Consider the following 72,089-nt stretch of genomic DNA (forward strand, 5'->3'; position numbering starts at 1 on the left):
AATTCCAAAACCAGACAAAGGCCCCACCAAAAAGGAGAATTACAGACCAATATCCCTGATGAACATGGATGCAAAAATTCTCAACAAGATACTAGCCAATAAGATCCAACAGTACATTAAGAAAATTATTCACCATGGCCAAGTAGGATTTATCCCCAGGACACAAGGCTCATTCAACACTCGTTAAACAATCAATGTGATTCATCATATCAACAAGAGAAAAACCAAGAAGCATATGATCCTCTTATTAGATGCAGAGAAAGCATTTGACAAAATACAGCATCCATTCCTGATCAAAACTCTTCAGAGTGTAGGGATAGAGGGAACATTCCTCAACATCTTAAAAGCCATCTACGAAAAGCCCACAGCAAATATCATTCTCAATGGGGAAGCACTGGGAGCCTTTCCCCTAAGATCTGGAACAAGACAGGGATGTCCACTCTCACCACTGCTATTCACCATAGTACTGGAAGTCCTAGCCTCAGCAATCAGACAACAAAAAGACATTAAAGGCATTCAAATTGGCAAAGAAGAAAACTCTCCCTCTTCGCCAATGACATGATACTCTACATAGAAAACCCAAAAGCCTCCACCCCAATATTGCTAGAACTCATACAGCAATTTGGCAGCGTGGCAGGATACAAAATCAATGCCCAGAAGTCAGTGGCATTTCGATACACTAACAATGAGACTGAAGAAAGAGAAATTAAGGAGTCAATCCCATTTACAATTGCACCCAAAAGCATAAGATACCTAGGAATAAACCTAACCAAAGAGGTAAAGATCTATACCCTAAAAACTATAGAACACTTCTGAAAGAAATTGAGGAAGACACAAAGAGATGGAAAAATATACCATGCTCATGGATTGGAAGAATTAATATTGTGAAAATGTCAATGTTACCCAGGGCAATATACACCTTTAATGCAATCCCTATCAAAATACCATGGACTTTCTTCAGAGAGTGAGAACAAATTATTTTAAGATTTGTGTGGAATCAGAAAAGACCCCGAATAGCCAGGGGAATATTGAAAAAGAAAACCATATCTGGGGGCATCACGATGCCAGATTTCAGGTTGCACTACAAAGCTGTGGTCATCAAGACAGTGTGGTACTGGCACAAAAACAGACACATAGAGAAATGGAACAGAATAGAGAATCCAGAAGTGGACCCTGAACTTTATGGTCAACTAATATTCGATAAAGGAGGAAAGATTATCCACTGGAAGAAAGTCTCTTCAATAAATGGCGCTGGGAAAATTGGACATCCACATGCAGAAGAATGAAACTAGACCACTCCCTTTCACCAGACACAAAGATAAACTCAAAATGGGTGAGAGATCTAAATGTGAGACAAGATTCCATCAAAATCCTAGAGGGGAACACAGGCAACACCCTTTTTGAACTCGGCCACAGTAACTTCTTGCAAGATACATCCATGAAGGCAAAAGAAACAAAAGCAAAAATGAACTATTCGGACTTCATCAAGATAAGAAGCTTTTGCACAGCAAAGGATACAGTCAACAAAACTCAAAGACAACCTACAGAATGGGAGAAGATATTTGCAAATGACGGATCAGATAAAGGGCTAGTTTCCAAGATCTATAAAGAACTTATTAAACTCAACACCAAAGAAACAAACAATCCAATCATGAAATGGGCAAAAGACATGAACAGAAATCTCACAGAGGAAGACATAGACATGGCCAACATGCGCATGAGAAAATGCTCCGCATCACTGGCCATCAGGGAAATACAAATCAAAACCACAATGAGATCCCACCTCACCCCAGTGAGAATGGGGAAAATTAACAAGGCAGGAAACCACAAATGTTGGAGAGGATGCGGAGAAAGGGGAACCCTCTTACACTGTTGGTGGGAATGTGACCTGGTGCAGCCACTCTGGAAAACTGTGTGGAGGTCCCTCAAAGAGTTAAAAATAGACCTGCCCTACGACCCAGCAATTGCACTGCTGGGGATTTACCCCAAAGATACAGATGCAATGAAACGCTGGGACACCTGCACCCCGATGTTTCTAGCATCAATGGCCACAATAGCCAAACTGTGGAAGAAGCCTCGGTGTCCATCGAAAGATGATGGATAAAGAAGATGTGGTCTATGTATACAATGGAATATTCCTCAGCCATTAGAAATGACAAATACCCACCATTTGCTTCAACGTGGATGGAACTGGAGGGTATTATGCTGAGTGAAATAAGTCAATCGGAGAAGGACAAACATTATATGTTCTCATTCATTTGGGGAATATAAATAATAGTGAAAGGGAATAGAAGGGAAGGGAGAAGAAATGTGTGGGAAATATCAGAAAGGGAGACAGAACGTAAAGACTGCTAACTCTGGGAAATGAACTAGGGGTGGTGGAAGGGGAGGAGGGCGGGGGGTGGGGGTTAATGGGTGATGGGCACGGAGGGGGACACTTGACGGGATGAGCACTGGGTGTTATTCTGTATGTGGCAAATTGAACACCAGCAAAAAATAAATTTATTATTAAAAAAAGAAAAATTAGGCTCTAGACAAACATATAACACAAAATGTTTTCCTTACTTTCAGATGACTGTGCTTGGATTAGAATGAAAATTTACTGGAAGAAATAAAATCGTATGCATGTATGTGTTCAATGAGTACATGTCTCCCAACATTTCATTAACAGCTTCAGGTCATTTTTTAGCATCACTAAAGGATAGCCTCCTTGAGAAGGAGAAGACTAGAAACAAATTTTGTGATATTGCCCTGTTATAGGCATAAGTTAACTCTATACTTCAAAAAAAAAGTTATCTGTGCCCACAATACTTCATATGATTAACATAAAGACATTGTGATAAATGACAACTGCTTTATCAGGTCTCTTAAACCAACTGTCTGTATCTATTCAGGAAAATAAACTTTTCAATAGCTTAGTATTGTAAACCACTATTTATAAAAACAAATTTCACATGTCAATTAATTCACTATTATTTTAGATATTGCTAGTAAAGTAATAATAATATTTTACTTTTGGTTTATAGTATGATCAGGTCTCTGCAAATACTCAGCTATATTCTTCCAATTACCCTCTCATATTTTAAGTTTTCCACATGGTCAGTAAAAGAGAGAGAAAGAGAGATAATGAATTAAATGAATAATTGTTGGATAAGTTTCTTCCATTTCAGATCTTTCTAAAAAACCTGGGGTTGAATCACACGGCTTAGGTTTAAACCTCCCCCACTCCTATGTGAATTGGTGTTTTACCCACTTCTTCCCAGCAAAATAGAGACAAAAGTAAAAGAAGGGGAAATCCTAGACCTAAGAGAAGTATTGATGCCAATTACCCATGGACTTTTGGAAGAGAATGAAAAGAGAAATAGAGAAATTATGTAAATTGTGTTTTCACCTTTTATGGCATGATGATGTGACCCTTTGGGTCTCTGGACAAATCAATACTAGAGATTCTAAGAAAGCACATTAGGGGATACCTGGGTGGCTTAGTGGTTGAACATCTGTCTTTGGCTCAGGTCATGATCCCAGGGTCCTGGGATCGAGTCCTGCATTGGGTTCCCCACAGGGAGCCTGCTTCTTCCTCCGTCTGTGTCTCTGCCTCTCTCTCTCTGTCTTTCATGAATAAATAAATAAAATATTTAAAAATAAAAACAAAGCAGGGGATCCCTGGGTGGCTTAGCAGTTCAGCACCTGCCTTTGGCCCAGGGTGTCATCCTGGAGTCCTGGGATCAAGTCCTGCATCAGGCTCCCTGCGTGGATTCTGCTCAGTCGGCCTGTGTCTCTGCTTCTCTCTCTCTCTCTCTCTCTCTCTCTGTGTGTCTCATTAATAAATAAATAAAACCATTAAAAAATAAAAATAAAAACAAAGCAGATTAATATGTTTGTGAAAAAGGGAGGAAAAACATCATTCTCCTGCAATAGTCAAATGGCAAATAAACACAGCTAACTTCTGATTCATCCATGATATAAATTTAGCACCATTTTAGCTCTGAAAAAGTGCGCTTTTCACAATTCCATGATGATGGTTAACTCCAGAACACTCTATGCCAGTAAACTGATATTCCTTGAGGAATTTAATAACCTATATAAGAATTATTTCTTTTGTTCAGTAGTCTGAACAACATATATTTTATCTAGTAATGCTGTTCTTGTCTATACTTTGGCCTTGGATTCATGCAAAATCCTCATGTGTTGTTATAACCCTGTCTAAAGTTTGAATATATAAAAGATTGCAGTCTTTCCTTACCAAAATAGAAAACCCTTTACATAAATCATCTTCATAAGATGAATGTTTTATTGTTAGTAGATACTGTTCCTTAAAATGGCATGATTATTTTTCTTTCGAATATGGAAACACTAGTATAAAATAAAAATATAAATAGCCTGAAACCATATGTTTAGGTCACAATAAACTCTGTGAGTCTCAAAACTTTTCAATTACTCTAAAAAAACTCATGGTCTTTCACACTGCTTGTTCATTGGAGCTGTTTTTAGATTAGCCAAACACACTAGAAAAATATAATAGAAGCTTACAGTAATTGATAACAATAGAAAATTAATAAAATAGTGTAATTTGTCTCTAATTCATAAACAGAATTATAGAATCATTGAAAAGGTGCACAAAATGTTAATAATTTTGGAAATGCTTACATCTTCATACTAAGTGAAAAGTTTCAATATCAAATTATATATATGAAATATTCTGTCCTCAAAAGAAGGAAATTTACTAAAAGTCAGGTAATTGTGGCCACTGAGTGGGATTCTTTGGAAGGGTTTAATTTCTTTCATATATTTTTCTGCATTTTGTAATGTTCTTTTTACTCATTTAATCAGTGCTTTCAGAACTGCTTATTTTAAGCATATTTTAAAGCAATTTAGCTGTAGGTTTTCATAAAAATTTACAAGTTAAATGATTAAGCACTTATCATTTAAAGAGGTTGTACTGTGTAACATTCTAATAATTTTATCAAATTAAACTCCCTATTAACAGAGAAGGGTGAAAGTGCAAAAACTTTGAAAGGACAATTTAAATATCTGCAAAATTCTGTACTGTGTTCTGACATTTATTCCAGTCTTCCATTTTGATTAAGCACGCTTTTTCTCAGCTTTTCAACTAAGTTAACAAGAGTTGAAGAAGCACAGTATATAGCCTTTTTTAAAATTTACACTTAATATATAGATTTGTCAGGTGTAGAATTGTATGTACTTTAACTCTCTCTTATTAACCATCCTGCAATCCAGACACCTAGGAATTAGTTTTGCTTAATAACCTACTGACATCTACGGTAAAATTCACAGTCACTGCATTTGCATGTCAAAATCTATTAAAACAAGTGAACAAAGAATTTACTCTACAAAGCTTAATTAAACAAGTAAATTTTCACCTAGCTTATTTCATAGGCATGACTGTATCTAAAAGGTGATAAAAGAGTTTCCATTTAAAAAACTGTCATTCAACTCATCCCCAGTACATATTGCATTAGATCATTTTCCTGTGGTTTGCAGCTATACCATGAAATTTATACTTATGAAAGAGAGTCCATATTTATCTAGCACAGTCCACATATATTTGGTTCTAAATTCATGGTAAACTGAAACCCATCAATAACTATAAAAGACATCATTTTACCAGGTACTAAGCAAAACATACATGAACACACACGGCTTTGTTTCTTTTTAAAGAGTAAATGATTTTTTAAAATCTGTACAGACTCATGATTCAGTTTTCTGTTTAAAAAAGTACATATGAAAAAAAAAAAAAGTACATATGTTCTGGTTCTTTGGACTATAAAGACCAAAAAGGAATGACAACTGAGTCACAGTGAATGTCACTAGTGTCCAGATTACTGCCTCTAAATATCATCTTCCATTAGAAGGAACTGGGATATTTCTTTTTTGTTTTGTTTTCATTTTTTAATTGAAGTTTGACTTGCCAGCATATAGTATAACATCCAGTGCTCATCCCATCAAGTTGTGACTGGTGTAAGAGAATGGTCTTGTTTCATTCTTCTGCACGTGGCTGTCCAATTTTCCCAGCACCCACTGCTGTCCTTTATGGAAGAGACTGTCCTTTTTCCAGTGGATAGTCTTTCCTGCTTTGTCAAATAGTAGTTGACCATAGAGTTGAGGGCCCATTGCTGGGTTCTCTATTCTGTTCCATTGATCAAAGTGTCTATTTTTGTACCAGTACCACACTGTCTTGATGATCACAGCTTTGTAGTACAACCTGAAATCTGGCATTGTGATGCCCCCAGCTATGGTTTTCTTTTTTAAAATTCCCCTGGCTATTCGGGGTTTTTCTGATTCCATACAAATCTTAAGATGATTTGTTCCAACTCTCTGAAGAAAGTCCATGATATGTTGATAGGGATTGCATTGAATGTGTAAATTGCCCTGGGTAACATTGACATTTTCACAATATTAATTCTTCCAATCAATGAGCATGGGATATTTTTCCATCTCTTTGTGTCTTCCTCAATTTCTTTCAGAAGTGTTCTATAGTTTTTAGGGTATAGATCCTTTACCTCTTTGGTTAGGTTTATTCCTAGGTATCTTATGCTTTTGGGTGCAATTGTAAATGGGATTGACTCCTTAATTTCTCTTTCTTCAGTCTCATTGTTAGTGTATAGAAATGCCACTGATTTCTGGGCATTGATTTTGTATCCTGCCACATTGCCGAATTATTGTATGAGTTCTAGCAATCTTGGAGTGGAGGCTTTTGGGTTTTCTATGTACAGTATCATGTCATCTGCAAAGAGGGAGAGTTTGACTTCTTCTTGGCCAATTTGAATGCCTTTTATTTCTTTTTCTTGCCTGATTGCTGAGGCTAGGACTTCTGGTACTATGTAGGATAGCTGTGGTGAGACTGGACATCCCTGTTGTGTTCCTGATCTTAGGGGAAAAGCTCCTGGTGTTTCTCCATTGAGAATGATATTTGCTGTGGGCTTTTCATAGATGGCTTTTAAGATGCTGAGGAATGTTCCCTCTATCTCTACACTCCGAATAGTTTGATCAGGAATGGATGCTGTATTTTGTCAAATGCTTTCTCTGCATCTGTTGAGAGGATCATATGGTTCTTGTTTTTTTCTCTTGTTGATATGATCTATCACGTTGATTGTTTTACAAGTGTTGAACCGCCCTTACATCCTGGGGATAAATCCCTCTTGGTCATGGTGAATAATCTTCTTAACGTACTGTTGTTCCTATCTGCTAGTATATTGTTGAGAATTTTTGCGTCTGTGTTCATCAGGGATATTGGTCTATAGTTCTCCTCTTTGGCGGGATCTTTGTCTTGTTTTGGAATCATGGTGTTGCTGGCCTAATAAAATGAGTTTGGAAGTATCCTGTCCCTTTCTATCCTTTGGAAAAGCTTTAGTAGAATAGGTATTATTTTTTCTTTAAATGTTTGATAGAATTCCCCTGGGAAGCCATCTGGCCCTGGATTTTGTGTCTTGGGATGTTTTTGATGACTGCTGCAATTTCCTTCGTGGTTATTGGCCTGTTCAGGTTTTCTATTTCTTACGGTTCCAGTTTTGGTAAATTGTGGTTTTCCAGAAATGCATCCATTTCTTCTAAATTGCCTAATTTGTTGGCATATAGCTGCTCATAATAAGTTTTTAAAATTGTTTGTATTTCTTTGGTATTGGTTGCGATCTCTCCTCTTTCATTCATGATTTTATTAATTTGAGTCTTTTTTTTCTTTTTAATAAGGCTGGCTAATGGTTTATCTATCTTATTAATTCTATGAAAGAACCAACTCCTGGTTTTGTTGATCTGTTCCACAGTTCTTTCGGTCTCTATTTCATTGAGTTTTGCTCTAATTTTCATTATCTCTCTTCCATGTGGTGTGTGTTTTACTTGCTGTTTTTCTCCAATTCCATTAGGTGCGAGGTTAGTTTGTGTATTTGAGCTTTTCCATATTTTTAGGGAGGCTTGTATTATGATATATTCCCCTCTTAGGACCACTTTTGCTGTATCCCAAAGATTTTGAATGTTTGCATCTTTATTTTCATTGGTCTCCATGAATCTTTTAATTCTTCTCTAATTTCCTGGTTCACCCATTCATCTTTCAGTATGATGCTCTTTAACCACCGCGTGTTTGAGTTTCTTTCAAATTTCTTCTTGTGATTGAGTTCTAGTTTCAAAGAATTGTGATATGAAAATTTGCAGTGGACAATCCCAATCTTTTGGTATTGGTTGAGACCTGATTTGTGACCCAGTATATAGTCTATTCTGGAGAAAGTTGCACGTGCACTTGAGAAGAATGCGTATTCAGTTATTTGGATGGAAAGTTCTGTATAGATCTGTGAAATCTATTTGGTGCAGTGTATCATTTAAGGCCCTTATTTCTTTGGTGCTGTTTTCCTTAGAGGAACTGTCATTTGCAGAAAGTGCCATGTGAAGTCTCCTACTATTAATGTATTATTATCTAGTATCTCTTTACTTTGTTTGTTAATTGATATACTTGGCAGTTCCCACATTAGGGGCATAATTATTCATGACTGTTGGGTCTTCTTGTTGGATAGACCCTTTAAGTATGATATAGTGTCTCTCATCATCTCTTACTACAGTCTTTGGGATAAACTTTAATTTACCTTATATGAGGATTGCTACCCCAGCTTTCTTTTGAGGACCATATTCATGGTAAGTGGTTCTGCACTCTTTCATTTTCAGGTGGTAGGTGTCCTTAGGTCTAAAATGAGTCTCTCGTAGAGAGCAAATAGATAGGTCTTCCTTTTTTATCCAGTCCGATATCCTGCATCTTTTGATGGGATCATTTAGCCCATTCACATTCAGAGTAACTATTGAAAGATATGAATTTAGTGTCACCGTATTATGTATTCAATCCCTCTTCTTCTGGATTATTTCTTTTGGCTTCCTCTTTCTTTTACAGGGTCCCCCTTAATATTTCTTGCAGAGCTGGTTTGGTGGTTACATATTCTTTCCATTTCTGCCTATCTTGGAAGCTCTTTATCCTTCCTTCTACTCTGAATGACAGCCTTGCTGGATAGAGTATTCTTGGCTGCCTGTTCCTTTTATTTAGTTCCTGAATATATCCTGCCAACCCTTTCTGGCCTGCCAGGTCTCTGTGGAGAAATCTGCCACTAATCTCTTGTCTCTTGCTGCTTTAGGATTTTCTTTTCATCTTTGGAATTTACAAGTTTCAGTATTAAATGTTGAGGTGTTGAATGTTTTTTGTTGACTTTTAGGGGGGTTCCTCTCTATCTCTTGGATCTGAATGCCTGTTTCCCTCCCCAAATTTGGAAAGTTCTCAGCTATGTTTTGTTCAAATATATTTTGTAGCCCTCACTGGAACCTCAATTATACGTGGATTCTTTCTTCTCAGCTCTCATTTATTTCCCTAAACCTTTCCTCATGATATCCTGTTTCTTTTTTCCTCAGCTTCCTTCCTTACCATCAACTTGTCTTCTATGTCACTCACTCTTTCTTCCACCTCATTAACCCTAGCAGTTAGGACATCTAGTTTGGATTGTATCTCATTTATTTTTAATTTCAGCCTGATTAGATCTAAATTCTGCAGTCATGAAGTCTCTAGAGTCCTGCATGCTTTTTTTCCAGAGCCAGCAGTAGCTTTATAATTGTGCTTCTGAATTGGCTTTCTGACATCGAATTGAAATCTATATTCTGTAACTCTGTGGCAGAGAGTACTGTTTCTGATTCTTTTTTGGTGAGTTCTTCTTTATAGTCATTTTGCTTAGGGCAGAGTAGCTGTATGAGCGGGCTGAGTCAAGAATATCAACCACGACCTAAGTAAATTTCACCCTACATGATTCTGATGAGGTCTGAGGCCAGAAAATGAAAGAGATGATCAGAACAAAATTAAAAAAAAAAGGATCATTAAAGTGAAAAGCAAACTTTAAAACAAAGTAGTAAAAATTAAAAGCCAAAAATCCCAAAGTAGTAAAAAATAAAAGCGAAGAAGAAAAAAGAAAAAGAAAAAAAAAAGTAGAGAGGAAAAAGGGAAAAAAAGAAAAAAGGGGAAGGAGGCTAGGAGATAGTAGTGGTGAAGAAGTTGTAGTGGAGGGGGAATGTAGTCTACCTGAGAGGTCCTAGAGGATGATCCCCTTGGTTCTGAGTATACTAAGTTCTGTATGTTAGAAGATGCTCAGTCCCAAATTTATATAAACCAGAAATACTTGTAGAGGGCCCCAATATTGACCATCAAAACATAAATGAGATAAAAGAGGTGGGCAGAATGGGAATGAGGAATCTCATGGAATGAACCAGCACGGTACACCACTTGGTTCTGGGGGTATGCTGGTCATGTTTTAGAAGGTATTAACTTCCGTCATTGTAGAACAAAATGGGCAGAGAAAACAAAAAACACAAAACAAAACAAAGTATCTTGTATATCTCCCAAAATTAAGTTGAGTATGTTGAAGGGAATCTAGAAGTAGGAAATATATCTAGGACATGTAATTGTAGAAATATGAAAGTCAAAAAGGAAGAAATTTAAAAGTGAAGAGGTGGCCAAATATTGTAGTTAAGGTGGGAAAAGAAAAAAATGCAAATTTATAGTCTGATATATAAAAACCTGGTGTACTGGAAAAAGGGGGGAGGGAAAGAGGGGCACCCTCTAGTTCTATATATATTGTAAATCCCTCAATTTCCCCTGGAGCTTCCCAGCACTGCCCGGTCCAGAACTTGCTCTTCCCCTGTCCTTCCAGCTGGTCTTCTGGGGCAGGGGCTGCTGTACTGGTTCTCAGGTGTGTGCACCTGGGGGAACTGCCCCCTCCCCCCCACCAGGTGCACGGCTCAGTGGGAGCTGTAGACCCCGTGAGGCCCCTTTTCCCTGGCGGCCCCGCACCCCCAGGCACAGGGTGACCCCAGGAGGGACACCCCCACTGGCGGCGGCCAGGTCCCCAGCCCTGGAGTCAGCTCCCCAGGAACCACCACAGTCTCCCGGTCCGCAGGGGTCTGGGTGCTCCCGGGGCGGGGGGCGCTGCCCTGCACAGCTGGGGGCCCCGGGGCAGGAGCGTCCTCGCTGTCCTGGGCCCTCCCCGCCTCCGCCTGTCCCGGGGGGGAGCAGGATCCCGGCCGTGTCCCCAAACCCTTCTCTCTGTAGCATTCCTGCTATTCTCTCTTTAAATCTCAGTGGATTTATAGGTGTTCAGGATGGTTTGAAAGTTATCTAGATGAGTTGGTGGGGGCAGGTGACTTGGGGACCCTGCTCCTCTGCAGTCTTGCCCCACCTTCACACATGACCTTTGAATGGACAGAATTCAACTTGGAAAGGTAGTTAAGGAAATTTAATTCATTGATGTCTTATAACAACTATTATGAGTATTCAGCATAATTAAGCTCCTGTTGCTTGCAGTAACCATGAGATAGCCCACTGAAATTTGAAGTTTAGCCCAGTTTTTGGCTAACACGTACTTTCATGGGCTACTCTGTAATTTATCATTTATTTAATTGATAATAGCTGTGTGCATACCACATCTGTTGGTAGGAGCTGGGGAAGCATTATAAAGCAAAGGAAGGTCCTGCCTTCCTAGTACTTACCATTGGATGGTAGAGATAAGTAAAGATATAGGTAATTTTTTATTTTCTAAGATTTATTTACTTGTTCATGAGAGAGAGAGAGAGAGAGAGAGAGAGAGAGGCAGAGTTAGAAGCAGGCTCCTCCCAGGGAGCCTGATGTGGGACTTGATCCCCAGATCTAGGATCAGGCCCTGAGCCAAAGGCAAATCCTCAACTGCTGAGCCACCCATGCCCCAAAGATACAGGTAATTAAAGCAAGTCTCAAACACTGAACTAAATTTAAAGAAAAAGGAACTATATAGGCTTCTTTGTGAACACCTAAGAGATGTTGGCACATACTTGTTGAAGATGGAAAAGCCTTCCTAAGGAAGTGATGTGTACTTTTTATTCATAGAGAATATGTAGAATTGCCTAATAGGAATGGGACAATGAAGCAACTTCAAAAATTTCTGTCATAGGAAAGAACATATATTGAGATACAGAAGTATTAAAAATACACGGAATTAAAAATAGAAATGACCAAAATATAGGATATAAGGAAAATAGTAAGAATTGATCCATCATTTTCTAATATCTACTATATTGTATAAAGTTATGCAATATTTGACAATTTAATGTTATAACATCTGCAATGTTGCATCCCAAAACATATCGTTCAACATTTCTTCTGTGTTTGCATTAAATACTTGCCGGATGCTGTGTTACCTCAGTTGCTAATAAAGTGACTGAAGTGCAGGGAAGGTAAGGGCTCATTTTTCACTCTCATAAAAAATTGCACCCTATAGCTGTTAAAAGTGAAATTTGAAACCAGATTATCTGACTAAACTTAGTGTTGTTTCACTAAAATAAAACCAAAAATAAAACACATACACACAAACATACAGATTAAAAACTATGCATATCCAATTTGAATTGGAAACTCAGTATCTTGCCATTAGGTTTAAATTACACAGTTATAACACTAGAATATGCAAAGACATAAGGCCCTTCATTCCTATAACTGAACCAAACTTAACTTTTGAGCTTTCAGTTTCTTGTGGAATCCTAAAACGCATTCTTGCCAATTCAAGGTGTTTAGTCATTTCTAGTTTAAATCACTGTTCCTTGGCTAATGTTGGAGTCCAAGTTTCACAAACTTATCATATGCTTTTCCTTTTCCATGATGGACACCTAACCCCAACAGACAGCCTACTTACATACCTAATATCTGGAGTAATAGTTCTAGAATTTTAGCACTGCATTGGCCTAGGGGCCACACTGTGGAGTGGAGTCACTCCTATTTGTTATTTGTCCAACTCTGACTCTGCTTGTATTCATGGTTGATGACTAGATTTCTACTATGAGCTCCAGTACTCCTTACCAAGGCTGGATTTTTTTTTTTTGGTACATTAAAAGATAAATTGAAGCATATTAACAATTCAGGCAAAACCAATTCCAATCAGTCGTTGCCAAACTGGAAGTGGTTAGAAGCACTCCTCTCAAAGGAGGGAGGAGAAAGATTATTGCAGAGAAGGTGTGGAAGAAAAGAAAGGAAATTATTTGGCTATAGCCTCAGGCCTAGTTGACTGTTTGTGACTGGTTGTCCTTAGCTTTCAATTTCATAATCTTGACACATTTATAGACAGATTTTGGTTTGCTTATGTAGGCTTTCACAGCCTTTAGAGCCACCTCAGCCTAATGGCCTCTTTAATTAACTTAAAAAAGTATGTGGCATCTAGCTATTTTTCCTAAAATTTTCAAAATTTCCCCCACATTTCTTAGAAAGTAGGGTCTCTGTAAAACTGCCTGCAACCCTCTGTGTAGTCATCTCACTCAACCACTGTCCCTGATACCACAAAGGACATGAAACTCTGCTAAAGAGGTGGCTCTTGCCCTCTCCTTCAACTTTGGAAATATGTTACATTTGCCCTGTACTTTGGGATCACCTCAGGTTATCTTTGGTTTCTGCTGTTTCTGATTTACTTTGGGGATAGAATCTGGGGGGATATAGGGACTGGAAGTCCCTAACGGTGAATAAATTTCTTTTTTACTTTTTCTTTGTTTAAATCCTAGCCTGAAATCCAGAAATGGTTTACATTTCCTCCCTATGTGGAAGTTTAAAAAAAAACAAGGTCTTAAACAATCATGGGCACATCTTCAACCCATGTGTTAACTGTGCTCTAAATTTCCTTCGTGGGATACCAGGTGGCTCAGAGGTTTAGTGCCTACCTTTGTCCCAGGCGTGATCCTGGAGTCCCGGGATCAAGTCCCACATCAGGCTCCCTGCATGGAGCCTGCTTCTCCCTTTGCCTGTGTCTCTGCCTCTCTCTCTGTGTGTGTCTCTCATGAATGAATGAATGAATGAATGAATACATTTCCTAGGATACATTCTCTTGCTGTTGGAAGCCAAGATTTTTAGATCTCAAAACACCATTTTTCTTTTCTTAAGCACTTAACTCTTAAAATTAAAATGCTAGACTTTGTAGACTATGCATGTGTAAGGCATTTAAAAAATCCATTTATATATTCAAGCAACTTTGTTCTAAGTTGCATCTGACAAGCTTTTCAAAGCAAAAAAAAAAATCACTGAATTATTCAATAAGGACAACAGCAAAAACTTTGGGAATGAAAAAATATTGATTATTAGCTGAAAAAATATCTTTACTCACATACTTTATCGATATTCTTATGATATATTTGCAATGATTTTATCATTATACAGTGTATGAGCTAAATTGTAACACTCAATGGAAATTTAAGTAATCAATTAACTTGTAATTACTAGTCGAGAACATTTGCTAAAATACGTAAATACACAGGCATTTTGTATAACAAATAGTACAATATAGCTAAAAAAAAAAAAACAATAAAAAAACGGAATTGTCCATAAACCAAAGATTAAGCTGATACATAACATTAGACAAAGCACACTTTTGAAAAATTGCATAATAAAAATAAAGAAGAGAAAATTAGGCCTACATATGACCTACAGAAAAAATTGGTGCTAAATATGGATAGGCAATTTAGGTTAGAGTGAATACATAATGAAATCTAAATTAATTGTCAAAAGAACTGGGAGAAGAAATTGGCTCTGGTTCATTTGCTGATAAATTTCTTATTTTTTTTCTCTCTCTTTTTTTTTTTTTGATCACGATGTCAATTAAAGACTTCGGGATTCTAGGAAAAGCTGAGATGTTCAATTAATAGGCTTCCATTTAAATATTCTTTAATTAATTTAATTTAAAGAATAAATCAATTTCATTTAATAAGTCTATTTTTTCTTTGCCTTTTAATTTTAAAGGTGTTTTCAGATTCAGTATGGTGTGAGTTGGTATCTTACTGGGTTACAGCTAACAGAAATTGGAAGATGTCTGACACAGACCATTACTAGCATGGATTTAGAGGTCTTTTGTTGCCAGAGGCAGTCTCTGCAATTCTCTTAGCCTATCTTTATAAGCTATAACCTCATGGCTATAGGATATTCACTGTTGTTTTAGAAGTCACATTTATATTAAAGGCGGGATAAGGGCAGCTCCAGTGGTGCAGTGGTTTAGCACCGCCTGTAGCCCAGGTTGTGATCCTGGAGACTGAGTCCCCCATCGGGCTGCCTGCATGGAGCCTGCTTCTCCCTCTGCCTGTGTCTCTGCCCCTCTCTCTTTGAATAAATAAATAATTAAAAAAATAAAAATAAATAAAGGCAGGATAAAACAGGGGAATATCATGCTGTAGGTGATGATAGCTCCCCTAATAATCGGCAAGAGCAAAAATATTGAGACCCCCCCCCTTTTTTTCCTAGCAGATTTCTGCTTAAATTTAACACAGTTTAGGACAGTTTTAGATCACATGGCCACTTCTAGTTTCAAATGTGGAGAGAAAAATTGAAAAAGTCAAACTATGATTGACTTAATTCAATTATAATCTACAAATTAGGGACTAGAAACAGTATCAGGGTTCTTCTGTTAAGCCAATGAATAAGGGAAAATAGATATTAAGCTCAAAACAGATTCTACCACAAATTATCATCAAATTCTGACTATAAATTAGAACAAAATTCCTCTCCTGATTATCTAAATCATTGTGTTGTATCCCATATCATGAATGGATACAATATAAAATCACATAATTTCTTTAAGATATTAAATTCAAATGCCAAATTCAAGTGTCATTTACTCAGTCTAGAGGGCCAGTCTTTGTTATCCTTATATGAAAACTTAGAAACTTGGAAGTCTTAAATTGGGCAGTGAGCCACATTTGCCACCAATATTCCACGGCATTTGCAAATGATATCTCATGTAAAAGAGGCTTTCTCTAATTATGGAAACAGTGCCTATTGACCATAGGAAGCATCATAGTCTCTAATGCCTTGTTTGTTACAACAATGGATCCTACAATAGTACCTACAATCTGTTTGTGTGTTGTAGTAAAAGAATATAAAATATTCTGCTATCATCAATCACTGTTGTACCAAAACACAAAAATGACACAAAACAAAAAAACCCGAGTTTCCAGGGCAAATGCTCTAGTCTTTAGCTTTTTAGTTTTTAAACATATATACATTTTCTCAATGCTACCTGAGTTCCTGGACTTAGGGATTTCCATACACAAGTTATGCTCAGAACAAAGTGTTAACCTAAATTCTAGTATTCATTCAAACTTCTTTATCTCTATTGATATACTTACATTTCTTTTAAGTGAAATCTTCCATTTGGCATGAGTCAGGACCAACTCAGTTTTTTGGGTTTTGTTTTCTTTTTGGTTTGTTTTATTTATTTATTATTTTTTTTAAAGAGAGAGAGAGGTGGAGGGGTGAGTGAAGGGGGGGGAGAGGGAGAGAGACAATATTTTTTTAATTTAATTCAATTAGCCAATATATAGTACATACTTAGTTTCTGATGCAGTGTTCAATAAGTTGTATATAACAGCGACTGTTCATCAGATCCTGTGCCCTACTTAATTCCCATTACCCAGTTATCCCATCCCTCCACCCACATCACCTCCAGCAATCCTCAGTTTGTTTCATATAGTCAAGAGTCTCTCATGGCTCTTCTCCCTCTCTGATAACTTCCCATTCGGTTTCTCCAATCTTACCCTATGATCCTCTGCTCTGTTTCTTATAATCCACATATGAGTGAAACTATATGATAAGTGTCTTTCTCTGATTGAATTATTTATCTCAGCATAATACCCTCCAGTTCCATCCACATTGATGTAAATGGTAAGTATTCATCAGCTCTGATGGCTGAGTAATATTCCATGGTATGTGTATATATATATATATATATATATATATATATACACATACCACCTTTTCTTTATCCATTCATCTGTTGATGGACATCTAAGCTCTTTACAGTTTGGCTATTGTGGACATTGCTAGACTTTCCTGCTCTGAATATTGGGATGCAGGTACCCCTTTGAATCAATACATTTGTATCTTTGTGGTAAATACCTAGTAGTGCAATTGCTGGGTATTGGGTAGCTCTATTTTTAACTTCTTGAGGAACCTCCACACCATTTTCCAGAGTGGCAGCACCAGCTTGCATTCCCACCAGCAGTGTAAGAGGGTTCTCCTGTCTTTGCATCCTCACTAGCAATTGTTGTTTCCTGCCTTGTTAACGTTAGGCATTCTGACTGGTATACGGTGGTATTTCATTGTGCTTTTGATTTGTATTTCCCTGATGCCTTGTTATGTGGACTATTTTTTCATGAGTTGGTTGGCCATTTGTATGTCTTCTTTGGAGAAATGTCCGTTCATGTCTTCTGCTCATTTCTTGACTGGATTCTTTGTTCTTTGGGTGTTTAGCTTGATAAGTTCTTTATAGATGTTGGATAGTAGCATTTATCTGATAAGGCATTTGCAAATATCTTCTCCCATCCTATAGGTTGCCTTTTAATTTTCTGGACTGTTCCCTTTGCTGTGCAAAAGCTTTTCATCTTGATGAAGTTCCAATAGTTTATTTTTGCCCTTGTTTCCCTTTTCCCTTGCCTTTTGGAGACATGTCTAGAAAGAAGTTGCTGCGTCTGAGGTCACAGGGGTTGCTGCCTGTGCCCTCCTCTAGGGTTTTGATATATTACTGTCTCATAATTAGGTCTTTCAACCACTTTGAGTCTATTTTTCTGCATGGAGTAAGAAAATGGTCCAGTTTCAGTCTTCTACATGTAGCTGTCCAATTTTCCCAGCACCATTTATTAAAAAGTCTGCCTTTTTTCTTTGCATATTTTTTCCTGCTTTGTTGAAGATTAATTGACCATAGAGTTAAGGGTAGCATAGTCATTTTAACAATACTTATTCTTCTAATCCATGAGCATACAATGTTTTTCCATCTCTTCGTGTCTTCCTCAATTTCTTTCATAAGTGTTTTGTAGATTTTAGACTACAGATCCTTTACCTCTTTGGTTAGGTTTTTTCCTAGGTATCTTATGGTTTTATATGCAATTGTAAATAGGATTGACTCCTTAATTTAGCTTTTCCTTCTTTTTAGTGTGTAGAAATGCAACTGATTTCTGTGCATTGATTTGATATCCTGCCACATTGCTGAATTGCTATATGAGATCTAGCAATTTGGGGGTGGAGTCTTGAGTTTTCCACATAAAGTATCATGTCATCTGTGAAGAGTGAGAGTTTGACTTATTTTTGGCCAATTTGGATGCTTTTATTTCTCGCTATTGTCTGATTGCTGAGGCTAGGACTTCTAGTACTATGTTGAACAGTTGTGATGAAAGTGGGCATCCCTTTTATGTTCCAGACCTGAGGGGAAAAGCTCTCAGTTTTTTCCCATTGGTAATGATACTCACTGTGGGCTTTTCATAGATGGCATTTATGATATTGAGGTACATTCCCTCTATCCCTACAATGTTGAGATTTTTAATCAAGAAAGGATGCTGTATTTTGTTAAATGCTTTTTCTGTATCAGTTGAGAGGATCATATGGTCCGTGTCCTTTTATTAATGTAATTTATTACTAATTGATTTGTGATGTTGAACCACCCTTGCAGTCCAAGAATAAATTTCATATGGTTGTGGTGAGTCATCCTTTTAATATACTGATGCATCCTATCAGCTAGTATCTTGATAAGAATTTTGTCACCCATGCTCTTCATCAGGCATATTGGTCTATACTTCTTTTTGGTGGTTTGGTATGGTTTTGGGATCAAGGTAATACTGGCCTCGTAGAAAGAGTTTGGAAGTTTTCCTTCCATTTCTGTTTTTTTGAAATAACTTCAGAAGACTGGGTGTTATTTCTTCTTTAAATGTTTGGTAAAATTTCTCTGGGAAGACATGGTCCTGAACTCTTGTTTGTTGGGAGGTTTTTGATGAATGCTTCAATATCTATGCTGGATATGGGTCTGTTCAATTTTTCTATTTCTTCTTGTGTCAGTTTTAGTAGTTCATATGCCACTAAGAGTGCACCCATTTCTTCCAGACTGCCTAATTTGTTGGCATATAGTTGCTCATAATATATTCTTAAAATTGTTTGTATTTCTTTGGTATTGGTTGTGATCACTTTCAATCATAATTTTATTAATTTAGGTCTTTTCTCTTTTGTTTTTGATAAGTCTGGCTAGGGGGTTGGTTATCAGTCTTATTAATTCTTTCAAAGAACCAGTTTCTAGTTTCATTTATCTATTCTGCTGTTCTCGTTTCCATTTCATTGAGTTTTGCTCTAATCTTTGTTATTTCTCTTCTGTTTGCTTTAGGCTTTATTTGTTCTTCTTTCTCCAACTCCTTTAGGTGAAAGGTTAGGTTCTGTATTTGAGTATTTCTAAAGGTTTTGAAGAGTTGTGTCTTCATTTTTATTTGTTTCCATGAATCTTTTTTAATGCTTCTTTACTTTCCTGCTTGATTCATTCATTCTTTAGTAAAGTGTTCTCTAACCTCCAAGTATTTGATTCCTAACAAATTTTCTCTTGTGATTGAGTTCAAGTATCAAGCATTGTGGTTTGAAAATATTCAGGGAATAATCTCCATCTTTAGTATCAGTTGAGACTTGATTTGTGACCCAGTATAGATTTATTCTGGAGAAGGTTCCATATGCACTTGAGATGAATGTGTATTCTGTTGCTTTAGGATAGAATGTCCTATGTATATCTGTGAAATCCATCTGGTCCAATGTATCATTCAAAGCCCTTATTTCCTTCTTGATCTTTTGCTTAGATAATCTGTCCATTTCTGTAAGTGGGGTGTTGAAGTCCCCACTATTATTGTATTAATGTGTTTCTTTAATTTGGTTATTAATAAGTTGATATAATTGGCTGCTCCCAAGTTAGGAGCATAAATATTTATAATTGGTAGGTCTTCTTGTTGCATAGATGCTTTGAGTACAATATAATGTCCCTCTTCATCTCTTTCTACAGTGTTTGGTTTAAAACGTAATTTGTCCCATATGAAGATTGTTATCCCAGTTCTCTTTTGAGGTCCATGATCACAATAAATCATTCTCCAAACCCTTTTTCATTCTGGAGGTGTCTTTAGGTCTAAAATGAGTATCTTGTAGATAACATGTGGATAGGTCTTGCTCTTTTATCTAATCTGATACCCTGTGTCTTTTTTTTTTTTAAGATTTTATTTATTTAATCATGAGAGACACAGAGAGAGAGAGGCAGAGGCACAGGCAGAGGAAGAAGCAGGCTCAATGCAGGGAGTCTGATGTGGGACTCGATCCTGGGTCTCCAGGATCACACCCTGGGCTGAAGGCAGCGCTAAACCGCTGAGCCACTCAGGCTGCTCCCCTGTGTTTTTTTTTTTTTTTTTTTTTTTTTTTTAAATTCAGGACTGAGCCTGATGTGAGGCTCTATCTCACAACTCTGTGATCATGACCTGAGCTGAAATCAAGAGTCAGAGGCTTAACCAACTAAGCCACACAGGTGTCCCAGAGCCACCTCAGTTTATTAAGTGTAATTTCAAATCTCAAAAGTTGGGGTCTGGGATTTTGATCACATTCTTTTAGAGAGATGTTTATGTTCCTTATGCACATAGATCCACATTCTTCCTAGAACACTATATAACATTAGCATGTATTGTTGAGATGTGATGAATATGTGGGAGTGAATTGACTCTTCAGGTCAAGAGCTGGACCAGAGTTCATATACAGCCCAGGGGGGTGGTATATCCATACTGGTTGTTAAAATATTTCTGCATTTCTCAGTGCTTTCATTATTGTACTTCGAACTTCTGGACACTTCTGCACCTTTTCCCTCTCAAGCATATAATATGTTACTATCTCTTGTCACAACAAAAGTTCTCCACAATGGAGCTCCACTGCTATAGCTAATGTCAGTTCTTGATTGGTCCTTACTTTTACTATTGTGCTTCTAAAAGATTTTTAATGTTATGCCTGGGTTCATGCCAAGCTCAAAACTATAAAGTTATGCAGTTATATTAGAAAAATGGGGAAAAACTAGTCTTGCAAGATATAACTGAGAGTATTTTTGTTTTGTTTTGTTTTCTATATGATAAAGGAGAGTCTATTTCCAGTTGTCCTTCCAGGTACAAAAATACACCCAGAAATTTTACAATAAATACTGCTATTCTCTAGATTCCCAAATAAGTACCATGTTGTGTTGTTATATATCCCATTGCTGAGATTATACCTATTTATTTTCTCCAAATTATGACCTATTTATCTAATCCAAGAGCCAAGGATGGCATGCTACTAAATGGCATCTTTTATTTTATTTTTTTAAGATTTCATTTATTTATTTATTCATGAGCAACACAGAGAGAGGCAGAAGCATAGGCAGTGGGAGGAGAAGCAGGCTCCATGTAGGGAGCCCAATGTGGGACTCAATCCTGGGACACTGGGATCACGCTGAGCTAAATACAGATACTTAACCACTGAGTCACTCAGGCGTCCCAAATAGCATTTATTAAATAATAATTGTTTGTGTATTGGAAAATATGACTAAGTAAATACAAGTATATTTCTTAAATATCACTAAATTTCAAAACTTAAAAAAGTAAAAATCAACGTTTATTTATTTCATATAGGCTAACTGGATTATGAACTCTGTATGTTTTAATATTTTTTAAAGATTATTTATTTATTTATTTATTTATTTATTTATTTATTTATTTTAGACACACAGAGAGAGATAGAGAGGCAGAGACACGGGAGGAGGAAGAAGCAGGCTCCCATGCCTGGATCCCGACATGAGACTCAATCCGGGGACTCCAGGATCACACCCTGGGCCAAAGGCAGGTGCTAAATCGCTGAGCCACCAAGGGATCCCCTGTATATTTTAATCTTATGAATTCTCTAAAACAAAATCTTCAAATCTACATAGGATTTATTGATTTTTTCTCCTATCCAACCTATAGTATTATTTTAACTATATTTTTCTCTGAGTACTAAACTCAACATAATTATTTTTGCTTAAAATTTAAAAGGTGTTTATAAATTAATCCTCAAGTTCTCCCATTGTTTATTTTCTTCCTAGTGGACCTTGACCTGGTTTATTCCATTGTTAAAATTATACTAGCTGCCCTGTCTATACCACTACATACTATTTGGCCTCAGCAATTACTATCTACACTCAAACCCTAACCTATTTTAAGAGGGGATCTTTCAGAGAAATATACTTCTTTGTGTTAATGTTTAATCACTGTAACAACCATTTCAGGGGTTTGTGTTTAGTAGGATTTTTTAAATAAATGTTAATAAATTATATTTTAATGCTTTCACTTTTTGCTATTTATCATATATTTAGCAAGATAGTAGAAGGTAATTAAATTTGATGCAGTTACCATCAAGTTATAGAAATTCTACAAATCACCACTTACATTTAATTACATTCCAACAGAAACCAAAATTTAAGAATTCATTTGAGACTCTGATTTAATATTAGTGAGTATATATAAATTTGGCATTGGCTCTTATTTCTGTCTTCATTGAAAGAAGTGTTAAATGAGTTGATTTAGCAATTTTTAAAATTCACATATTAATTTTCCTCACTGGATATGAAATTCTTCCTTTCATGTTAAATTAAAATTGAATTGAATCTATTAAATGTGGCAACTTTTGTGATTAATATAAAACATTTAATTTATGACTGATCAAAGCTTTAAACACAGATGCAGGTAGAGTAAACTGAATTCATTATTTTTCCTTAAGGATAAAGAAGCATTATGGGTTACAAGGCAAGGAATACTCTCAAGCTAAAGTTATACCAGGAAACAAAATTACCTAATTAATATTGGGGTAAATTAGACTCAAGAAGAGAAAAAACAAAAAAATTATATTCTGTTGAGCATGAATTACAACAGTCTTAGGATAGTGTAAACATATGGTAATATGTGCTGTCTTGTGGCCATTGGCTTTCTGGAACTGCGAACAGGATACCTGCATTCAATAAAATTGGTAGATGGCTAAATTAGGGACACCTATGAAGGACCCCTCATGGGATTGCCTGGGGCCTCTGTTCAACTTCTCCCTCTTTCCAATCCGGTGTACTACTATCTTACTGGAGTTGTTCCTGAGAATATCACCTAATATATCTTGTGCAGCCAAATCTTAGAGTCTATTTCCAAGGGATCCCAGGCTTGGGAGCTGGCAGAAAATTCGTTTCTAGGAAGAATAAAAAATGGAGATGAATTACCTGGAGGCAAGCTAAAATGAAGACTCTTATTGCTCATGGAAGGTAGGGTATCATAGCCACTGACATGGTGCTAGACTACAATTGCTAAATGTACAACAGTGATAATCTAAGATAGAATTACTGTGGAAGAGATTACACTGGAGAGTATATTTCTTAGATTTTGGGAGTTGGGAGATATAATCATGATAAGGCTGTTTCATGCAGAGTAATGAATGGCATTTCTGATTGGTAAAGTCCTAGGAGAAGAAATGGAAAAATCTGATACATAGACATCTGGTAAACAGGCATACATATGAAATTATGGGAAAAGTGTGACCTTTTATAATGCTGTGTCCCCAGAAGGAGAATACATATGTGTAGAACCAAACTGATGGCCCTAGTGATTGCCCTTATTAGCCTTAGTTCCAGTGACTTATTTGGATCTTTGTGTTTTCTGACCTGAAACTCTAATTTCTACAGTACAAGATGTTGCAGTTTTCAGAGGTTGAATACTTGTAGAATTTTGACTAAACATAATCTGTTGCTGCCCCATGATTACTTTGGGCTCTCTGTGCCAAGAACCCTGCAGTAAATTAAAAGTGATGCTACACTGGCAAGGATAATTGATATTGACCATCAGGAGTATATACAGTTGCTCTGATATAATGGGGGCTAGGAAGAAAGTATTTACTACCATATTAACCCTCTGGGGCATCTATTTGATCTTCTTTGTCCAATTTTGTTGGTAAGTGGGCAAGTGTAGAACCAATGATCTAAGAAGGACATGGAGATCAATAAACTCAGACCTCTTAGGTATGCAAATCTGGGGTACCTCACCAGGTAAGTCACCTAGACCAGCGGAGATTTTAGCCAACAGGAAAGGAAATCTAAAACATGTGGTATAGGAAACAAATAATGAATAGACAGAGCCATGAGATCAGCTGTGGGGTTGAGAAAATTTTTGTTCCATTAACCTTCTTATAAATTGTCCAGAAAATAAATCAGGCAGAAACTTGGACAATATATTCCCAGGAAAAGTGAAGTTATTATATTAAGCAAATAGATTATAACTATTCAAGAGGTGGACTGTGTTGGAAGCTACAGATTTGACTCAACCACACCTTCAAGACCAAAGCAGTCAGTACTGCTGGAACTGAGAGCTACAGACAGCTCACAGATGGGACTCAAAGAATTTCCCACTATCAAAGGTAACAGCTTCCCCACTGTTACAGCCTCTCCAAGGGACAGACCACTTCCAAATATTGGTCCATGTGGCGTACAAAGGCTCAAACTTCTTGACTCCATATGGGATACTTCTGAAGTGCCATCAGCTAAGGCTTCTGTTATAATTGAATTGCAGTTCATATTCTCCCTCTGCCTAATCTTGCTTCCTCACTCATAAATTGGATGGATAAATAGTAGAATGGTAAATATGAAAGTATACCATTTGATCACAGACTAGTCTTTGTTGAAGATCTGCATACTCTTTAAATCTATCCTTTTCTGAAGATCATTCAGAAAAATTTCCATGTACTCCCAGGGGTATACATGCCACATTTGGAGACTGATACACTTACCTACCATTAAATATTCTTTACATGTGTAATTGCCATTATAAATCATGTTTTGAAAGATAAAATACCAGAATTAGAATTCATCCTGAGAAAAATAATTTCTTTAAGCTCCTTTTAAATATTTTATCAGCTATAACAATTTATTTACTTCCCTATGTCTTTCATTAAATGTCAAACATTTGCATTTTATTCAAGGTTTATGTCAAACTATCATAACACCTGCCCTCTAATAATCAGTAGCTATGCATTTTAAAATGAATATGTGAAGAATCTGTACATGAAAGATATGCATACTACTGAACTAGATGTCATTTGAAATAAATTATCAGTGAAAGACTAAAAAGGTGGTAGGATTCAAGAAGCCTATTTTTATAAACCAAATCCTTTGTTCTTGCTATAGAAGAAAAAATGAGGTTATTTCCAACTCAGGCAACAGTGTGATATTAGGTATGACTGGAATCTCACTAGGCAGATGTGCAGTCACTGTAAATGCTGATAGTGTTCTTGTTTAGTACAAAATGTTTATAATTTCTCATGTAATAAATGACAGCCTGTGACAGATTTCTTCCAAATAAAGGTCAAATTTTGCACTAGCCTGTCATAATTGATCTTTGCACAAAAATAGAAACAGAAAAGTCCCAAGAATTTCTGTGGAAATATCTTTAGAGATTCTCTTTCTCTGCTGCAGAATGTTTTCTACCATATAGGTTAAGAATTTATTTTTTATTTCACATTATGACAGCACATTTTCAAAACAAGTAATATTTATATGTAAATTTTGCAGGGATATAGCATATATTACTTAATGAAGATGTCTAATGTTTCTGGAGAACTAGCATTTAATGAAATTAAGTCATCTGTCTCTGAAAATAAGTCATAGCTATCCTCAGAACTGTAATAAATACTTATAGATCCCGTGGTGCAGTTATTCTCAACTGGGGCCAGGGTCTGGGGCCTGGGGCCTCTATCTCTGGTAGAGGTCAGGGACTCTGCTTAACATCCTACAATGAACAGCAGAGTCCCCCCATAATAAGGAATATCCAGCTCAAGATATCAATAGTATGGTAACTGAGAAGCTCTGATCTAGTGATCTAGCGAGAGGCCTAAAATATTGATTCCCAAGGTATTAGATAATATTCAGATACACTTTTGGAAGAATCATTTGTTTTCAAATGATTCAGAGATGGATTTATAAAAAAATTCTAGAAAAGAGTTTCCTTATATAGCCACTTTAATGACAAAGAATTTGGGTAGTATATAAATTTTCCATAATTGTTTTAGACACAAAAATCTAAATGTAGGATAAATTTATTATTTTAATTATTCAGCTGTTATTTAATTTGGAAAGAAATAAATATAAAAACAAATAATATAAATATAGGTGAATGATCTGACTAGTAGCTAAGAGACTACTTTTTGTTTTGTAAATTCCTCAAATGTATACAGATTTATAAAAACTCATCTGCCCCTATCTATTCAACCTATAAAAAAAAGTATAGGATTCCTGTGACTTAATGGTATTATCAATTCTTTTTCTTTTAAATCTCTATATACTACTATTTTATTTCCTTAATATCTCTTGCTTTGCCAGTTAGGTTTTTAGTGTTTACTTCCTATTACTAAAGGCACACATGTGGATAATTTTAAATACTTCATATTATTTATTATTTATTATTTAGTGTTTACTTCCTTTTACTAAAGGCACATATGTGGATAATTTTAAATACTTCATATCATTATTTGTTTTCTGTGGACCTACCTATTCTATATTCTTTTCTTGTCTTACTTAATTCAGATTTTTAAAGTGGTTTATAATTTATAAAGCTTTTTTAGCCTATACTAACTTGCTATGTATATTATTTTACTACTATTCTATAGATTAAAACATTTAATTTTTAACTGTTACAGTTTAATGGAAATTGCTACTTTTACTAATACCGCTTGAAACTTGGAACATTTAACTCCATTTACTTCTTCCCACATTTTGAGTTACTGTTCTAAGTTTAAAGCCACAAACACTTCTTACTTTGTATCTCCACTTATTTTATTACTATTCACTTATTTTTATTATTTTCTTATTATTTTTTCTTTGTGCTCTCCTTACTGCACTTCTATGTTTCCATGTAGGGTCATTTTCCTTCAGTCTTCTTCACAAATCACTTTCAAATTCTCTTAGTCCTGATTGTCTGGTAGCAAATATTATCAGATTTTTATCAGAACTATTTATTTTACCTTCATTTTGAGGAATAGTACTTTGAGTTTTGGATTCCTTAAGTTTTCACACTTAGACATTGTCATTCCATTGTATTCAGGTTTCCATAATTTCTATTGAAAAAAAATTTGCTGTCTTAATATTACTCCTTTGAATCTAATGCACACTTTCTTCTGGATGCTTATAAAATATTAAATTTGTATGATTTTTCCAGCAGTCTTACCATTGTGTGTCTCTAGCTGCAGTTTTCTTACTATTTATTTTGCTTGGGATTTGCAGAGACTCTTGAACATGTGACTTGAGGTCTTTAATCAGCTTTGAATTCTTTGAATTTTTCAGCCATTTTTCATTCCTATTATTTCCATCTATAATTGTAAGTCTGTTAGTCATTTTATGGTATCCAGTCTATATTTAATGTTGCTTTACATAAATCCATTTCTTTCCTTGTGTTTCTGTGTGAATATATTATGTGAATACAATTTATCCCATCTTCCAGTTTACTAATCCTGAATCCAATTGTGGCTAATACCTTATTAAGCCCATTTAATAACTTTTTAAAGGATTTTATTTATTTATTTATGAGAGACATAGACTGAGAGAGAGAGAGAGAGAGGCATAGACACAGGCAGAGGGAAAAGCAGGCTCCTTGCAGGGAGCCCAGTGTGGGACTCGATCCCGGGACTCCAAGATCACAACCTGAGCCACCCAGGTGTTCCCCCATTTAATAACTATTAATATCAATATTTTATTTTTAAAATGTAGAAAGTTATTTTTTAGTGGATATTAACAATCTGATTAAATTTTCCATCTTTTTATTTCTCCATCTCATTCTGTATCTGTTTATACAAATATCTGTACCATATTTTTGTCTGGTTTTTTATTGTACATTTTAAAAATATTGTTCCTTAGTTATATGGCTTTATATTTTGTTATGTCTAATATTTGCTTTATTGAATGTCAGAGGAAGTGTGCACTAAAAATATAGATATTTTTGGTAATGATATCTTCTTCCAGAGAGGAAAGCAATGTAATAATGGCTAATCATCCTTTTACAAAATATCTGTACTCATAGATGCTGGATTGTGGATCTGATAGAATTTGGTCCACTTTTAGCTCTGGTTTACAGATTTTTATTTTTCCTCCATTAGCGAAAGTAATATGGTGACTGTTGATTATATTAAGTAAATTAGAAATTACACTCAATAGAATTTAGGTTGCACCTCTGGTAAGCCATTGTTGGTGCAAATACAAGATGGTACAATTTCTAGGAAATTAAATTTGGCAAAATATAAAAGAATGACACAGGCTACAAGTTTTGACTCAACAATACCACTTGTAGGAATTTACCCTGAAGATACACTTCCAACAACATACTTTGTATGTTTGTATTTTATTCTTTGTATGTAGATGAGTATTTTTATAATTGAAAAATATTAGAAACTACCTAAGTTTCAAACATGGAGGCTGATCAAAATATTCAGCTTATGGAATATACATAAAAGTGTCTATTCTACAGCTGTTAAAGAATGAGAAAGGTGTCTATGAACTGACATGGTTTTATATTGAGAGATGTTTTTCAGTGAAAAAATATAAAGCAAAAATGTCATATATGGAAAGAAGTGACATAAGAGAACATATATATTTGTTTATCTTTATAAAAAGAAGCACAAGAAGTTTCTTACATACAATAGGCAGTGGATAAAGGAGTAGAAGGAATATATGAAAGAAATTATCTTCTAATTCTACACTTTTGTATAATTTTTGACTTTTGGAAACCAATAGTCAATATTTAGTGCTCCAAAAAATATATTAAATCAATAATGCTAGGAAGAGGAAAATAAAACTTAAAGAAAATATGAAACTAAAGCAAACAGGCCAATATGAATTTCCAATGAATAACCTAAGCACGTTGAGAGGGAAAAAAAATCCAGGACCACCAAATTTGACTATCTGTTCACAGTCCTAAGGGGATGGATGAGAGGGGAAATTCTGTACTCTTTTTAGTGGGTTTATATTTGGTAGTGTTATGATTGAAGCAATTCTGAACAAATTTATATATATTGTGGACTGTGAGAATGGGTAAATATAATATTTTTAGGAGCCATAGTTCTCACAGGGGAATATGTGATACACAAATATGGAATGGGGAAGACAAGAAAAAAGTCCCAGAGGAGATGTGTTGAAATTGAGTGTAGCACTTTGATTCCATTATTTCTAAAATACGTGTATGGGTATAATGTATATCTATGTGTATGTGGGGATGCATTTATATGTGTATATGTGTAAATACATAAATTTCTAGCACTGTCCACAAAATGGACTCAGAAACAAAGACAACTGCTTACCAATGAGCAGAATTACTGTCCTGATCTAAGTTTCTAATAACATAATTCATCATTCTCCACTAAAAGGAGCCTGAACTTTTTGTTGAAATAGTTGATACTAGGCCTGGGGCAGTGTAATACAAAATGTTACCGGACACTTTGCTGTTATGGAAAGTGAGGAAGTGCTCTAGAGGAGGATAGGGATAGTCGTAAGTACATAGGACCTAGCCTAAAAGAGCTCCAAGTGGCCAAAACTAGGATAATTTGAATATTAAAATAATGAAGGATAATAATAGAATAAGGCCAAAGTAAAAATGGAAAATCCTGAGTCCATACTGATATTAAACAACTACAACAAAAATAACAAATGAAGAGCAGAGAGAACTCTTACAGACAATTTCACAGGCTGATTGGTAGAGATAGTCTGGAGGTGAAAAGTCATCAGTTGTCATAATAAAAATTGACTCAGCCAAAAAAATAATCAATGGCTTATAAATATAAAGAAGAATTTGATGAGGAAGAGAATATCTGTATGGCTCAAAATTTATTCCTACATATACCGTATTTGCCAGAGAAAAATAGCAACTTGACTGAGTGATTAAAATTAACAGCATCAGTAAGAGGCAGATGGATATTGTGAGTTTACAGACACAATGCTCTGAGGACAATGATATCACATATGTAATATCCTTGCCAGGAATCCATAACTTGAATCTAATCATGAGGAAACAGACAAAACTAAAATGAAGAAAGTTCCATGAAAAAAAAAAAAAAAAAACAAAACGGTGGTATGGAAGTGCACTCTTTAAAAAAAAAAAAAATCAGTGATACAAAAGATAATGTAAATGTGTAAAATTAGAGAGGAATACAAATCATGAGAACTCCTAAGTCTGGGAAACAAACAAAGAGTTGCGGAAGTGGGTAACTGGGTGATGGGCACTAAGGAGGGCACGTGATAAGATGAGCAATGGGTGTTATACTATATATTGGCAAATTGAATTCAAATAAAATATTTTTAAAAGAGTGTAAAAAAAATCCAAATCAAAGGAGACTAAACAGATAGGACGACTAAATATAATGCTTGATTTTAGATCGAAGCAATATATTGAAATGGAAAAAATATCCTATAAACAATGTATTCTGTTAACTGGAGTATGGTGGAGTATGGGTGACATATTGCATAAAAGCATCATATTAGTATTAAAATTAATGAATTGTATTAGCATTTATGGCTATGCTAGAGATTTTTTTCATTAATACTAGGGTCTTTTATTATTGAGATATAACTGACATTATACATATTACAGTGTGATTACCATTGTAATTCTGGCTAATACCTCCATCATGTCCTGTGTCTTTCTTCATAGTGCGCAGATTTAAGATCTAATCTCTTAGTAATTCTTGGGTATAGTACATGCTGTGAACTGGATCTCCAGAACATAGTCATCTTCTAACTGCAAGTTATTGTCCTTTATCAACATTTCCCCAATTTCCCCATCTCCAAGTAACTACCATTCTACTCTATCTTTCTAAAAGTTTGACTTTTTTTAGACTCTACATATAAATGATATCATGCACTATATGCCTTTCTCTGCCTAACTTAACTCACATAGCATTATTCCCTCAAGGTCCATCCATGTTGTCACAGATGGAATGATTTCTTTCCTTGTCATGGCTGAATAATATTTCGTTGTATAATACCACATCCTCTTTATCCATTCATACACTGACAGAAACTTGGGTTGTTTCAGTATCTTGGCTATTGAAAATAATGCTGCAATAAACAGGAGACTGTTTTATTATTATTTTGATATTCTGTTTTCATTTCCTTTGGATATATATACCCAAGTGGAATTGCTGGATCACACATAGTTATATTTTAAATTTTTTTATGAATCTCCACATATTTTTAAAGTGGATGTATCAATTTATGTGCTCATCAACAGTGCACAAGGGATCGCTTTTCTCCACATTTTTACTTCACATTTGTTATGTCTTGTGCTTTTGATGATAGCCATTCTTACACATTGACATGAAATCCCATTGTGGTTTTGTTTTGCATTTCCCTGATGCTTGATGATTTTGTACATCTTCTCATGTACCTGTTGACCTTATTGTTAGTAAATATACTTTGAAATAGGAGTAAAGGCCTATGATATTTGCAACTTAATCTTAAATAGTTCATAAAAATATTAAAGGTAGATATTAAAGAAAGAGGATACAAATTAATAATAATGAATTGGATAAAATGTTTTTGTGGTTAATTTTATGTGTCAACTTGGCTTAGATGATGGTGCCTAGTTGTTTGGTGAGAAACTAGTCTAGATGTTGCTGTGTAGGTCTTCTGCAGATGTGGTTAATATTTACAATGAGCAGATTTTAAGTAAATATCACTCTCCATAATGTGGGTAGGACTCATCCAATCATTTAAAGACCTTAAGAGCAAAGACTGCACTTTCCAAAAGATGAAGAAATTTTGACTCAAGACTACAGTCATAGGAACCTTGCCTAAGTTTCTACCTGCTGACCTGTCCTAATGATTTTGGCCTAAAGATTGAAAGATCAACTTTTACATGAGTTTCCAATTTTCTGGCCTGTCCTACTGATTTCAAAATTACTAGTTCCTACAATTATGTGATTCAATTCTTTAAAATAAGTCTCTTTCTCCCCCTATACTCCATCTCTCTCTCTCTCTCTCTTTCTCTCTCTTTCTGTATTTATATACATACACAGTGGTTCTGTTTCTCTGGAAAACCCTAATATAACAGTATACATATGTATAATATAACACTATTCTTGAAATATTCTGTATGTTGAAGATTATCTCCATATAAAAAGTTTTATAAATTATAATATCTATTATAATTTGAACAGTCATTACAATATTAATTTGTTCTATCTATATGTATGCATATATATGTATATACGTATATTTGTTTTGTGTATTTTAAATAAATTTTAAAATTACTGCCAGTTTGTATTATATCACTAGCCAAATCTTCTAGTACATCAGGGAGGAATAAATTTTCAGTAGGATAATTTTTCTATCTATCTATATTTATCTTTATATCTAGTAAAGAATACTAGTAAAGAATATTATATATCTAGTAAAGAATGCTCTATCAACATATAAACCAGGCTGAACTATAACAGAAATTCAGACTTCTTAGAAAAAGTTTCCATTTAGAATTCAGAGATAAATTATACATTTTAAAAATTATATGCCTAAAAGAATTTAAAAATAAATTCATATAATGATAGCCTACACACTCAGACATCCACACACCATAATTTATAATATTACCTCCTGAAAGTGATGTGTTTTTTTTTTTCTCTAGCAACCCACTCGGTCCCAAATTTACCATATCCCTGAAGCATTTACTGATGCTCAGCTTCCTGAAAATGAAAATGTAAGTATTTGTACCTCTTTATAATTTATTCGACTAGTAAATGCTTATATTCCCTTTTGTTTTCAGCTTGTTTTATGCTTTCAAACACCACACACTTAGTCAAAGACTTTACCAACTCATACACTTTCAGTTCACATAAACCTTACTTTTATGTAGAGTTGTATTCCCTCATTTTCAACTCAATTAAAACAAACAAAAACAAACAGAAAGGCTTAGTCTTCATAAATCAGGCAAAATATCATAGTACTGAAAAGATAATAGAAAATTACAACCTTTGTTTAAATCCCAGTAAAGCTATAGCCACAAATAATGCTAAGAGAAGGCTGAATCATACAAATGCTGTAATTGATGTTCAAGTGGGAATACACAGAAAAGAAATGATTTCAATCTGGGTGACCAGGGAGTTTAAATTAAGCATGTGAAATAAAATGAATTCATCTGGATATAAAAACAAATTCCTTAGTTCATATAATTCATCTGATTGCTTTGCACTATCTCCTAACAACTATTCATAGTCATTTCCAATTTTGGGGCAATGCTTGTATCACTAGTAAATTATTTTATGAATTCCCAGTTTTAATCGTCCTTTGAATTACTGTATATATATACACACAAACATATATATTTTTTACTTCCAAAAACAAAGATGGTATTATTGTGTTACCAGAGTCCTGTTTTTTTCCCACACATACTCGGTAGCATCTAGTTCTTTTGTTCAATGTATGGTAGTACTGTAATCAGCACTATTCAACTAGAATAACAATGTGTAAAATTCAATTCATAAATATTGATACTTGATATCTGATGGTTTCTTGAGAAAAGTTTTCTAGGAAACTTCTAGGAAAGAAGAATACCAGCATTCTCAAAGTTGAAAGGAATATCTCCCACTGTAAAGGACAGAAATAGCAACATAAACACACCCAGCATGTGTGGTGCCAGGTCATTGATTAAGCACTTTCCATGCATTTCTGCCTCAGAGAAAAGAGACCCATTCAACTCATTAATTCCTATTTCTATTCCGTATTCACCTTATAAAAGAAAATCCATTAAATTTTATATCTAAATACTTTTTTAGATAATCTTGTTTGAATGCTTCTATAGATGGGCAACCTGAAAACTTAACAAAGACATATGACCAAGGACGTTTAGTAATAGAGTGAATTCCTGGGTCTCACTACTCCTTGTTGTTACAAATATTTTATTGTGTTCTTAGACCTTTAAATCAAGAAATACTTAATAACAAGAAGATAACTCTCATATCAGTAACAAAACAGAAGTTTTGGGGTAGACTCTTCCTTAATGTTTTCGTTTATACAAGAGAACATGCTTTCTGATTACTCCCAGGATCCCAATGCCTTATCCATTGCTGGGGACAAATCAAAGAAGAAAAATGGAAGGTCATCTTTAGGTCACTGCTATTCAGTTTGCTGTGCCAAGCTGAAAACCCAGGCCATTAAATATGAAAATCCACTCATTGTCTCAGGCCTGATTGTATCCTGTCTTTCAGATCAGGCTCACCATAGTCATAGCAACCCTAATGGGCGGATGTGCATTGGACCACATCATTTGCAGGGTGTCTTTAACTGAGAAAAGTTTTGTTGAAAATATGTGTGATTAATGCCTTCAACTATTATCTCTAATTGAACAGACATGAAAGGGGGTCACTTTGTCGGCCCAGATAAGCCTATTGCATGGCTATTAAAGGCATATTCAGCCCTTGCTGAATTAATCCATTATTGCTTCTTGTCTTTGGTAACCATAACATGTTGTTGGAAGGCTGTGCAAAATTTGAGTAACTATTTGAAACACAGCTCCAGTAATCCTCTAGACATGGGTATAAGAGGAGTTGGGAAAGGCTATTTAGTGAAAATTGAATGTACTGTGCTGTTTGAATTAGTATTAAGCAGTAGTACTTTATTTTAATGTGTTTATATCAGAGTGATGCATCACCTTAACATTACCAGCTACTCAGCAAGATTCCCAAAGTTCCTCTATCCATAATATAACTAAAAGAGAGAATCAATAGACTCAAGCTCTGCACTGGAGTGTATGTGTGTATGTATGTATGTGTTGTGTGTGTGTGTGAGAGAGAGAGGGAGAGAGAGAGATTAAACATTCAAACTGTAAACAACTAAACATTCAAAGATATTCCCCTGACATTAAGTCAACATCTACATATTATATATGGAATATGACTTATGGGAAGTACATATTTTGAGGAATAAATTCTTCCCATTGACTTGTACTAATTCTGTGAGAATAGTCTATCTGGCAAAACTTTGAATTCTGGAGATTTTTGGGTTATGATCAAATGGGCAAAAAAATGATTTTTATAGAGACTTAAAGGTAGTGTGTCTAAAATAGGTAAAAACAAAAATAGTGATGACTGTGTTATTGTTATTTTGAATAGGTAAGAGCAAATTCTACTTTGCCAGTCAATGAGTTACTCAAAAATTGCAACGTGAATGGTGGCATTTATGATAATTCAGCCTGTGTTGAGCAATAGAAAGTACAAGAAATTAAATATAGCCAATTAAAGTTGCAGGAGAAAAGAGCTAATTGTTAAAATAATGAAAATCTCTTTCATAATTTATTAAGTTCAAGTTTGCCATCCATTTATAATATAATAGAATTAAATCTGCACATAACACATTAACACATCTGTGGAAAAACATTCCAAATAAATAAGCAAAATATATAGATATGGGAATAAATCTAGGAAAGTTTTAAAAATAAAGTTGGAGGTCAAGATGACCACCATAAGCCTCAAATTTCTGAAGTAAAATATTGTCAAAAGTGCATAAAATTTAAAATTTCTGTAAAGAAAAAAACATAGAATTTTAAAAAAATACTTAAAGCCTGCACAAAATATTTGTAATATATAACAGAGGGTTTTTTTGGTCACAATATGTTAACTATTCTAACATTTAAAATAGGGCATAATTTAAAAAGAGTAAAAAATTAAAAGCAGTTATTTTTTGTACCAAATTTCTTATGTAACTTTACCTTTCTAACAAACAGAAAAATGAAAAAAAAATCAGTGACATAATATTTTGTTCCAACAGAGAGGCAAAAAATTAAAATTTACTATAATTGTTATCAGCTAGAGTATGAGGATAAGAGCATGTTCATACACCAGTACCAAGCAAATTGACCAAATTACTAGATGGTACATTTCAGGATTCTATGTCAAATTTAAAATAAATATTTTCATTGATATATATGTTCAATGTAAGACACCTGTTCCATAGGTATACAACTCTGTATATTTCTTTAAAAATCACACGAAGATATATTCATAGCAATATTGCTTGTCATTATGACCAACTGGAAACAATCTAGAGCTCTGTCAATAAAAGAGGGGCTTCATCACAGAAAAATGAAACCTTTGGAAAATTATGTAGCCATTTCAAAGAAGATATAGTGAAAAGATCTCTAAGTCACATGTAAAGTAAAAAAAAAAAGTTGACAGAAGAATATGTATATTGTTATTCAGTTTATGCAAGGATGTACATAGGCATATATACATATAGGAAGGGATCTGAAATATTCTTTTTTTAAAAGATTTTATTTATTTATTCACGAGAAAGGCCCAGACATAGGCAGAGGGAGAAGCCGTCTCCCCCTGTGGGGAGCCCGATGCGGGACTCAGTCCCAGAATCCTGGGATCTTGCCCTGAGCCAAACAAAGGCAGATGCTCAACCACTGAGCCACCCAGGCATCCCGGGATCTGAACTATTCTAAAACAAATGGTATATAGCTGTGGGTGCACATTCTTATTTTTTAAATAATAAAATTCATTATTCCCTATATGTCAGTTACCTTTAGATCTGGCTCTGTGACATCCTTCTGTAAACCTGAGAAAATTTCTTGGCTTATCTATACCTCAGTTTCCTTACCCTTCACTGCTGATACATTGTAATGTATAATACTGATCTTGAGTGCTGAAAATTTGCTACATTCATTACTTCTAGGAATTTTTTGTAGATTTCTTAGTATTTTTCTTAATACCTTGCTATATCTTCAGTAAACTAATAGCTCCTTACTGTCTCCCCTCTAAACTGTATGAATTTTATTTATTTTCTTCCTGATTGAACTGACAGGATTTACAGTACAACCTTGAAGAGGAGAGATTTAAGTGGACATCTATGATTTGTTCTTGCCTTTCAGTAGGAATCCTTTAATTTTATAATTAAGATATTAGCCATAGATTTTTCATACATGCTTATTATCAAATTAAGGAGGCTATTTTTGCTTTCTAGTTTGCTTAAATTTTTAGTCACAAATGGGTGTTGGTTTTGGCCAGGATTTTTTTTTTTTTTGCATTTATTAAAAGGATCATATGCTATTTGTTAAGTCTTAAATTTACTAATATAGTATGTAGTATCAATTGATATTTGGAAGTTGAACCAACCTAAAATTCTTTCAATAAACCCTACTTGGTCAAGGTATATTTCCCTTTTCATATATTACTGCATTTTATTTGCTAATATATTTTTTAGGGCTTTTGTGGCCATGTTCAATGATACATTTTCAGATATCCTTCCTCATGCTCCTTTTGTCTAGCTTTGGTATGAGGTAACACTGGACTCACAAAATAAGTTACAAAATGTTCCTTTTTCTCTGTTTTCTGAAGACTTTGATCTATACTGTAATATTCCTTTATTATTCCTTGAATGTGCTTATTATCTCTAGGAACGTCCCCTTAATTTCTGATATTGGTAATTTTTGCCTCTCTCAATCTTTTTTTTTTTTTTTTTTTAATTTTGCCTGGACTGGTTTAGCTAGGTAGAATCTTAGAAAATGGATTTATTATTTTTACATTAACATTCCAAATATATATTACTCTCCAATCATTTCTTTAACTTCATTCTACAAATTTTGATGTACACTTTAACATAATTCTGTTCAAATATTTTCTATTTTTTATGTTACTTCTTTAATCCATGGGTAATTCAGAAGCATGTGATTTAATATTTGTATATTACTCCTTTGATTTTCCAGTCTTCATATTTTACTATGACATGATCAGAAAACAAGCACTGTATTATTCAATCCTTTAAAATCATTGAGAACTATTTTATCGTTCAACCTATCATCTGTTATAGTAAATTTTCCATGTTTCTCAAAGAATGTGTACAGATGCAATGTTCTATAGTTGTCGATTTCTACAAGTTGCTTTATAATATCTTTCAACTTTTCTATATCCTTACTGATTTTCTGTTTGGTTTCTCTGTTAATTGAGAAGAGAAGAATATTGAAATATCCAATTAATAATTGTTTTTGGCTATTTTTCTTTTACTTTTTTTCTTCTGCGTTTCTCTATTTTGTCTTATGCATTGTGGAACTTACTTTTTAACTGCAACTGCACATATTATTTTTCTTTTTGCCCTCCTAATCATTTTGTCATAACAAAATATCCTTCTTTGTCTGTAGTAAAGTTTCTTTCTGGAAGTTAATTCTGTCTAACATAAGTATAGCCGTGTTAATTCTCCTATGTTTATGGTTTAACTTTTCCATGGTTTATTTATTTTTTTGCTTTAGTCTCAATCTATTTCACATTATTATCTAATATATTTCTTCTATGGACCACTTACGGTTTTATATTCTATTTTTTAATTTTTATTGTTTAAGATTTTATTTATTTATTCATGAGAGACAGAGACAGAGAGAGAAAGAGAGAGAGAGAGAGAGAGAGAGGCAGAGAAATAGGCAGAGGGAGAAGCAGGCTCCATGCAAGGAGCCCAACGTGGGACTCAATCCCAGGACTCTAGGATCACACCCTGAGATGTGTGTGAAGGCAGGCACTAAACCGCTGAGCCACCCAGACTGCCCTAATTCTATTTTTTAATCACAATGTTCAGTCAGTTCACATTTAAAATAATTATTCACACATTTGGTTATAGGTTTACCATTTGACCATTTTCTATGGTCTCATCTCTCTCTTGCTCCCTTATTTCAGCTTTACTGATAATACTTATTGTGTGAACTATTTTATTATATTATTTTAATGCCTTAACTGCACTTTATATTTTTGTGTTCTTTTTAGTAGCTGCTCTAAAAACTTTAATGCACTTATTGTACTCACCACACTTCAATTTGTTTTTTTTTTTCACACTTCAATTTGTTAATATGGACTTCATCCTAGTCAATTTAGCTCTTTATAGTTCCACTTCCTCCTCCCTTGTACTCTTGCTGCCATGCATGTGTATTCTATCCATACACATTATAAGTACAGTCGTAGGTACATGTTCCTTTAGACAGACATAGGTCTTCCACAGAAATCAAAGATTAAGATAAAACAACATATATAACATATACACCTAATTGAACACTTTATCCTTCACATTTATCTACATGTATACAATTCACATTGCTCTATATTGCTTCCCAGAAACCATCTGCCATCATTTTCCTTCAGTCTAAAGGACTTCTTTTTTGTATTTACTAGAGTACAGGTCTGTTAGCAATAGCTACTTTCAGTTTTTGTTTTTGTAAGCATCTCTTTATTTTGCCTTTAATTTGAGGACTAATTTGCTGAATATAGAATTATTGGCTGATTTTTATTGTCAGCACATTTGATATGTCATTTCATGTCTTTTGACATCAATATTTTTGATAAGAAGATAACATTAATTATACATCGCATTCCTGTGATGTGTCATTTTTCTCTTGCTGCTCTCAACACTTTCTCTGCATGTGGGCTTTCAGCAGTTTGGTATAATATGAATTCCTTTGTACTAATCATACTTGGGTTCCTGGCTCCCTAGAGTGGGACTTTTTTTAGCATTGAGACACTGCTAAATTTGGTAAAGATTATGTTCAAACACCTAAATGCTGTATTATGTTTACTCTCTGTTGCCTGTGTTGCTTTCAAGATGCAGCAAATTTGCACCTTTTTTTCTGGCTTTATATTTTAACTGGAGACCCAAGGGCCTCCTATGTGCATGTGTATCTTGGCAGTAAGCCAGGTGATTGTAGCAGGTCAGTATGATTCTCTATTCCAAAATCTCTGCATTAAATTTCTGGGTGCTCTGTCCCTTGTGCTGAACAAACTTCATCATTTCTGTCAAAATGTGAGTTTAGTTATTTTTGGTGGGGGAATGAAAGTTCTGTCACTTAAGGTCACAAATTCATGGATCTTATATAATACTGAAGCAGTTTTGTTTTGTTTTGTTTTGTTTTGTAAATTTATTTTTTATTGGTGTTCAATTTGCCAACATACAGAATAACATCCAGTGCTCATCCCATCAAGTGCCGCCCTCAGGGCCCATCACTCAGTCACCCTCACCCCCGCCCCCCTCCCCTTCCCCCACCCTTAGTTCGTTTCCCAGAGTTAGGAGTCTCTCATGTTCTGTCTCCCTTTCTGATATTCCCCACTCATTTTTTCTCCTTTCCCCTTTATTCCCTGTCACTATTTTTTATATTCCCCAAATGAATGAGACCATATAATGTTTGTCCTTCTCTGATTGACTTACTTCACTCAGCATAATACCATCCAGTTCCATCCACTGGCACCCCGATGTTTCTAGGAGCAATGTCCACAATAGCCAAACTGTGGAGGGAGCCTCGGTGTCCACTGAAAGATGAATGATAAAGAAGCTGTGGTCTATGTATACAATGGAATATTCCTCAGCCATTAGAAACGACAAATACCCACCATTTGCTTCGATGTGGATGGAACTGAAGCAGTTTTTTAATGAGTGGATACACATGCTCACTTTTTATATGAGTAGTAAATCCTCATTATTCACTGATTCTATATTTGCAAATTTGTTCATTCACTGAAATTTATTTGTAATCCCCAAGGCAATACTGATGGGCTTTGGTAATCATTTATAGACATATGCAGAGCGGTGAAAACTTTGAATGACACATATTCCCAACTCAGGCTGAGCAAGGTAATGCTCTGTCTTCCTGTTTCAATCTCATAGTGATGGAACAAATTAGGGGCAGATGGGGATATACAGGGAAAGATAAGGGAAAGACCCCAGAGTTAGGCTCCTACCCATCCCAAGAAAACAGAGATAAAACAGTAAAAACAGAAAACATAAAACCGGCTCCCTAGTTCCAAAATGTTGGGGAGTATCCCCTTTAGTGGCTACTAAGCAATCACAGATATATGTACTTAAGGTGTTATCATGGTCGCTGCTCAAATCAAGATGGCACAAAAATCTCAACACCATGGGCTACGTGACTAAACTCACAGAAATCCCAGATGTAGAGAAATATTATGGAGGAAATGAATCAGAGAGAAGGGAACACCTTGTTTGGGCTCATGATATTTATAAAAACATGTTATTATGATAGCAGTTAGGAGTCCACCATGTTTGTTCTAAATATCCACCCTGATATTGACAAGAAATTTACCAAGTTCCCTGGGCAGTTTCCTATAAAAGACCATAAAAACCCTCAGTGGCAACCCTGTGGGGATGCCTCTCACTTTTGAGAACTTTCTCTGTGTCTCTGATTAATAAACTTCTCTTGCTTTGCTCACTCTCTGTTGTCTCCAAGATTCATTCTTGACCTCTGTGAGACCAGAACCAAGCACTCCCATATCAATACTATAAACGAGTGTACTTTTCACGGTTTGTTTCGTGCCACAGTTTTTCGATTTTTGTGTTGTTGTTTTTTTGTGTGTGATTTCACTGTTTAGAATGCCTCCCACGCATAGAGCAGAAGGACTGTTTAGTTTTCCGAAGCACAAGAAGGCTGTGATATACCTCACCCAAGAAAATAGACTTTTGGGTTACGCAAGCTTTATTTAGGCATGAGTTACAGTGCTGTTGGCCATGAGTTCAATGGTAATGAATCGATAATATATATTTAATAAGGTATCTTTAAACAGAAACAAACACAAAATAAAGTTATGTATTGATCTGATAATGAAAGTTGTGACCACAGGCCAGGAGGAACTTAACCTTGTATTTCCCTTAAGGGCAATAATTTACTACTCATCAATTCAATGGTTCACAGCAACTTTCTAGAACATAACTATATTGGTTGGCAGTCCTCTCCAGAGCTTCCCTGGTGTAATCTGAAATTGGTCCCTGTATTCAGAGGTCAGGGAGAGACCAAAGAAAATGGCAGGCCAGTCCGGTTTGGTTAATGGTAGTTTTAATAAGGAAAGGGAACTTAGATAGGAAGCTCATCTTAAGCAGCAGCAAGACTAATAAATCCCTGCACCACCTGCTCAATCTTAGACGTTTGTAAAGAGGTCTTCACTGGGGTTAGTCATGTACATTACTCAGGTGTTTTCTTTTTTTAAAAAGATTTATTTATTTATTTATTTATTTATTTATTTATTTATTTATTTATGATAGACATAGAGAGAGAGAGAGAGAGAGAGGCAGAGACACAAGCAGAGGGAGAAGCAGGCTCCATGCAGGGATCCCGACGTGGGACTCATCCTAGGACTCCAGGGTCACGCCCTGGGCCAAAGGCAGGCGCTAAACCGCTGAGCCACCCAGGAATCCCTACTCAGGTGTTTTCAACGTCATATCAACATCATATCATCATATCATCAGGTGTTTTCAACATCATATCATATCATATCATTTCAACATCATATCATATCATCATCATATCATATATCTCAAGACTATGCCCTTGGAGCATACCTCTGGGAGTGGGGAAGCAAGTGGAGCCCACATTCCAAGGACAGAGGAGGGGTGATAGCCTCCAAGTATGTGGGGTAGAGCTCCCACATCAACCGGTGGTCATGTCTTTTTGATGATGTTTTTCAATAAGCTACCACGAATAATAAGAATCTACTTTTCGAGTAGTCATTACCTTCTATTATTTTTCACTGTCTTGATATTGTTTGTTCATGATAACGTGGTCAGTCATATATTTTTTTTCTGTTGGGTAGATTTCCTCAGCTTTCTTAGGTTGCAATTTCTAGAAGTAGAGTCTGATACTTTTCTTTCTTTCTATATTAACAGGTTAAATTTTATGCTGATAATTTGTATATGCTTTAATTTATTATATTATGAGCTATGAAAAATATATCATATAATGATTTTGAGATATTCTGTGTTCTCAGTAACATGATATTTACATACAGTTTTTCTTTTTTCCTTGTAGCTTTTTTTTTTTTAAGATCTTATTTATTTATTCATGAGAGACACACGGAGAGGCAGAGACATAGAGAGAAAAGCAGGCTCCGTGCAGGGAGCCCAATGTGGGACTTGATCCCAGGACTCCAGGATCATGCCCTGAGCTGAAGGCAGGAGCTCAACCATTGAGCCACCCAAGCATCCCTTTATAGCTACTTTTTTAAAAAGATCTATTTATTTATTTATTTGAGAGAGAGAGAGAGAGAGAGAGAGAGCAAGTGCATGAGTGGAGGGAGGGGCAGAGGGAGAGAGAAAATCTCAAGTAGACTCTCTGCTGAACACAGCACCTGATATAGGTTTGATCCCATGACCCTGAGACAAAGACCTGAGCTGAAACCAATAGTTGGATGCTTAACTGACTGAGCCACCTGAGCACTCCTCTTATAGCTATTTTTAAAAAGTAGCATAAAATATTTGGGTTTCCCATTAAAATAATATTTTTACATTTTTCATTAAATGTCATATATTTAAATGTTATATATATATAATATATATAATATATATATATTCTATAAGTGAACAGAATACATACTTCCAATATAAATACTGTGTAAAAAGTAAATAATTTTATTGTGGTATATGAAAAAGTAGAATATTATCAGTACTTCAGAAGCACCCCAGATTTCCTTCCCCTGTCATAAAATTGTTACTTCCCCCCAGAGACAAAACTGTCTTAGTTGTATGATAAATCAATCATTGTTTTTATTTTTTTAGTTTGGATTTACATATGCATTCTGAAACTTTTTTTTCTTCAGTTTTACTTGTTTTTGAAATTTCTAAGAATGTATGCAGGCAGTATATAGTTCTCTTGCATCTGGTTTCTGTTGTTCAAAATTACTTGTAAAATTCATCCAAACTGTTGTATGTGGGTTTAGCTTACTCATTTTTACTGTCATGTGATCTTCCATTGTATGAATATACCACGTATCTACTTAACCCATTTTACTGCAAATATTAATTGGGTTTTTCTGTTATTTTTGTCCCAAACTATGCTGCTTTCAATGTCTTAAGTTATGTTTTTTGGTGCACTTGACAAGTTATCTAGAATCTATAAATAGTTGTAGAATTGTTGGCTCAGAGAGTATACAAATCTTAAAATTTAACAGATCATACCAGAAATGTTCCAAAGAATATGGTGGCTCATGATGCTCCATATCCTTGCTATCAAGTGATATTTTCAATAACGGTATTAAGGTTTTAGATTACATTTCTCTGATTAAAAATTTGATTACATATAATCTCTAATATTCTCCACTTCAGGTTTCTTTTAGAAAGCCCCTTATAATTTTTTTAAAGATTTTATTTATTTATTCATGAGAGACAGAGAGAGAGACAGAGAGAGAATGAGAGGCAGAGACACAGGCAGTTGGAGAACAGGCTCCATGCAGGGAGCCCGATGTGGGACTTGTTCCCGGGACTCCAGGATCTTGCCCTGGGCCGAAGGCAGCACTAAACCGCCCAGCCACCTGGGCTGCCTTCCTTATAAGTTTTTGGAAGATACTTTTTTTTCATCTGAGTTAATATCATTTTTTAACTGTTGGAAACTGTTCTTTATATATTATGGACACTAGTTGTTTGCTAGCTTTTTTCATTTTCAATATTTTCTCCCATGTTGCAACTGATATTTGTATTCTCTTTATGGTATCTTTTGATGAATATAAATCTTAAAATAAAATAAAATTTTAAAAAAGATTTTACATTTATTTATTCATGAGACACAGAATAGGCAGAGGTAGAACCAGGCTCCATGTAGGGAGCCCGATGTGGGACTCAATCCTGGGTCTCTGGGATCACGCCCTGGGCCAAAGGCAGGCACTCAACCACTGAGCCACCCAGGCATCCCTGATGAATATAATTCTTAATTTTCTGTATTTTAATTTATTAGTCTTTTACTCTGTGGTCAATATTTTATGTTTCCTGTTTAATAACTCTTTCTTTGCAGCAGATTCTGGAAAATATTTGACTGTATTAGGTCCTAGATATTTATAAATTTAACTTTTCTGGACTTGCAATTGATTTTTTTTAATATGGTAGAAGAAGAGGCTATGATTTTATTTTATTTCATATGGGAACTCCATTGCCCTATTATTATTTATTTAAAATGCTGATCTTTCCCCATTGATTGTTTGTATCATGCCCTCTTGCTTATACACTAGTCCATACATCTCTCTTTTTTTCTAATTCTCTTTCTGTTCACATGAGTATTTTTTGACACTTGAATCAATACATCATCTTAATTATTATAAGTTTAATACTGCTCTTCTATTTTAGAGTAAATTCTTCCACCTTGTCTTTTTATTATTTTGGTTATTATTTTCCCTTTAGAATCACTTTTTATTTTTATTTTTTATTTTTTTAAAGATTTAATTTATTTATTTATTCATGAGAGACACAGTTAGAGAGAGAGGCAGAGACACAGACAAAGAAGCAGGCTCCATGCAGGGAGCCCGACGTGGGACTAGATCCCGGCACTCTGGGATCACGCCCTGGGCCAAAGGCAGACGCTCAACCACCGAGCCACCCAGGTGTCCCTAGAATCACCTTTTAAAAGTATACTAAAAAATAATGATCTAGTAGATATCTTAAATAGAACTGCATTTATTCTATCATGAATTCTGGGAAAATTGCATTTATTATAATATTGAGTTTTCTAGTCTATTAACATGATATATATATATATATATATATATATATATATATATCCCCACTTATTTGTTCTAATTTAATTTTTATTTGTAAGTTTATCTAGCTTTATCTGAGAAATCTTTGCCCAACCTTAAAATCTACTCCCATGCTTTCCATGAGCACAAATTAGATCAGTGCACTTCATGTATCATCATGTATTTTATTACTTCCTTCACTAAATCAAAAGTATTTTTTATATATATTTGTCTCTCACACTAGATTTATAGTACACTCAAGGACAGAGATGATGTCTTATTCAAATTTTAATAATGAATTTATTTTTTATTGGTGTTCAGTTTGCCAACATACAGAATAACACCCAGTGCTCATCCCGTCAAGTGTCCCCCTCAGGGCCCGCCACCCAGTCACCCCCACCCCCCGCCACCCTCCTCTCCTTCCACCACCCCTAATTTGTTTCCCAGAGTTAGGAGTCTTCCATGTTCTGTCTCCCTTTCTGATATTTCCTACCCATTTCTTCTCCCTTCTCCTCTATTCCCTTTCACTATTATTTATATTCCCCAAATGAATGAGACCATATAATGTTTTGACCTAACATAAGTTCTCATATTGGATGGTAAATAAACATAATGTTTATTAAAATGTGACAAATTTTCAGCCTTATGGGGTGGTTACGATAGTTATGGTAAAACCATGCAACATAGTATTTATAAGAAATGATATACAGATGGTCACATCATGGAAAAATATCCATGGCATTCTAAATTTAAAAAAAAATTGGAGTTATCCTCATCTTCCCTGACTCTCACTCCTTCACCTATTTGATCAGTTGATCATGTTGGCTCAGTCCTTACACTACACATAGAATCCTGCCATTTACCTCTACCTTCTGCGATATCACCCTACTCTGAACTTCCATCATTGCAACAACCTCTTTTCACTCAGCCAGTCTATTTTATAGTTATCAAGTAACCATTCAGAAATACGAGTCAAGTCAAAAGAATATTCTGCTCAAAAATGCTCTAAACTACTTTTCATCTCACTCTGAGGAGTAAAAACCAGTCTTTACCAATCAACAAGACTATGGATGGACAGGACTAAGGCCTTGCCTTAACTCCGAACGCACCAGTGATTTTTCACATCACTTAACTGTTTTTCATCTATACTAACCTCCCAGATTTTCCTTTTACATGCATCTGTTTCAAGTCTTTGTGCTTACTCTTCCCCCTAAATTGGATCCTTCCCAGATATTCAAATGCATGTATTCCTTGCCGCCACTAAGTTTTTGCTTTAATGCAATATTTGCAGTGGGGTTTTCCATGGCAAGCCTATGCAAAATGACACCGCTCCATCTCCCTCCACATTAACATTGGTCTTCATGCCCATTTCCCATTCTACTTGTCTTCACAACCTTTATTACAAACATCAAAATACAACATCAAATACAAACATAAAAAATCACAACAAAATATTATGTATTGTCAAACATCTCACATCTTACCTTCCAACTTGCAGAAGATTGTATAAACATCTTTTGTATAATGTATTTGTTTGTTATTTATTGTCTATCTCTTCCCATTCTAGAATGTAAGTTCCTGCAGTAGAGCCATTTCTTTTCTTTTGTTCACTTCCATGTCCCTGGGTCTGAAAATAGTTATTTGCCACATGGTAAGAATTCAAGAATTATGTTGGATCATTTAAACAAAATTATGTAAATGAATGATATTTGAAAATTATTTTTAAATGGTTTATTATGAGATTATAGAAGGGATGTTTCTGTGTGTTCCTAAATAAAATACTTGATATAGATAGTTTTGACTTCCATACTTATTATCTGACCTATAGCATGTAAGTTTTAAGTTCCTTCCAAAATTTGAACTACAAATAAAATAATAGGAATTATTGATTCACAAAAAAAACATTATAAAGAATATGACTAATCTGACTTCTCTATTTACATTTTAATACATTTTTAATAGAGTCACCAAACCATACTCTTGAGAAAAAAAAGAGCAAATAACTTAAACATTTAGTATATGCCAGACATAAGTAGTAGATGTCAGTTTGTTATTTGGAAGTCATTTTTATAATGCTGCATATGCTTGAAGAGGGATTTCTCTTTAATTGTCATCATATTTCAGACACACAGTGAGAAGCCCATTAACTATGACCTTGTCAGAGAAGAAAACAGGGGAATAGTAGTTAGAATGATAGAATCTTTCATTGGAAGTGCACAGTTGGCAGTGAGACCAGATTTTCCTAGATCATTAATTACAAATTTCCCAGCATTGGTTTTTTATTTTAAAATAAGTTCTAATGGAAGCAAATTCAAAAGGCTCCCTTTAATGTCTGATCAGTCATTACTAGAAAAAAACAAAAAATACATAGAAAATTATAACAAAACAATTCAGAATATTATTTAGTATTTTTAAATTTTAGTTAGATTACTAAGGATGCATCACCACTATCCCAAACATTTTGGATTAAGCCTAATTATTATTTCTCCCAATTCTGCTGCTTAGCCAATTGTTTCTTCTGTTGGTTGCACCTGGGCTCACTTACTTGCTGGCCTTCAGCTAGAGGATCAGTCGGTCTGGGAGGCTCTCTACTTACTGGAGGTAAGGATGGACTTCAGTTGGAACTGTTTCAATTTTGTCTCTGATGTGACAAGGGTGCTGATGCTAGTAACTAATGCCCTGGTTGCTATGCTATTAGTAAAAGCAGCAAAACCTCCTGAGGCCTGTGCTCTAGAACTCACACAATGCCTCTTCTACTACCATTTATTATTCAAGCAGGTATAAGGGATACCAAGATTCAAGGGGTAGGGAAGCAAGCTTCACTTTTAACCAGAGAAGCTGCATATGATGTATGGTTATATTTCATTTACAATGGTATCATAAGACTGTTTCATTGAATTTTACAATAAGCTCTGAATCACAGACATGGTGTTTAAAAGTTTATAATAGCATGCAGATTTATAGAGGGTTACTCATCTAATGAAAAAAATAGTCAATATAAGAACCCAAGGTAATGTTCAAGCACATAGTTCATTTTTCAGTAGTCACTTGGTTTTATGATTATTTTTACTAGAAAATGAAATACATATAAACAAAATATTTTGTCAAATGAAAATGGAGGTAAAACCAAAATTATCTACATAGTTAATATATCACAAGTATGACTGAGCTTCACTGTACTGGCTAATGAAACACAAGTGTATAAAGCACAATCAATGGCCATATAGATTTCCTAATCCCAAAGGGAAGATAATACAAAAATGTATTAAGCGGCTCAAACTCCCTTTTTAGATTCATAGAGCCTGGGTATGTTACTAATAGCGTAGCAACCAGGGCATTAGTTACTAGCATCAGCACCCTTGTCACATCAGAGACAAAATACAAAGTATAATGTAAAATCGCCAAATTTCAGCAGGATAAGATACAAAGCAGAAGCAGAGGTTTAAAGAGAGTAGAGTGAGAGCCCAGGGGAGATTATTTGTAGGCTCATTTTATAGAGCTGAAGAGCAAACTCTAAACATATCTTTGGGTGATGTTCCAGGTATTTCTGTTGATTTTTAGTGCAATGCCTGTAACTACTAGTTTAACCATGCCAACGTCAGTTAAAGTTGCTGACTTTATGCAGAGATCTGGAACTCACAACCCTCTCCCCACCCCCAAAACGTAAGGGCTTCATTGAGTGTTAAATGCAGCCTGAAATACTGTCCTAAATGAATGATCCTCAAACTTTAGTGACCATTAGAATCCCTTGGAGGGCTTGCTTAACCACAGACTACAGGGCCATTCTCACAGAGTTTCTTCTGATATAGTAGGTCTGATGTGGTGCCTGAGAATTTGCATCTCTAAGTCCCAGGTAATGCAAGAGGCTGTTGCCTCTGGTACAAAAAGGATATTTCAGGAAACACTAAGCTAAATCACTAACCCTAACCAGAGCACGACATTAGTCTTCAAATGCTACATGCTAAACTTCAAATTACACATACCTGGGACACTAGAAGCTGCTGTCTCTTTTTCCTTTTCCTTTCCTTTCCTGATTTTATTTATTGGGGCACTTGAGTGGCTCAGTCAGTTAAGTGTCTGCATTTGGCTCAGGTCATGATTCTGGGGTGCAGGGATCTGGCTGCCCTCGGGCTTCCTCTGCCACTCCCTCTACTTGTGTGAAGTCTCTCCTTCTGTCAAATAAATAAATAAAATATTTATTAAAAAGATTATTTTAAAGATAGAGAATGAGCATGAGGGAGGGGCGAGAGCAGAGGGAGAGAGGATATGAGTTAGGATGATAACCTGAGAAATGGACAAAAATTTGGAAGAGGAACATCCTAACATTTGAAGGAAAATGATGCAACTCTGTAACTGGATAGTTACAAGCAGTGAAATATTTTCTTCAAAAATAATGGGAAGCTTAGGAGTCCATTTTTAAAAGACAAATAAATTGGTAGAGATTGAGGAAAAGATTAACAAACTGTTTAGATCTACTGCATTTGTGGAAAGAAAAAATATTTAGTAGATATATTGAGATAGGATACTGAAACATAAAGAGACAAGATTTTAGGGAGAGATTGCAATATTATTTTCCAAAGAGGACAATTTTCCAAGCTCTTAATGATTATGTGATAAAAGGTAACATCTAGAATTTTTTTTATAAAGAAAAATCATAACCGATACTAACATCTTTAAGAAAAACATAGTTCTCCTTCTAATTGCTAGGTGCTAAAGTTTGTGGCATGGTAGGTAGCCAAAAATATACTCTTACTGACTACCAGATCTCTTAACTAAGGTCTATTAGTAGTGGAGGGAATTAATAAATATTATTGGAGTTATTATAGTGTGCTTTCTATGACTTAGAAGTGAACACAATATTGGCAGTAGGAAAATCAATACGTTGATTTGACCTCTGAATCTTTACCACATGTGCGTTGCTATATAAACAAGACCTAGAACAATGCACAGTGCATAGGAAGTTCTTAACAATTGTTTAATATGTATATGGTCTTTGAACTGTGAAGGGGTTGGTGATGTTGCAAACACAAATTCAACATTTAACTTGTTAAAATGGAATTCTCATTAATCTTCAAATGGTCCATATCTCAATGTAGAACTGTAGACTATTCATTAAAAATGTTTGATCAGAATTCAGAATGAGCTTGAATTGGTGTTTGATTTTACAAAATACACCCCTAATCAACTCACCTGTGCACTTGCAAACATAACAACAGAATATATCTTCACGTGGTCATTTCTGTGATTCTACTTCACTCAGCCATATTCACTCAGGATGATTTTCCAGACTTTGAGGTTTTGGAATTCCTCAGTCACTGTGTCTTTAAATTGGAGCATCTTACTTTTGGCACCACTTCCTATTTCCCAGATTCCTAATTCTCTCAATCCACTTTTACTTTGACCTTATCTAGATTGGAAAGCTTCTTTTTACCCATGGATATCAATCTTCTACTTATTTTTCTGCATAACTTAGTCTCTGAGAATGTCCCTTCAATCCATCTCTAATCAAATATTTCATTATTCACTTTCCCCTTTGTCCTTCATGTTGTCCCTTCAGAAACATTTATAGAGCACTCTTATCCTTGAATTATAATTGTTGATTTATGTGTTTTTCACTTCTGTTATACTATGATATCACTAAGGGCAGGGACTTTTACTAACGTTTGTCTAAATCCTCTCATTTCAGTATTTTTGAAGGAATAACTAGGAATAATTTGGAAAACTAAAATACAGCGAAAAATTAAAATGTTTATTATTTATTATAAGAGAGGAAAAAAAATATATGCTTATTCAGAAGAAAGTGATTTCGGGCAGAGAGAAATCTGAGAAAATTCAGATAAACTAAGAGAAGACAACCCATTTTAGTTAACTTGAAAAAGTCTTGCCCAAAATATCAAAATTTATAACTTTATATGTACAATGATTAAGAGAGGAATTCAGACATTCAGATACTGGATAGAGGATCATGGTGAATATCTGTTCTATTATCTGGCCACTTTCAGCCACTTCCTTTGATAACAATTCTGAGCATGTCCTTATGCATTAATAATGCAGTGCATAGCATCATCCATTGTTACCAGAGCCTCTCCTTGGAGTGACTAAAAAAGCAGAACAAAATGTATTTCAATATTAAATTTAGAAGTGTTCAAAATTTATAAGAGGTTAGAGGTTACAACATAATCAATATTTTAAGTGTTCAAAATTTTTAAATGTTTAGAATTCATAATACCAGTAAAACTAATGTATTTCAAATATATAATTATATATACACATATAACTATATACATAAACTCTAAGAGTACAAAATACATAAAAGGTAACGTAGGCCAAAGTTAACATTCTAATAGTCATTTATAAAGAAGTCACTGAAAATAATACCGTTCAAAATAAAAACTAAACATGACATTTAAATTAATAAATGTATATAAAATTAGTAAAAGTATATATTATATACATCAAATATGGCAATTATCTATGCAATTTACATTTTTTAAAAGTGTGATCTTTCACAACAGCCTCTATGCTTTTGGCATTAGCTTGTGAGACTGTGTGTGAGTGTATGCACACACTCACACATAGTTTCATTAGATGGAAAAATTAGTTTTGACTCTAGTTGGGGGACTGTTGAGGTAATTATGTATTTATGGGGCTAACTGTAAATATTTTCCTCAAGCTCTTTCATCCTCAATCCCACACTATTGATGGCTAATTTAGAAAAAAAGCTTTTCCTTCCTAATGCAGGAATATAAATATTTTTATTGATAGATACCTAAAATTACTTTTTCCACAATTTTTTTCAATCAATTTTATTTGCTTTAGTTCAATTTTATTGTCCTCTTCATATTCTGCTTGTCTAGAAAGTCTTATATAGAACTATTTATTGTTGCCCAACCTTTTTCTCCCTTGTCTTTTCTTTCTTTCTCCTCCTCCTCCTCCTCCTCCTCTTCCTCTTCCCTTTTCTCCTTTTAACAAAGGAGCACAGAAACAGCTATGCACATCTACAGAAATGATCCACTTTCCTCTTGCAGTAGTGTGAAAAGTACATTAAAATATATATAAGACCATGCAATTATCAGATAGATTTTTTTTAAAAGATTTTTATTTATTCATGAGAGACACAGGTAGAAGGAGAAGCAGGCTCCATGCAAGAATCTCGATGCAGGACTCGATCCCAGGACTCCAGGATCATGCCCTGGGCTGAAGATAGGCTCTAAACTGCTGAGCGACCCGGGCTGCCCTTAGATAGAATTTAGTATACTGATCCTACTTTGGTAAACACATTTTGCCACTAATACACCAGACATTCAAGGATCTACTTTTTAAAAAGATTATCTCTTGTGTAAGGATCCTGTTTACTTTTCTTATAATATGGTAGAATTTTAGTAGTATTTCACAGTTTAATCCTATGCATTTGACTCTTAAGAAGCACAGTATTTATCTACTTACCTTTGAGTCTCCAATCACTTGTAGGTTATACTTTACTCTTGAATAATTACTTTGGTTTTTCTTTTTGAATTCTTAACTAAATTCCCATAATGCACAGGTATTCATTACAAATTTCTTCTTTAGTCACTGTTTTAGCTTCTATATTCTCATACAATAAGTAATTATTTTTTGGAAAATAATTTTGTTTTGCATAATCAACAATGGAGATAACTGTGACTTCAGTTATGTTCTCATATTCATAATTTGGTGATTTTTTCAATAGTTGGAAAATTTACCACTTAATGACAAAATCAGGAAATGGATTTTTCTAACATATAATTAATTTTTAAACCCCCAAATACTTGGGAAAATGTTCCGCTGGAAGCAACTGTCTTGCTCAGTAAAATAATTCACCAGTTTGAAAAAGGTGGAGAGGAGGGCATAATGCACACAAGGGCAATGGAATTGGCTAGCTGATATTAAGTTGCATTGACATCTTACAGTAAGTGAAAAGCAGAGCTGCTAATAAAAAATTGAAAGCTAAGTGTGAAGGTTGAGGGCCTTTTGGTAACTTACAAAGAAGCCCTTGTCTGATGTTGGGGGAGAGCAAGAAAACATGAAGACTAAACTCAGGATTTAATAGTTTTTGAGTTTCAAAGACCCATTGAATGTACAGCTGATGAAGTTCCCTTATGGTAAAGTTAGGCACCTGATTCAAAAAACCAATCTCTCTAACACATGAAATAGGGCATCTGCGTGCATTACACTTGAGATTTTGGGTGCTTCCTGGACTCTTTGAAACCTTTAACTTGAAGAGTTCTCCCCTTCTTTAAGAGGAACTCTCTCTTTCCTCAAGTAGAAAGTCAGTGAAGAGGATCCATAACAGGATCTGCTCTAGTAAGATCTTTTCCCAACTCTTTGGTTACTGGCAATTGGACCCTCATCTAGCCGGGCATATGCTACGCCTGATTAAGGAGGAAAGTCAATGCCCCAAAGGAGCTGCAAAAGTTAGCATAATTAATCAGGAATTAGAGAGTATCAGTGTGACTGGTTTAAGAGGATTCTTGATAATCAAGGAGACTATAAAAGAGAGAGACTTTATTGATTTGTTAATCAGAAATATTATAAAAATACAAAATGTATTATTTTGGTAAAGAACCCAGAAGTAGCTAACTGGGTGTTTGAATGAATTCTAGAAACTTGGGGGGAAATGTAGGTCCTGTTGATTGATGTGAAAATATTTGAATTCCTATGGCAGGTAGTGGTGGAAAGGATTAAAAAGTCCAGGAAACTGGGTATGGTAAAATGGATATATTATGTGAGACCAAAAGAACCACCACACCATTCACCAGGCTTATTGAGAATGAGGTGAGAGGGGCTTTAATTTCACTAATAAGTTCTGTAGTGGTTGGTTCTTTTCTATAGCCAAGGCTAATGGCAGGAGAAGCAGTCACACAGTATGGCTTGTCTGGGTGTGATGGGCCTTAAAGAAATAGACATCAATAATATATTAAAATGCCAGACACCAAGGGGTCACAATTATCATAATACCAGCAAGGTCAGAGTTACAACTAAGAGAGCTGAGCCCACACAGAATAATGCAGATTAAATACTAAAGTATGGCAAAAATAAGAAGGTAACCAATTAGGGTACTGCAACATATAAATAGTCAAAAGGAAAAAAAAAAAAGAATGAGTAGGAGTTCAAGGGTAGTTACCTTGATAAAAGTTCCATTTTGTTTAATTCCTGAGAATGAGACCATTTTCTAGCCTTATACCATTGAATGAAAAGAAAGTTCACTAGGAGGAAGGACTCTACAATCACAGGGCAAGCATATGCATAGTGAGTCCCCAGTCTTTCAATAGACCACAAAGCCCCTTGCTTTATGTGTACTGTAGGGTGGGGAAAGAGAAACAGCAGATATTTCAATAACTACTGGAAATAGTCTCGGTGATCTTAATACTGATCCTATTAGAATGGTGGCTTATAAGGTGTCATGTAAAACACGAAGTCTTGGCAAAGTCTAGCCTATAGCACCCACAGACCCCCTTGTTTGTCAGTTCTCAAGACTCTGAATGTAAAACTGAGACTGGCATATTTGGCATTTGGAACAACATTTCTTATTAGATACTTGCCCTGTGGAGGAAGAGCTCTTACAGAGCTGTGGGAAAGACCTGACAGGACCTTCTGAAATCACAATGCTTGGCCAGGGCAGTAAATCAAAAACCGTATAACATTCTTTTGAGGTGGAGGGGAAGTGATGAAGTTTAATGCCACCTCTAAGTATCGCAAGTATATGTGGACAGTCCTTTATACACCTTTATCCCATTCAGCAGTCTAGCCACTACAATAATCAAATGGATTCTGGAGAATGATTGTGGGTTACTATAAGTTCAACCAAATAGTAGTCCAAATGTCATCTGCCATAATGGATCGGCATTTTTATTAGAGTAGATTAATACACTCTGAGTCCTTGGTATGTGGCCTTTGATTTGAGGGAGGGTGATGTGTGTGCTTAATCTCAATGAGGAAAGTGGGACAGAAACACTGCTCCTTCACAAGGCATCATCAGGCTCACAAATGGAAGTCCGTGGAGGCAGAAGGAGAAGCTGTGCATGGGGTGAACCACATGGATTCCTACTAAACCAAGGTTTATCTAGTTACTGCTTCCTCTGAATGCCCGCCATGGCAGCAACAAAAATAAACGATGTACCCTTGATATGTCACCATATATGAAAGGAACAACTTGGTTGTAGATTTACTGAGCCCTTTCCATTTTATTTTTTTAAAGATTTTATTTATTCATGAGAGACACAGAGAGGGAGGCAGAGACATAGGCAGAGGGAGAGGGAGAAGCAGCCTCCCCGTGAGGAGCCTGAGGTGAGACTTGATCCCAGGAGCTTGGGATCATGCCCTGAGTCAAAGGCAGACACTCAACCACTGAGCCACCCAGGTCCCCAAGTCCTTTCCATTTTAAAAGCTCTTGCAATTTGTTCTCAAAACAACAGGCCCCTATTCTGGGTATGGGCTTGTATTTTCTGCCCAAATGGCCTCAGCTGACACCACTATCTGGAGGCCTGAGGTTTATTAATTCCTTAGGCATGGAATTTAATATAAGGGAATCTCATTTCTGAAGGAATGAACATTTGTGTCCCTTTACAAGGTAAGTCCCCAAGACCAGCAGAAATGATAGCTGAGAGCAAAGGAAATTTGGAAGGAATATTAGAGCAAAAAATGACTGATAGTAATTAAGGCCCTCCACCTGTTAAGTGTCCCCTTAGGACATGAGGCCCACTAGAAACCTATGGGAATTTCTCTCCAAATATGCACAGATTTGGGGATCTGTACACCACAGATGTTCACCTGTGGCAGTTCTGGAAGCCCACCAATCAGTTCTCCCTTCAATAAAGAACTTGCCTCCAGCTGCCACAACTTGAGAATCTGCCACTTTATATCAAGGCCATGGTCTTCACAGGGAAGCCCAGACAATGAACATGCACAGCAGGAGTTCTCAGGCTTAGCCTTTTCTTTGCAGCGCCCAGACTCCTACAACAGGGGATCTTTGCTCTAGAGTTCAGTGTTTTGGGCTGAAAACTTAATTAGATCTGCAACACAATCTGAGGCTCTCTCTGCCCAATTCTCCTTCCTAATCCCCTTTCCTTTCACCAGTGCCAGGTCAGCCTTGCTATCCGAAATCTCTTGCCTAGAAATCCTGCATCCTCCACCTTCATTATTTCTAGGTGCTACCCCAAGTAAACCTGTTGCCTTCCTAACTCCCATCTGCTATGCTACCTTAATACTTTGAATTGATGAAAAGGGTCTTTGTGTCGGTTCAGTCTTTTATAAATTCATTTCAGAAGTATCCCTGTAGTATCAAATTGTTCACATAAATGTTATTTCCCAAATTTCCAAATCCAGTTATGAGACTTGTTTCCTTAAATCCTTTCAAAACCTTCTCTATACTAAGGTTTTTGTGCTTCTCACTATAGGGTAAAATTAAGAGAGAGTGTGTATACATATTTAAAGCCACAGAATCATCGTCACACCTTTTTTAAATAGGTGTTTACTACTTTGAAGGAATTAGTATCACCAAAGTACACGTTAAATAATAAAAATATGTAAACGTGATAGGGATAAAATGGGAGTCTGAAATGCTACTTTTGCATCAAAATATTCGGAGCTGTGGACAATATCCCCAGAGTCAATGTGGTCCATATGAACTCAGGCTTAAAGGACTTTAGTGGAGGTTTTCATAATATGGGCCCAACAGGTAAAATTCAAACACTTTGGCTGCCTACACAAAAACTCCAGACTTGCTCCTGAACATACTCCCATCCTACCATATGTCACACTAACCCAAATTCCATCCAATGTTTTCTCATGTGTCTGTGATTTTTCTGTTCTACTTGGAGTATTGTTACATAATAAGCCTTGGTAGAAAAGTGCTTTTCGTGCCTGTGACATGAGTCTCTAGGACTTGCACAAATTCAAATAATAAATTAGTAGTAGGAAATCTGCATGTGTTAATTGCTCTGAGGCTAAGCAGGATCTCTAAGGACAATCTGTGTCTCTGAAATATACATGACCAAAGGGCCCCAGGCTGATTCCTAATGTTTGAAGGATCTCCTAAGACAACAACAAGGGTAATAGCCAACTTCTGAATCAGTTTCCAACTTCCAAGTCCATTTTAATGTAAAACTCACGATGTCAGTAGTATTCTTTGTTACCACAATTGCTGCCTCATTTTTATTTCTGTGGGCTAAGGGAAGGAAGAATGGACTACGAAGTAATTCAGTGAGTACAGGAGGAGGTAGGGAAACAATTCCCAGATGGGTACTTAGACATATTATCCTTTGTTCTTTCTATCCTTGGCCTGTTCTCTCTTCCTTTCATCCCATCATTACCTCCTCCAGCAAAACATCCTAAATCCTTGTTAACCTCCAGTCTTGTTAGTTGTCCCTCATAGTCTCTGGTACCATTTGTTGCCTGCCTTCTTTGAAACAACTATTAGACTATATTGGGTATTTGGTTGTTCATCTCTGCAGTAAGACTCTTGGGGAGTTTTATGGAGGGCAGGGACTTGTCTTCCTTATGCTCAGTGCTTAACACAGAGCTTGGCATTCAGCAGATGTGCAGTAAATGTGTAATTGAATAAGATATTTTACTGTTTCAAAATACTAAATTGTTGGGGCACCTGGGTGACTCAGTCAATTAAACATTTGCATTTGGCTCAGGTCATAATCTCAGGGTCCTGGGATCAAGCCCCAAGTGGGCTCCCCATTCAGCAGGGAGTCTGCTTCTCCCTCTCCCTCTGCCCTTCCACACTACTTGTATTCTCTCTCTCTCTGTTCTGTCACTCTTAAATAAGTAAATAAAATATTTTTAAAAAATACTAAATTGTTGCTGCTATTTAAGAAAAGGAAAAAAAATTGTACTAACTTTAAAAAATTAACTGAAGAAAAACCAGATAATAAAACTTGATGCTGATAACTCTGAGATAGCAGTTAACCTGTATTGAGTAAAGTATATATTTTATAGTTACTTTCACCTGAGGACTGATGGAACATTTAATGAACTAAAAGGCATGTCTCAAGCATTTTAATGTTTTTAAATATGAGAATTATTCAAATGAAACACAAGAGGAAGAAGTTACTGTTAAATAACAGGGACATAAATCGTAACCATAAAACAAAGAGACTAATTCAATTGTGGCAAAACTTCCTGTGAGTTATTGCTTTGGATACCAAACTTGGATACATGTAAATGCTCAGTTTTATGTCAAAATCCATTACATTATGTTTGGCTTTCTTTTTTCATAGGGTAATCAAAGTTTCTGCAGTGAAATAGTGATGAAGGGATGTTGGGAAAGTTGGAGTGTGCTCACAGTATGTGATAGTTTCCTGAGCTGAGGCTGGCTTCTAGGGTTGCTTTCTTGGATGAAAAAAGTGAAAAATAAGAAATGCCAAAAGCTGGCAAAAGAGAATATTAACAAGTTGATTTTAACAAATGACTTTTAATATGTTTTGGAAAACTTTTCTTCATTATTGTCATAGTCAACTTGTGATTCCTGGTCATCCTACATTTAAAATGTATATAAAGTTGGGCGATTAAAGAGGACATAACAATGACTATTTACTATAGTCTAAAGTAGAGTATTGACTACTAAAAGTGTATTTGAACTCTTTCCCTGGTGGGCACATGAGAAAGAAAGCCCTAGAATTTATGTAGATACACAGGCCTGCTAAACAATAGCACAAATAAAATTTGAGTATCTAAATCACAGTTTTGATTTGAAGATCCTAGAATAGTTGCATACCAATGAGAAATTCCTAGTACACTTTTAAGCACAGTGTGGTGATTGATTGATTTCTGGATGTCTTATTTAAAACCCACTTATCAGGTGTGTGGTTGGCTCTGCTCAGGTCATGATCCCAGGGTCCTGAGATCGAGCCCCAGGTCAGAATCCCTGCTCAGCAAGGAATATGTGTCTCTCTCTCCCTCTTACCCTACCCCACTGTTTGTGCTTTCTTTCTCTCACTCTCAAATAAGTCAATAAAATCTTAAAATAAAATAAAACCACTTATGCACACAGAGGATACAAGAGAAGTTGCAACAGAGTGGCACCTATGAAAGGTTAAGTTTTCTGTTGAAACTTTGAAGACTGTTGAGTGACAATCTCAGTGATTGTATACATGTAGAAAATCTAGCGGTCTAAAAGAAAAATACTTAGTGAGGAATACAACTGTCAAAAATCAGCATTTATATTAGATATTTCAGTGTATTTTCTTCTACATAAGACTTCAACAACCTGGTAGCTATAGACCTTAAATTCTTTATAACTAAAATTCATATAATAAGCAAGTCTGAGTCATATATATACATTTAAAATACAAATGTGCTTATCTGTATTTAATTTTTTTTAAAGATTCATTTATTTGAGAGAGAGTATGTCTACATGTTTGAATGGGGGGATGGGAAGAGAGAGAGAGAGAATCTCACACAGACTCTGCTCTGAGCAGGGAACCGGATGTGGGGCTTGATCTTATAACACTGAGATCATGACCTGAGCTGAAATCAAGAGTTCGATGCTTAACTGACTGACCCACCCAGTTGTCTCTGTATTTAAATTTTTAATATTATAGGATGTTTAGTAAAACTAGATCATATTAAAGAAAGTCTCAAGTATAATTATATGCTTATCTTAGTTTTGGGTGTACAATATAATTCAGCAATTCTATGCATTTATCACTGCTCAACATAGTTCTTATCATTATCACCTTAGCTTAGACCCCTACCCTCAACTGACTATTACAATACTACATATCTAGCCGTACTCCAGCTTACTACAAGCAACTCGGTGACTTTATACACCTTTTGGCAAGGTCAGAAGCACCATACTCGAAAAGGAAGCTGAAACAATAAATCTAGCAACAAAACACATTTGTATGTAATTTATGATCTTTCAAAAACTACTTAATCCACATCCAATTTTCACTCTCCAAATTTCTTTTTTTTTTAAGATTTTATTTATTTATTCATGAGACACAGAGAGATAGAGAGAGAGATAGAGAGAGTCAGACAGAAACACAGGCAGAGGGAGAAGCAGGCTCCATGCAGGGAGCCTGATGTGGGACTCGATCCCGGGTCTCCAGGATCACATCCAGGGCTGAAGGTGGTGCTAAACTGCTGAGCCACCTGGGCTGCCCCACTCTCCAAATTTCCATTTCATTCAGTTTTGTTAACTCTGTGTTCAAGTTTCTCTATTATGCTTTACCCTGCCATTGTTGTCTTTTATTTTTCTAATTCAATTTTCATTATTTTAAGAAAATTACAGAATATATGACAATGAAGAAGAAATAAAAAAGTAATTTATAAGAACAGTATGCAGATCACTTGATTTATAACTTGGTATCATCTTCTCCCAGACATTGGATCTGATCTCTACTAAGCCTAACAATGATTCTTGACCCCCTCTACCCCCAGTCTGGCAATTTTTAAGAATTATCTTCCTCCTACTCAGCCTCTACTCTGATTATTTTATTTTTATTTTTATTTTTTTATTTTTTTTAATTTTTTTAAAAGATTTTATTTATTTATTCATGATAGAGAGAGAGAGAGAGGCAGAGACACAGGCAGAGGGAGAAGCAGGCTCCATGCACCGGGAGCCCGACGTGGGATTTGATCCCGGGTCTCCAGGATTGCGCCCTGGGCCAAAGGCAGGCGCCAAACCGCTGTGCCACCCAGGGATCCCTGATTATTTTCTTTTTAAAGAGTAGTAGTGATTATGTCACTGTCAATTACTCAAAACAATAAAACAGACTTTTTATGGCTTTCCGTGTCTACAGAAGAAAATATACATACGTGAGACCATTGAATGGCAGGACAGAGTTGAATGTTAATGGAGTTGAAGGTAGCAGTGCAGGTGTCCTTTCACTATAAGACCATTTTAATATGGGGATATGATTTATACACTGAATTAACTTCTTTCTCTTAATGTGTGAGGAATCAGAATGAAGTTGGATTTTACAGCTTATTTCTGTTTGATCTAGCTTTATCTCCCAGCTATATTCATCAGAGAATTAAGTCTATGTGGCTAATATGCAGAATATAGCATCAAGGAGTTACTTCCATAAGGTGTTGGGGCACCCGGGGTTGCTCAGTGGCTGAGCATCTGCCTTTGGCTCAGGTTGTGATCCTGGGGTCCTGGGATTGAGACCCTCATCTGGTGCCCCGCAGGGAGCCTGCTTCTCCCTCTGCCTTATCTATGCCTCTCTCTCTGGGTCTCTCATGAATAAATAAATAAAATCTTTTAAAAATAATAATTCCATAAGGTGTTGAAGGGCATCCCTTTCCTCTATACGCTGTCATGTGCTTTCTAAAGTACACTGCTTTGTACATCAAATTCAATGTCTCTTTACTGACACTAGTTTCACTTTTGATTACTGTGTCAGTTTGGAATAGAATAAAATACCTATATGAGATTGGATATGCAAAAGTTTTATTGTGGGGGAACTCCCGTGAAGGATAAAGTAGGAGGCTGCTGGAGTAGCAGTGAGAGCCTTCAGACCAAGGGCATGCTGACTCCTGTGAAAGAAGGAAGGGAAAGAAAAATTGAGTGGGAGGAGTCTCTGATTGCAGCACAGTTCTAGGAAATCCCTGGCCAGCCAATGTGAAGTCCAGGAGAGCAAAGAGTGCTGATGACAGGAGTCCTGAGTCTTGCCTGAGTAGGACAGCTCTAATACCACTCTACCCCCCCATGTAAGTCATTACCTGAGAGCCTGAGCGTAGCCCAAGAGGAAGTATGGCCTTGGTGTGACCATCTTAGGAGATCCAAAGGGATGGTAAATGTTGGATAGAAGTGAACTACTGTTTTAGCAGAAGTTTGTTTTAAAGCAGATTTCAGCAGGGCTCCTTCATGGCCATGGCTATCACTAACCTCAAGGGTCATAGCTCCATGAGATGCTAAGGCCAACTAGGGGATAATGTCCATAATAAGTACATTATCATTTTTTTCCCAATCCCATATTGAAGTGTTACCCATATCCATTTTTTTTTTTTTATTTCTACCCAGTATCCTCTCCTCTCTGCAAAACCCATTTATAAGTCTACGGGGATCTAAATTGAACACAAAACTGGATTTCAGGAAATGTGGAATACCTATTCCTTCCGGTATCTGAATTTTATTTAGGGCCGATTCCATTTCGCTATGGATTGGTGCCTTCCTAGGTTGCTCTTCAAAACTCCAATGGAAATAAACTGTTTGATCCTCTCTACCTGGTACATTAGCTGTAGAGGTTTGGATTTACCTGGTAGAAATAGTTTGGAGAGCAGTCTGGGTCCCCCACTATGCTATCTGCTTTAGCAGAATAGGATAAAGATTTTTTTAAAGGAGCACTTTTTTCATGAATACTGAAGGCCGCTAGCCCCTTACAGTCGATTAAATCATCTGCTCTATTTTGATATAGAGAATTTGTAAAGCAACTCATCTTTGGTCTCTTTCCTAATGACTGCTGTAAGAAATTCACTGATTGTTCAGCTTGTGTTTACCCAGCTCCCTCATCAACTCTACCTTTATATTTCATTAGTATTGGTCTTGACTACATCTTAAACCATATGGAAGTGACAGAGTGCAAATTCTTTCAATCTATGGCTTATGCTTTTATTCAGCCTTCTGAGATTTTCCACCTTTCTCCATGAGAAAAGCAAGCTCCAGTAGATGCTATCCTTCTGGTCTTGCCTCAGAATGAGATTGGTGTAGCCAACCCAAACTCAGTAAAAATCCTGAATCAGAGCAACCCAATCAAACACACAAATGTATGATTGAGAAATGACTGCCTACTCTTTCATACCACTGCAGTTTTGTTATGCAGTTAAAATGACTCCAGTAAGTACACTATTCTCCCCAGTATCATTGATAAAGAAGTCAGGTTTTTTTTTTTTTTTTTTTTTTTTGTGACTTAATCCCTTTTGCTCTGTGATCCAATACCTGACCCTCTTCCATGAAGAGTGGTCATCCTGCAATCCAGTTACAGACTTCCCTCCATTTAAGTACCTTTGTCTCCTGTGGTCCTTTTATTTGTGACTAGAATGGGTCATAGGAAATATACACAATAAATAAATTGAAAAAGGTAAAACCAATAGGGAACAAAGTAGTAGTTTTCAATTTTCAGTAGAGATTGGATGTAAAAGAGTGAACCCTTGTCATAAATATGTGCCACCAAGGTAGAAAGATTTCTTAAGGTATGCGTAGGGAAAACTAACTCACAGCCAATAGCAGATGTATACTTGTGAATGCAACATCACTCATTTATAGATGTGTATTGAACATTTTGTAGGGAATTCATAGAAATGAGTCAGTTTTATGGAATTGACCCAATAGGATTAGAGGAGCATACATACATGAATAAAAATGGATACTGAACAACTAAACAGGTTTTTTAAAGAGTTTTATTGGGAAAATTATACAAGCTTTAGGAAATATCATCAATTCTTCTGATGCTACCCAGCAAAATGCAAATTGTAGCAAGCTAAAGTAATTTTTGAAGATTACTGAAATCAATGCTAGAGAGAGGTTAGGAGCTTTAGACTAAATCCAATATGTTGGTGAAGAAAAAGAGCTTTGTAGCTTAGATATGACAATTTTTGAGGGCACCAACTTGCTGAGATCCTGAAGTCATTTATAAACGTATGTATGTGTAGATGAATGTGTTTTTATTGAAGTGGCAATATGGATCCACCTGAAACGTTCCCATGGTAATGATATTCTAGAATTATTTTTCTATACATCTCATGTTTATTAATTTTCAATTTCATTGGCTTGGTAATAAGTTGAACTGTGCCTTTTCAATAAAGGGGCACAAGCTTAGATTCTGTGTGTGTGTGTGTGTGTGTGTGTGTGTCTTTCTTCCTTCATTCTTTGTCTTTTTCTCCCATCTTTCCCAGGCCCATACCCTCCCTGACTATCACAAATCTTTTGTTGTGTGGGTAACACAGCAACCAAGCTCACAAAAGCAGCAGACATTTTAGTTGTCTCTTTGACTTGAATTCTAAGTAAATGTCAGAGTAGATACAAAAAGAAGGAATTATTATGCTAAACACCAAAAGTAAGTAAATTCTCTGAATACATGTAAATATTTTATTTCCCAGATGGGCAGAATGAACATAAATATATATATATATATATATATATATATATATATATATATATACACACACACACATATTTGTAAAGGAAAATATCTATTGCTGATTATGTGTTCTCTTTTTCTTTATTAAAAAAGTCAAAGCATAATACCATTTTAAAGCTCTACAGATAGACATGGTCTTTTGTTGAATTATCTCAAGCCTTTAATATTGGGATGTTTAAGAAGTGTATAGATATTTTCTTGCAGTTTTTATGAATGCGAACTTTGGTTTGGGATTGAAATTTCAGACAGTGACAGTAGATACTTTAAAACAACTAGTTTTTTAAAAGAAAACACATAAAAACTGCTGGTGTGCATATACTACCATATTAATGTATTTAATTTATATTTGTTTTCATACTATCCATACCCTTCAGCACTTTTCTTTAATCATTTTATAATTTATCTTTGAGCTCTTTACAAATCAACATATACCAAGTAATTTTTTCTGAAGAATAGAATTGATTTTTATGGATATGCCATAATTATAGAAACAATTTCCCCTATTGATGAAGATTTGGATGGTTTTTGTTATTTTACTAAGAACATAATTTTGTATGTTTGATAACTACTTAAACATGTCTAGAATGATGGATTTGTAGATTGTCTCCATTTTCTCTAACTACAAATATTAATGAATATGTTCACATGCAGTCTGCTGTTTTTTGTGCATATATTGTGTAAATTCTTACACTAAAATTGCTTTGAAAAGGGTCATGCATATTTATAAATTTGTTAGATATTACCATATAACCCTTCAAATTTTTGCATGAAAGTGCTCTTCTCCCCACACTATTAAAATATTAAAATTTCAAACTTTAAAATATTTTTACAGGTCTAACATGTGAAAAATACTTTTGTTTTGATTTCTATTTCTGCAATACATAGGGATAAAGGTCACTATTCCTTTTAAATTACTTTTCTGTGAAATATCATTCATTGCAGTTTTGGATTCTATTTCCCAATAAAAATATGCACCCTGGATGAATCAAACGTAGCAATGAAGCAGAAAGTCAAATTGAGGAAAAAAATATATTTGAATTAATACTAGATTTTTAGATCCCCTGACAAGGATGCTTATAAAACATTGTGAATTCTAAAGAAAGTCTCAAAAAAAAAAAAATGACTCCCCCACAACCTAAGAATGATTTGAACAATGATCAACAATTTTTATTCCAACCGATATAAGGAAAATATTTTTATACTCTAACATGCATACATCTTCCTTCAAAAGGAAGCATATCAAAATTACATAATTACTGAGTTTCTTTAAATATACTATTGCATCATTTTTCCCATTTCTGATATTCATGAAAAACTAGATTTCAACTAAGATGTATTCATTTTAGGAACTTTTACATTTTCATATATGAAATACATGTAATTTAACTTCATCACAGTCCTGTTGAGAGGAATTTAAATGAAATGTATGCAGAGCAACAAACAAAACAGAGGGTTGGCTTCTTAAAACTCCCTTTCTATAGCCATAGAAGTTATTTCTCTGAGGAAACAATAACAAGAGTAACACAAATCAGCTCTTGCTTAATCATTTTGAAGATTTTGTGAATTTTAGGAAATTCAAAAATTAATATAAAATTATATATTTCTGTATTTCCTTTGTGCTGATGTATGTAGGTAAAAATACATTTTGTGAACAACTCCAGGAAAAATATGAGATAGGATTTTGATGATAAATAAGAATGAGCATCAGTACCCAGGCAAAGGATTATCCTCAATGGTGGCAATAAAAGATAGAAGAGAAGGATACATCTGAAAGGAAGATGAAAGATTTTATTTAAAGTTTCCATTCTTTCTATGAGACAAATATCTACTGATTGTCATATGACATATAAAAGTATTTAAATGTTTCCTTCATTTTATATTCTTTGGAACAATTTATCATTGGGACTATCTGGTTTTAAAAATTTGGTTCAGTCTTCTTGAGAAAGTAACAAAACCTGATGGTTTGAGGAGCAATTCCTTGACAGTCTTCTGTATTCATTCTAACGAAATTAATGTATTTAAGCTTACTATTTCTTTTGTGGTCAATTTGGAAAATTGCATTTTCAAATCAAACCTTTCTTTTTAACTTAAGTTTCCATATGTATGTGCCTAGAAGTCTGTGGAATGGACGTTATTGGAATTTGTGTTTTCTCTTTTAATAGTTATTTCCTCCTTTGTCATTTCTTATTTTGTAGACTTGTGACTTTTTACCCTACAAAATGGATTAATGGATATTATTGGATATTATGGATATTAATGGATAAAATTGATATTATTTTATTGACCTTGTTGATTTGTTCACACGAACCAAGATTATGGTTTATTATTAGATCTATTCTGTTTTAAGTGTGTCCTTAAGTTCTTTTTTAGTTTGTGCTTCTCAGATCAGAACCACTGAGGACAGTATCCATAGTGACTACCTGTGTGGTGAAATCATAGCATGAGTTGACTTCATTGAGTTTAGTGATTTTTGTGTCTAAGGCTATGGTCCTTATCAGACCATGTTTTGAACCCTGGTAATTAATTGGAAAGGCCATAACTGAAGAGTAATTTAAAAAACCCTATATGATTGGATTAACTTTATTAAAATGAATAATTTTCCACTGTACCATAGTGTCACATCCCTTGGTTGAATATATTTGTTGTCTCAGTTCTTTGAGTTATTCTTTAAATAGAATGTAAAATATTACAGACAGTAAAGATATTCTGACCTAGCAAAACTGAGATTTCCAGGAGAAAGTATGCACATACATTTGAAGTAGACATCATCAAAAAATGAGAGTATAAAATATCAAATGTCAAGAAATTAGCCATCTTTGTGGTAACATATCTAGTGCAAAAATGAGATACATATTTAATGATTTTCTCTGAGGTGTTAATAAAGGATCTTGAAGTCTTTAATTTTATCATTTACCTTTATTACAAACTTTTTAAAAAGACTACTGTTTCAATAGTTTTCACCACTTTTAAAAATGGTTGTGTATTCCCACTTTTTTAGAGACTTTAGTTTGAATTTTACACCTTTTATCTTGCTATATCTGAATATACATTCTTTTAGTCCTACAACTAGAGAGAATAAGAAAGCAATGTTTTGAGAATATATTTACAGTTTTTTTTCCCCTTAAAATTCTATCACATTGCATTGTTCTCCTTGAAAAAAATCATTCTAAAAGAGAATTAAAAAGAACAACCTGGACACCAACCCCACAATCAAATCCACAGGGATCTTTGAATGGCCTGTATAGAACAGGTTCATTGTAATCAATGTTAGTCATTCTTACTGAACAAAAATCAAGTAAAATGAATTCAAAGAAAACACATAGTATCATTCTCTTTTTGGAACATTAAGTTTTTTCTTTTTTCCTACAAAGTTAGAAAATTGGAAATTCCAAATCACTTAATGTTTCTATTTTCAGCGGAATGATATAGATGAAAGTGAAACTCATTTTAGTAAAGTAACATCTTTAGGTGTTTTGTTTTTTTTTTAAGATTTTATTTATTGATGAGAAACAGAGAGAGAGAGAGAGAGAGAGAGAGAGGCAGAGACATAGGCAGAGGGAGAAGCAGGCTCCATGCAGGGAGCCTGAGGTGGGACTCGATCCTGGAGATCTGAGATCACACCCTAGGCTGAAGGCAGTGTTAAACAGCTGAACCACTCAGGATGCCCTTTAGGTGCTTTTATTACTGGCCAGTATAAAAAAAAAAAATTGTGACTTTCCTCCTCATCAAATCTTACTCTCTGAAAAAATTATTGAAATCCTCCTTTTAATGTTTTTACATTAAAATATTCTATGATCACATTGATAAATGAACAAGTACAAACAATCATTATTTGCTTAAATATGTATTTAAGGGATTATAATCTATAAAATGGATAAATTTTTAGCAGGCCTCACCTTACCTAATATTGCTCCTCAATTATATATATATAATATATATATATATATATATACATATTTTTTTTTCTTAAAATGGTGTTAAGTTTTGATTCAGAGAGGAACTAGCCTATCTGAAGCAGGATTTCTAAAATGTTGCTTTTTGGGACATTTATTTACATTTGTCAAACAATATTTTGAGGAGATAAAATGTTCCTTGAAATAGAGTTTGCCAAAGTTGGAGACACAACACAAGAGTAATAAAAAAGGTTATAATGCATTGTAGTTTGCTTTGGTAATACAAAAAGCAGAACTCCTTCTGCAGTTAGAAAAGATTACATGAAGTAAACTTGGTTCTGGGGGAAGAATAGGGGATTACCAATGACTTGGAAGGAATAAAAGCAAAGTTATTAGGCAAGAAGAAACAAAAAAAAAAATACAAAGGTATAAGTTACGAAAATGTAAAAGGTCATATTAATAGCAACCACAATAACAATAAATTCAACACATGACAGTAGTGAGAATTTCAGCATATCAGCAAAACCAAGTATAGTGGGTTGGCAGGAAATGGGAATGTCCATATAGTTTCTGACACGATTAGAAGATGCCTTAATTTTAAAGAAGAAAGCATGAAATTTTAACAGTTGATAACATCAATTTTCTCTTTGTCATCTAAGAAGAGACTTGTTTAACCAACCAATTTGCTAGGAAAGGAAAATCTTGGGAAAACCATCAGGATCCTTTTTAACAACCCAGAGAAACGATGAAGACCTGTCCTGAGGTAGTAGAACTGGAGGTAGAGGAGAGAAGCAGTAACTGAGATACAACTCTAAGGTAGAGTCAGCCTATTCTGTTGGTTTACTGAAAGTAGAAGTCAGGAAAAGAGAATCTAAGAAAATCTAAGATTTCTTATTTTCATAGTAGGGGCTTGCTGATGTCACCACCCAAGGTTTAAACGATAAATGACAGAACATATGGTGGGAGGGGGGAAAAAGGTTATTCTGCATATATCCATTTCAAATACCTGAAGAAAGTATAAATGGTGTAAGTAGAATTAAATATATGGTTTGACTTGGGAAGATAAACAGGACTAGTGATAGATAGTGTAGCGCAGTAGTTGAATTTATATGAGAGAAAAATACAACAAAAGGAGAAAAAAAGGATTGAACCAGCTGGTTTTAGGATTGGAGATATTTGGAGGAGGAAACATTATTCTAAGGCATAAGGAAATCTCCATCAGTTACAGGGAGGGGTATTACAGAAATTCATAGAATTCCATATCTACCCTAAAGTAGCTTTTACTGTATGTTTTTAATCAGCATAAAATCTTAAATTGGGCCTACTAGAAGCATTTCCTATGTGTGTGTTTGAATCACTTCATAATCTCAATATCTATCTCAATATCTATACAATCAAAATAACTGTTCCTGATCTAGAAAAATGGAAATTTAAAGATTTAATAACCTTAAAATAGAAGACTCTATTGGTCTTAAATGGGATTACATATATGACTAGTCCCATTTTGGTGCATGGCTCAAAATCTAAAAGATCTTTAAAAACTTTTTTAAATTATGTAATTCTTATATATGAAATAGCAGATCATTCAAATATTATAGTTACTGACTACTCAAAAATTTGATTACTTCCCAAGTTCTCTATATAGTAAATTTAGCTCCTCTGTACAACAACAGAACTGATTTATATGGATGTATAGATTAAATCTGTATTTATGTGGATTGATATGGTGTTTTTCCAGGAGTGTTAAAAGCAATACACTGGAAAATGTAAATAGAATAATGTATTCATAGACCTTTATTTCTTAGTTAGAAAAAAGAAAGAAAAAAAGAAAAGAAAAGAAAAGAAAGAAAGAAAAGAATGAAAGAAGAAGAAGAAGAAGAAGAAGAAGAAGAAGAAGAAGAAGAAGAAGAAAGAAGAAAGAAAGAAAGAAAGAAAGAAAGAAAGAAAGAAAGAAAGAAAGAAAGAAAGAAAGAAAAGAAGAAATAGAATGCCACTAAGTATTCATCTGGACAAAACCACTACAGAAAAATCCCTAAGATCTCACTTATTTTCTGTAGGCAGCTGCTATCTGAGATGTAAAGTAGTTAACTCTAGTGTAAAATAAGGATTCAATAAAAATTTAGGTTGAGGAGTGTGACTCCTATGTCTGATTTTCCTTTGGAAAAAACTTGAGAACATCCTTTAAACTGAAGTTCTTCAGAGAAAGATTTAGTTTGCATAACCCTTCAGTTTTTAAGAGATGCTGAGGAAATTGTTGCAAATATAAGTACTCCATTGAGCTCTAACCTAGATAATTCTGTGGGAAAACAAAATAAAACTGAAACTCTATGGTATCTGCAAACAGTGGGAAAGTAGAGACAGATGAGTTTGACACCCACTTGTGGAAGCTTTTCTCAAAAATGAAGAAAAAAAGAAACTTATTTGTAAAGCATTAAAATATTTGAAACTAAGGAAAAGAGAGATTGGTGAAAAGAAGAACACTTTATTTTTTGCCATAGTCTCGTTTACATTGGACTTCTGCATTAGCATTCTGGTTTATCTCTTTGCTTCAAATCATACCCTCTACCCACTAGAGATTTTCCTCTCATATTTTAAGCTGAAGCTCATTATTTTTAAGTGTAAATAAAATCATGAATTTCTCTACTCAAAGTCCTGCAAAGACTCCATCATCCTGGGGATACAATTTTAGCTGTGCCCCACAGTGTCAAAGGCCTTCCATGATCTGAAACTGAGGGTTATTGGATGGCTAACACTCTCTCCATTCCCATTTTCTGTCCTTTCTGCTCTCTCTGAGCTAGTGGAAATATAAAAGGTAATTCCTCATGTTAAGGAAAGGAACTCCAAGGAATTATTTTAGTTTTTGTAAAATGTCAAGTGTTCCGAGGAGAGAGATGTAGTGAGAGACTCAGAGGAGGAGTGGAGAGAAGAGGGATGGGGAGAAAGAGAAAAGAGAGAGTTTCAAATAAGGGTATGTAGAAGAATGGAGTGGGCAAGACATTTTTCTCCTATCCACTCTGAAGTGTGTGCCTGCCAGAACCATTTACTGGAGCTGCTAAACAGCTTTGTTAAGGTGTTTATCCCCTAGACACAGTTCTGAGCTGCGAGTAGTCAGTGGTATAGAAACAAATTCAGAGTATGCCAAGAACACAAGACAAGGTTTCCTAGGCAGACAGTGTTGTGACTCATCTGCATAATCCCCTCACCATGCTCAAGAAGGAGGAAGAAGGAGACCATGAATCCTGGGGATGTCAGCCCTGACAGCTTTATTACAAAGAAGGAGCCACTCAACTACTATACATTCTGGCATCACTACTTCCAGGCAAGTGAGATCTACCCAATTGGATTCCTTGCTAATTTATTTCTCTCTAAGATACAAAGGGGAGAAAAATGAAAATGAGCTCTGACTATACTAAATCACTCCAAGAAATTCAGTTTCTTCAACAGTTTCCTTAGGCTACCAGGACTATGAGATATAAGAAGATGGAAAGAAAAAAGAAATGGATTTTCAGTTTCCATTCCACATTCATCAGAGCTACTTAAAAAAAAAAAAAAAATCTTTATTTTAGAAAGAGTGAGAGCATGTGAGCAGGAGGAAGGGCAGAGGGAGAAGGAGAGAATCTCAAGCAGATTCCCCACTGGGCGGAGAGCTCTATATGGGGCTCGATCTCACAACCCTAAGATCATGACCTGAGCTGAAATCAAAAGTCAAAAGCTCAAGCACCTCAGCACCCCAGG

Source organism: Canis aureus, chromosome 14, assembly GCF_053574225.1.
Source record: "Canis aureus isolate CA01 chromosome 14, VMU_Caureus_v.1.0, whole genome shotgun sequence".
NCBI classification, from domain to species: Eukaryota; Metazoa; Chordata; class Mammalia; order Carnivora; family Canidae; genus Canis; species Canis aureus.